The sequence below is a fragment of the Puccinia triticina genome, chromosome 8A (genome assembly GCF_026914185.1).
Source record: "Puccinia triticina chromosome 8A, complete sequence".
In the NCBI taxonomy this organism is placed as follows: domain Eukaryota; kingdom Fungi; phylum Basidiomycota; class Pucciniomycetes; order Pucciniales; family Pucciniaceae; genus Puccinia; species Puccinia triticina.
Window position 1 is genome coordinate 1926621 of NC_070565.1, and position 71500 is coordinate 1998120.

The window sequence follows — 71500 nt, forward strand, 5'->3', positions numbered from 1 at the left end:
CAGAAGAACTCTGTGAAGCCAAGTTCAGTGATAAGTTGACTATTGAGCAAAAGGAGAAGCTGTTTGAAGTCCTCCACAATAACAACCTTGCCTTCTCCAATACCAACCAGCCCCTTGGTGCCATTAAAGGTCATGAAGTTCATATCAAATTGACAACTGAGAGACCCTATCCTCCTCTCCTCAGAAGACCTCCTTATCCTGCCAGCCCCAAAAGCAGAGAAGCTCTTGAACAACACATTGAGGAACTAGTAAACCTGAATGTTCTAAGGAAAGTTGGTCATAATGAAGTAGTTGAGATCACTACTCCTGTAATCATTGCCTGGCACAATGGAAAGTCCAGAATGGTAGGAGACTTCAGAGCTTTGAATTCATACACTGCTTCAGACAGGTATCCCATTCCCAAGATCAGTGAGACTCTGAACAACCTGGCCAAAGCTAAGTATCTGACTAGCATGGATGTACTCAAAGGTTTCCACCAGAATGTCATTGCAGAAGATTCCAGACATCTACTGAGGATTATTATGCACAAAGGAATCTATGAGTACCTTAGAATGCCCTTTGGGATCAAGAATGCCCCCTCTCATTTCCAGAGAATGATGGACATTGAATTCAGAAAGGAAATTGATGAGAAGTGGGTCATTATCTACATTGATGATATCATCATTATGTCCAACACTTGGGAGGAACACCTCAATAGGATAGACAGAATCCTGAAAGTTGTCATTAACATGAACATGAAAATCTCCTTGAAGAAGTGTAACTTTGGATTTGATCAGATCAAAGCTCTAGGCCATCTTGTGTCTGGTATTGCCATAGGAATAGACCAGATCAAAGTAGCTGCTGTCCTCCAAAAACCTGTGCCTAGTAGTAGGAAAGAAATGCAATCATTTCTTGGTTTTGCTGGGTACTACAGACAACACATTGAGAAGTTTGCAGAGATAGCCAAACCTCTGACTGAGCTGACAAGGATTGATGTCATATATGAGATGACTCATCATAGAATAGTAGCCTACAACTTGTTAAAAGAGAAACTGACCACAGCTCCATTGCTACTGTTTCCTGACTGGGCCCATCCCTTCACACTATATGTAGATGCTAGCATGACTGGTCTAGGTGCTGCTTTACATCAAGTCCAAGTCATTGATGGAGTGAGAAAAGAAGGACCCATTGTTTTCATATCCAGACAACTGAAGGACAGTGAAACAAGATATGGTGCTAGTCAACTTGAATGCTTATGTCTGGTCTGGGCCCTGGAAAAACTCCATTACTACTTAGATGGCAATGTCTTTCATGTTGTAACAGACTGCACAGCTTTGAGATCACTGCTGAACATGAAGACTCCCAATAGACATATGCTCAGGTGGCAGATTGCTATTCAGGAATACAGAGGCAATATGACCATAATCCACAGAGATGGGAATATTCAAAAGAATGCTGATGGACTGAGCAGATGGGCTTTGCCAAATGATCCTAGTAACCCTGCTTATGACCCAGAAGACAAGGATGATGATAGATTCCCCATCATGGGCATACATGTCTCTACTTTCAAGAATGAGTTCTTTGACTCAGTGAGAGAAGGCTACAAGCAAGACAAGAACACTACCATATTGTCTGAACTTTTGTTGAAAGATGCTAAAGATGCCCAGTTAAAAAATTCCTTACAAGATCCTTGGAGAAAGCTATATGATGAAGGAAGATTCTCCATATTTGATGGCCTCATCTACTTCAGAGAGAAACACAACTCTGTCCTAGTCCTAGCTGACAAAGAAAGTACTTGAATGCTTATGTCTGGTTTGGGCCCTGGAAAAACTCCATTACTACTTGGATGGCAGTGTATTTCATGTTGTAACAGACTGCACAGCTTTGAGATCACTATTGAACATGAAGACTCCCAACAGACATATGCTCAGGTGGCAGATTGCTATTCAAGAATACAGAGGCAATATGACCATAATCCACAGAGATGGGAATATTCACAAGAATGCTGATGGACTGAGCAGATGGGCTTTGCCAAATGATCCCAGTAACCCTGCTTATGACCCAGAAGACAAGGATGATGATAGATTCCCCATCATGGGCATACATGTCTCTACTTTCAAGAATGAGTTCTTTGACTCAGTGAGAGAAGGCTACAAGCAAGACAAGAACACTACCATATTGTCTGAACTTTTGTTGAAAGATGCTAAAGATGCCCAGTTAAAAAATTCCTTACAAGATCCTTGGAGAAAGCTATATGATGAAGGAAGATTCTCCATATTTGATGGCCTCATCTACTTCAGAGAGAAACACAACTCTGTCCTAGTCCTAGCTGACAAAGAAAGTATCAACACCATCTTGCATGAATGCCATGACAGTGTCTACTCTGGTCATCTTTCTGAAGATAGGACTTTAGAAAAAGTAGCTGATACTGCTTGGTGGGCTAACTGGAAACAAGACACTGGTGAATACTGCTCCTCCTGTGATAGATGCCAGAAAGCAAATAAAGCCACAGGCAAAAGATTTGGACTGCTTATGAAAATTGAGGAACCTTCAAAACCATGGGATGTTATTAACATGGATTGGGTGACTTCCTTGTCCCCTGGAGGAGCTGCTAGTTTCAATGCTTGTCTGGTAATAGTGGACAGATACTCTAAGACCCCTATATTTGTACCCTGCTTCAAAGATGACTCTGCCATGGACACTGCCATACTGTTTTGGAACAGAGTAATGCCTAGGACTGGAATCCCCAGAATCATCATCTCTGATAGAGACCCTAAGTTCACATCTGAATTCTGGACTGGTTTGCATAGTATGCTAGGAACAAAACTCTCCTTCTCCACTGCTTACCACCCCCAGACTGATGGATTAGCTGAAAGGATGATTCAAACACTTGAAGATATGATCAGAAGATTTTGTGCATATGGTCTAGAATTCAAAGACAATGATGGTTACACTCATGATTGGGTTTCACTTCTACCAATCCTTGAGCTAGCATATTGCACCAGCATACATTCAACCACTGGAAAACCCCCTGCCATCCTAGAAAAAGGCTGGATCCCAAACCTTCCCAGGAATTTCTTGAAGCAAGACTCTGTAGACATTCATCCTACTGCTCTTGCCTATGGAAAGATCTTTGAGAAAGCCAGAAAACATGCTGAGCACTGCATAACAGAAGCTACATCTTACAACAAAGAGAGATGGGACAAGAGTCACAAAGAACCATCTTTTAAAGTTGGTGATAAAGTCCTAATATCCACAGCAAACTTCAACAACCTGTCTGGCCCTAAGAAGATGAGAGACTCCTTCACAGGACCATTCCTTGTGAAAGCTTTACATGGGAAAAATGCTGTAGAAGTGATACTGACTGAAGAGTTTAGCAGGAAACATCCCACATTTCCTGTCAGCTTGGTGAAACCATACAAAGACCCCAATCCAGACAAGTTCCCCTTGAGACAGAAAGTCAAAGTTGTCATTCCCCCCATGGATAAGACCCCTCAGAGTAAAGTCATACAAAAGATTCTCAGAGACAAGAGATTGAGAGTGGAAAACAGAGATGTTATGATGTACTTAGCTAGATACAAAGGTATGAGTGCTGATCATGATGAATGGCTCCTTGAGAAAGACATCCCAGACTCTGCTATCCTTCTCAGGAAATTCAGAAGTGAGAAGAGGTCTAACCCTGTGGTTTGATTTCTTACAGAAATCCAACCCTTTTGGTGGTAGGGAATGTCAGCCTTAGAGTCATCACAGCTGACCTAAAAGCTGCCTGTTCTACCTTTGTTACATATAAATTACTTTATATCTTTTTCATCTTAAGAGATAACCTTGTTTTGACTTCAGATTCTGTTTCCTCATGCAATTTTGACCCTAGTTACAACTTATCAATTCATTGTAACTATACTCCTTCCCTGAGTTACTGAGTTGTGGCGCGCTTGCGCAGTTGTGACGTGTCAGCACTACCTGGCGCGCCAAACCACATGTACATATGTAAATTACATAAGCAAACTGTGAAAATTTTCGTAGTCAGAATCCCCCTTGCCTGAGGCGGATCCACAGACTTCAGCACACCAGAACCACCACCCAGATAACCCCAGGATCACCACCAAAGAGCCTACTCTACTCCCAGTATACCTACCGTCACAGGCGCCTAGGATATTGACAGTAAGTAACCTCTTTCACTGAACCTTGATTATCTCAGAGGTACAACTCTGTGTCTTGTTTGATCTGCCTTTTCTTCTTGCTTTGCCTCCTCCTTGATCACAGGGCTGTCCCTTCTATTCTACAGGCCTTTGCCTCTATCTTGATCACAGGGCTGTCCCTTATAATCACTTGGCCTTTGCCTCAAAATCTAGGTTGCAGGGCTGTCCCTCAGGTTTCCCATTAAGAACCTTGACTGTCCAGAGAGAAGTCTAAAAAACTGTGGCTGGATTAAACTTATCTAATCCAGATACCCTCCTGAGAGGAAGCTGTAGCACTTCTAGCACAGATTAGCAGCACTCTTCTGAAGAGTAGCATTGCCAGTGGACGTGCATTCCCACTAGAATAACCTAGTACTTCTCTTCTATCTTATCCTGCTTGGTTTCTTTCTCTCTCTTTCTCTTTTTCTCTTACAGTTGTATTTTCTTTATCCCAAGAAATCAAACTGTTGTCCCCCATTTCTTGTGTCCTGCTGTCACTATAGAGACTCAGGCTCACACATGATGTGAGCCCAGAGCCAACTTGGCCTTCAAATATGATTCAAGTTGAGTTGCACTTGAGTCATGAATTGGTCAAGGTGATTTTTTTTTACCGTATTAAGTTACAGATGACATCAGCTTTAGTTGGACACGTCATCAAAATGGGCTGAAGCTTGAATTGCACACTCTACACAGTTGACATCCAGCAGGGTTCCAGAAAGAAATTATGGTCTGGAAGTGGGTACTCTCCAGAGAGTGCAACACATCCCTCCCTGGTGAGACAATGGACCTGGATTGACAATTGAGGGAGGCACAACAGACAAGCCATCCGGGGAGGATAACAATGATGGAAGAGGCAATGACAGCAGAGTAGCAGAAGTAGCTGGTAGAGGCGAGGCCGGCAGCAACAAAGCTGGTGAAGCCGGTGACAACAATCTTGAAGATCTGCGAGAGCACGTCAGATTTGTTGGCTACAAAGAGCTGAGTGGTGGCCAAGCCCGCACCCAATGGTGTGGAGATCAACACACCCAAGAAGCTCGCACTGAAAACCGCCGGGCCAATAAACGCACTGCACATTGCCCCGAGATTTTCTTCAATTCTATGATTTCCGCAGTTTGAAGGTCTTTTGCCTTGTAGACCACACCAAAGGGATCAACAATACAGTATCAATTTGCGTTTGTCTTCAAGATGATCTGACATACCTCCTAAGAGTCATACCAAATGGGAAATGCCAGGCCGAATACATGGCCCTGGGGATTGGAACTAGGCAAGTTCTGTGGGTACAACACTTACTTGCAGATATTCTGAACAAGGATTTCACTAGGCACTTACACTGTGACAATCAGGCTGCCATCCAAGTGAGCACAGATGACTCTGCAAAGAAGAGGGTAAGACACGTGGACCAGGAATGTTTTCTTACTAATCAAGCATTGCACAAGAAAGAGACAGATCTGGTCTGGGTCCCTACTGCTGACCAATTAGCGGATATTTTTACAAAGGCGCTTGGAGGAGAACCTTCTGAGAAATTCCAGGGGAGATTCATTTCCAGTGCCTAGGCGAGGGGGGAGTGTTGGAGCCCAGAGAAGGTTCCTGGGCTTGTTCTCGCCTAGACCACTTTTTGCTTATGTAATTATATACACCACCGCTTGATTCTCAACTTTGAGTTGCGTTGGCGCGCCCGCAGGGTCAAGGGAATGTCAGGGTTGACCTGCGTGCCGCAAATTTGACTGCGGAGGCAGGTCAACGCCGCGTTGGTTTGACCATCCGACCCAGCTGTCATGCCAACGCGACCAGCCCATTCTGTTGGCATGACAGCGGGGTCAGAGTAGCGCCATGGCATAACCCAGCCAACCATGTTTAGCCCTGCTGAGCAGGCCAACGATGCGGCTGGGTTGGGCCAACTTGTTGGCCCACTTGGCTTGACTGTACATCAAACAAGGGTCCAACACGGCAGACAGACGACGAAGGCTTGCCAGCAGCGGCAAGCCATCGTCCGGGTTCCTTTAGCTATGTTTCCAATATGTAATCTTATGTACAGTGCCCCCCACGGCTTCTCAACTACCCCTACAGGGGGGTTCCAAATTTTGGAGATTTTCTTTCCAAAAATTCTTTTAAAAGTGGGCTGATGCTGGGCTCTTTTTGGCCCATTTTTTGATGCAAATGTCACATTTCATCAACCAGACCTGGTAACATGCATGATAATAGTCCAAAGTCATTGAAATTTCACTGGACTTGCTGCCAAGAGAGCAATGAAGAAATATTCTTAACAGTGCCACATTCCAAAGAGTGTACTGATGGATATGGCAATCATCATTAACTAAGGAGGTACATATTTACATAAATACCTACACCTGTAGTATGTATGTACATAGATAATTTAGTCTCTAAATACATAATACATATTCTATAAGTACATAGTACATGTCTGTAACCACATACTATGGTCTTAAAACCAGCTGTTCCAAATTTTGCATCTGAAAAAAATGAAACTTTTTTTTGAGGCATTGCACAGACTTCAAGGTTATATTTTTGAGTTCTCCTACGTCCGTAGGGCTCAAAAATGTATAGTTTACATGTGATACATGTCTGGTGACTTTGAACACATTGTTCAAAGCTCAAATTTTTTTTGCAGGTGCGGGGTAGTTGAGAAGTCGTGGGGGGCACTGTAATTCATGGACCCGCACTAGCCCGCACTCTGGGACTTGTGTATACATCCATGCGTGGCACTGGAAGCAAGTACATATTTATATACATAATCCCATCTACGGCCGGCAGGGCCGGCACATTGTAGGCAGCCCCACGCCGATCCCTACCTTGCCGGTTGGAGTGCTGTAGGGTGCTGTGGTTCCCCTTTGCAGAGTGTGCCCGCCGTGATATACCGAAACTGTTTCCAATCCGGCTCTACAACCACATTCCCACCCAAATACCCTTGACAACTATACGCTTGCATCGAGCTCGGTCCCCTTTCCCCGCCCATCCATTGATTGTTATCCTGCCCGATGGACGCTTTCCTCTTCTACATTGATGCGCTTGCAGCTCGAATATTGAAATCTCCATGTCAAATCTCTCAGCATTCAGATCAGACAAAGGAGAATGAACGAGCTTGCTTTAAGACTCTCCACGCCCAGTGTGACAAGAAAGAGAAGTTGTTCAATATCATTTTCGACGCTGCTGGAGGTGAGTGATCTTTCTTGGCTGATTACGAGCTACAGACCAACAAAGTACTGATTCCCCTTCACACTCCTCACGAATCGGAAGTCACAAGAGTGCAACAGCATAACGACCAACTGGCCAGTGTGTTACGCCTTTCGGAAATCGACAGCGCTGGGCAATCGGCTGTCGGCACATCATTTGATCTCTTTATCACTTTAGGGGATGAGAGAATCTTGGACAAGCTCCAGGAGCGGCTCAAAATAACTGATCAGACAACGAAGGAGACACTGCTCCGGTGTGCCCACTTTGTACGGTTCCCCGAGGACGACGCTTCCAAATACATGCCAGATCAGATGCTTGCACATCTCAAAGGTTCCGAATCTCTCGCCACAAAGCCACCTGACGCGGCTCAGACGATTGACTGGTCTACCGATATCGTTCAAGAAGGCTTCAATGCTGAATATCAGAATCACGATCTCATTGTCATCCCCACTCTCAATACTCTCAACAACTTCACAGAACTATGGGACAAAACCAAATACAAGGCACCATACACGTCGATTATTGGCCCGACCATGTGCGGGAAGACCCAACTTCTTAAGGAGCTAGCCACACATGTGTGTGTGGTGTATATCTGCCTCCGACCTCCCAATTCCACTGGCCAGCCGCCTCGATCCCAAATAGCTGAAGAGTTTTTCCCGTCCAGACCAAAAGTGGATTTGATCACACACTATTCTTACCTCATAGCTGCCATTCTCAGGACAGTGTCGGAATTCTTTTCAAGGTCGGATATACGCAACAAAGACCCAACATATCAATTAAACGAATGGTACAACTACAGTTTCCAGATCGATAAAAAAGATCCGAAGGATAAGTTTAATGCCGACGTCGCACAAGCAATGAATGAGTTAAAGTCACAGAAGGACGGAAACCCAGAACAATCTCTCGTCGATGCGGCAAAGGATCTACCTGAAAAACTCAACTTCGGAGGCGGCAAACCACTGAAGGTCCTCTTGGCGATAGACGAAGCAAGCAACTTGATTAATCGCCTAGACGCACAACTCAAAATCCCATACTTTTGAGTGTTTCGACGGGTTTTATCGACAATACCGGACGGGAGGGGGTTCTTTAGCGTCTTTACAGATACAACCTCGCGGATCGCCAACTTCAACCTGGCCCTATCCCGAGACCCCAGTACAAGGTTCCATGAGTTCGGCGTCGATTTGTTTGCACCAATCTACAAAATCTCAGCACTCGATGTGATCGTCCCAGAGGCACCGAGCTTGTGGGACCAGTTGCTATCGCCGGAACGGCTCTATAGCTATGGCTGCCCATTTTATGGGTTGTATTTCAAGGGTATGTTGGTCAAGAAGCCATACGCTGCCGTCGACACCACGGCGAAGATTGCCGAGACAAAACTACTGTTGAGGAGTCGATCCGATCCTGCCGAATTGTCCAGCCCGCAATGTTTTGCCATACTGGGCTTGTTGATACAGACCCGGCTGTCCTTACACTCGCCCATAAACGCGGAACTTGTTTTGAGTCACGCCGCACATTGCATCTTCATTGACTCGACTCAAGAAATGATTGCCTGCGACTATCCCCCGCACTTTGTCTATGCATCAGCGGCCAACGCAGTTCTTGCACGCGCCGAGGCACGTTGGATCGAATGCATCGACACTCTAGCTACGGCAGTGCAAAAAGGACTGGTTGCCCTCGGAGACGCTGGCGAAATGGCGACCAGGTTAATACTGATACGCGCTATGCAGCAAACCAAGCCAATTCATTGCAAATTCGAAACAATCCCCCATGGATATTCAGGGCGCCTATCAGACTTTATCCGTACCTTAAGCGGGAAAGATCCAGAAACCATGGATTTTGGATTCAACGACAAAGAACACAAAACCCAACTCTTGGAAGAAGGGCGGATTTTTTTTAACCACTTTACAAGAATTTTGTCAGCCTACGTGATGCCAAGGATATTATCCTTCTAGCTACACGTGGTGCAAAGCAAAAGATTAGAGTTATAAAACTCTAAGACAAGGTTATAAGGGTTAATTCCAACGTAATTGTTGGGAATTATGGCGTAAGAATAAGGCAATTTGGGCCAATTTGGGCCAATTTGACGTAATAAAATGAATATAATTAATTTTAAAGAGGGGCCTGATAAATCAGGGGTGTTTAATCCCTCTAGAATGAAGAACTGGGGCCTGTAAACAGGGGTGTTTCAAATCCCAGAAAGAAATAGCGGAGAATCTCAAGAGAAGGGGCTTAAACTTACTAGTATAAGACCCTAGGGGCACTTGAGGTTCTTCAGGCGTGAAGTTGGGCAGTTGGAGGCGCTCAGAAGTGGTAATCTTGAGGGCAGGGTGGTTACTGGACAGCTTCAGGTCGGAAATTGGGGCTAAAAATCACGAAAGTAGGTGTTTTACCTGGCAAATCACAGGCTAATGAGGCTGTTGAAGGCGGGTAAAAATTCTAATAGGTAATGTAAAGCTGGGGAATCTCCTTTTGGGCGGAGAAAGGGCCCTTTTTATAGCCTAGGCAGGCCTCCAGGGGCGCCCAGGGGACAGGGGGACACTTGTGGGCGCATTCTGAGACAATTTGGATGCGCTAGAAGGCGCTGTGGGTCGTAGAACCTTGGGGCTTGGATACAAGGGTTGCCAAGAGCCTTTTTCAGAGGTTCTGCGTGTTTTTGCACAAGCCTTACACGTTATGGGGGCTGGTTTGGGGGTTCTGTGACGCTCATTTCCGTGGAAATGTGCCACAGAAGGTACTAGAACTGTCTTCTGTGCACTTGTACATGTGCAAGCAGTGCTTCATACATGTTCTGGAGGCGCTTATTAAGTGCTCCAGTTCATTTGACCCCTTCTACATATTTACTACAGTTGTAATTTACGTGTAGTGAGGCTTGGGAGAAGCTGGGGCGCTTTCTAGTGTCTCCTGTGCACGCTGCAAGAGCTCTTTTCAATCTAGAATGTTTTATATTGAATGACGTGGTAATTACATCTTGTTTGGTGATTAATTACATGTGTACAAGCCCTATAACACATGAAATATTGTTATTGGGGCGTATTCTGGCCCATTCTTACTTATTGGTAGCCTGAGCGCTTTGGTTGCGGGCTAGTTTATGCATTATGCATATATGTACACTATGGGCGCGGGCTTGAGCTCTAGGCAACAGAACACGCGGGCTTGGGTGCGCCACGCAACAAATAAAGCTATCTTTTGAACTGTACACAACACCTCAGTTACGTCACTGGAAATGGTTGTAAATATATGTACTTATATATATATGTGCATACAAGTGCATTCACGTGGGGCGTGATGCACTTGCTTAAACTTTGAAGTTAGTTTACACAAGGAAGGGATAATAATTAAGGGTATGTGTAAATGAGGTACCCCAGGTTATTTTACCCGTAGAATCAGAATCTTCTATAATATTTTACTTATTAATTACACAAAGCTAAGTAATTAATTATTTATATATGTATTTAATGTTTTTGCGTAGTTTTACATATGTAAGAGTGATAATGTCTCTTTCATATGTAACACTACTTTTTATGTTTTTATTTGTATTATTTTTATGTCACGGTGGCTCTGCCATAGTAGCCAGCTGACAAATTTCGTACACACCCAAGGCCAACGACTTCTTGGAATTTTTATACCGAGGCTTTGCGGTGCAATGCAGGAGCAGACAACCTGGACTCGATGATCTATTTACGATTTACCTCGAACCCTCATCTGAACCTTCAGAGCTAGATCTCAAAAACATAACGTTTTGCGGTGTCCAGACCAAAAACCGTGCGGGTCCTGTTCAGTTGGGGGAAAGTGCCAAGTGGTCCAAAAGCTATGCCGGGATTGAAGGCATCACCAACCCCTACCTTATTCTGTTATTCAGCTTGAGAAGTGATTCGGAATTGAAAAAACCAAAAAAACCAAAAAAACCAAAAGAACTGAAAGAACCCAATGTCACCAAACCAGTTTCTGAAAAATGGCACCAGCCGACAGCTTCCGATGACACTAAACGAGTTTATTACCAGTTTCTTGGCCTGGAAGAAATCGATTGTCTTACGCCTCCAATGCGCCAAGGACTAAATCGGCTGATTGACGCGATACCAGACAACTTGATGAATCTTCACGATGATTGTGATTGCAATACCGCCAAATGGGTCAAACAGCTGTACCCAGCCTTCTATCCGAGGGCTACTGAGGAACCAACACCTAGCTCTCCTGAACAGCGGAACAACCCACCACCCGCCAAACGTCGCAAAAAAGGCCCAAAGGGGAAAAAATAGTCATCCACCGAAGGATCCAAGGAATATTGTAAGGTGTCCATTTCATTGAGCAGGCTAGCACAAATACTGTCCAAGTCAGAATAAGATACTCATTAGATCCTGTGTTGCAGGACAAATCTTTTCAATTGTTTCGGAGCTCAAATACTCTCCCCTCAGCTTACATAGGACAACCCGATGCCTCAAGTCTCAACTCTTGGCTCACACTGCTCTTCTACATAGTATCTCTGTTGCCCATTCCAAAATAACTCATTATATTGCTCGACATATGTTTTCATCCTCTCTGTATATTTGTACTCAGCAATAAGAACCCACCCTTGTGAGGTCCAAAATGTTTCTAGACCAGAGTTTCTTTTCTTCTAATGTCTGTGCCATGCTGAATGTTCTATGATTCTTTGAAGTCACAGAATCTATTGTGACACTGGTCATTGAATTGCCATAAAGAGGCCTATTCACCACCCTCAAAATGGAGGCAATGTGTGCACATTGCCATGCTTAAAGCATTGATGTTATGTAGAAATTACTCATGCAATAGCCTTGAGTTACAATGATATGACTAACTTGCAATTCTTGTGTTGCATTCAGTATACCTAAAAAGTATAATCCATGTCTTGAGTGGAACCCAAGAGTTTTCTTTTTTGGATATTAGGGGGTTTCATAATAATCCAGCATATCTTGCCTGTATCAAGGAAAGCTCATATGAATATGTGAATTAGTGATTGATCATCATTAGTGCAATGAAGCATTAATAAGACTTTGCCTTCATAAAAATGTTTGAATTTTTCAACAATTTATTCAGCATTTCAAATCTCTTTGCCAGTTGGCTTCCTTTGCGGTTTTTGGCACTCCTTGGTGATTGATGGGTAGAGATGATTGCAGTGCACAGAAGCGAACTCCAAAAAACCTTGGACTAAACCCTGCAGCATACCCCCCGTTGATGGCCAGCGCAGACCAGTCATTGAGGAAAAACTTTCTTAGGGACCCCTGCTGCTCATTGGGAGGACTCAACCCTCTTGATGACCGGTATAGACCGGTAATCAGGAGGAACCAACCCTCTCAATGGCCGGTAAAGACTGTTCATTGGGAGGAACCAAACCTCTCAATGACCAGTGCTGGTCATTGGGAGGAGGGATGAGTCCTCCCAATGACCAGTATAGACCTGTCATGGGGAGGAAACAAACCCCTCTGATGACCGGTCTATACCAGTCATTGAGAGGGATAAGTCTTCCAATGACCAGTACAGACCGGTCATCAAGAGGGATGAGCTTCTGATGGCCTGTTGATTGTCTGTTAGTCTGCTACCATGATGTATCACCACAGTATGGAGGGCTGTTGGATCAACCCATGAGCACTACCAACCAACCACCCAGCTGGCAGCCACGTCTGTAGCCTAGTTGGTAAAGGCAGCACTCTAGTATGTGTCTCAGCATAGCTGAGGTTGTCAGTTCAACTCTCACCAGACACACACTGCAAGAGAAACTCTAGAAACTGCTTGCAGTTGAGATGCAGCAAGCTTCAATCAAGGCTCAGCTCAAGCTGGAGTCAAGCACTCAAATTCCGTGCTGGTGCATCTTGAGTGTGTACCTTGTTCAGCATTTCAATGTTGAACATGCTGTAGTGCTCATGCAGTAGGCTGAGGCAAATGAGCATCCCCTTGAGCACCCTTTTTTTCTTTTATTAAAAACTCTATATGCCATTGGATCCAGCCAGAATAACATAAAAAGGGTATGTACACATGAAAGGGATATGTACAGATGAAAGAAATATGTACACATGAAAGGGGAATGTGATGAGGTGTATTAACATATAAAAGGGATATGTACACAAGATGAAAGGGGTATGCATGCATGAAAGGGGTATTCATGCATGAAAGGGGTATGTGCAGTAAGGGGTATTTGCACATGAAAGGGATGTGTAAACATCAAAGGGGTATGTAAACCTGAATGATGAAAGGGGTATTGGAAGGGATTTAAACAACTCAAAGGAGGCATGTAAACATGAAAGGGTCATGAATACATCATGAAAGGGGTATGTATACATTGTGAAAGGGATACATGCACATGAAAGGGATATACACACATGAAAGGGGTATAAGCACATAAAGGGCTATGTACACATTTTGAAAGGGTTGAATACATCCAAAAGGGATATGTGCACATGAAAGGGGTATGTGCACATGAAAGGGGAATTTTCACATGAAAGGGGAATTTGCACAGGTATCAACTCCTGTACTCAGTTTTTTGTACCTAGACTCACTCTTGCATAAATGAGGCAATGTGCATGGAATCAACCAGTGCTTGATTCATGCATGAGGCACAGCTTGCCTTGAGCTCTTGCATCTCAACTGCAAGCAGTTTCTAGAGTTTTTCTTGCAGTGACATCTTCATTTTACAGTCTCTACATGGCCAGCACCGGTCATTGAGAGGGATGAGCTCCCAATGACAAGCACCTTTCATTGAAAGGGTCATTTCCCCCCAATGACTGGCCGTTACCGGTCATGGAGAGAGATGAGTCCTCCCAATGACCAGCACCAGTCATTGAGAGGGTCGTTTCCTCCCAATGACCAGTCTACCCTTCCGTAAAAAAATTGAATCAATCTACAGATTACAGAAAAAGGCAAGAACCAAAATAAGTATTAACAATTAATACTGTCTACTAAATAGGGGGTTTCACAATAAAGATTCCCGCTTCCTGCAGCACTAAATTTTGTGACTCACAGGTGAAAAACTGCCTTAAAATTTGGTGTGAAGTCCGGCAAGAAATTGCCCCAAGCAACATCAATTCATATCAACACTTGTGAGCGCTCAAACTCCTTCCCGGGTTTCCTAAATCCAACAATGGTGAAATCATTGCAATAATTGAATTTATCCCGCTCAATACACTTTCAGACTTGGAAAGGGATGATATCAATTATCTCACAACCTTCCTACACCAATCAAAAAAGTTTGTTTGTACGGTTTGTTGGTCACAAGCCTGGGGCGGGAGGATGTGGTGCCTTGGTTGGAGGAAGTGTACATATGAAAGCTGTTGAGTTTGTGAAACTCCATAAAATATTATGTGTCCTATGGGAGTTGAACCCATGTCTCTTATATCCATGTCAAGTATACTAACCACTGCACAACGCGCACCTAGCCTACAAAAACTAACTTTTGTGGCGCGTACAAACAATATGTGCTTACAGAAAAATTCGTGCATGTCAGATTTTGCCAGCCAACTTTTTGTGTGCTAATTTTTTGTCATCTGGTTTTTGTGTGCTAATTTTTTGTCATCATGTTTTTTGTGTGCTAATGTTTTGCCATCTGGATTTTTGTGTTTTTGTCATCTTTTTTTGTGAGCTGATTTTTTGGTCTGCTTGTTTTTTTGGGGGCTTGACTAACCAACTCCCAAGAATTACATTCTGACTCCCAAATCACATCTTTTGGGAGTTGGAATGTAATTCTGCCGCATGAAATGGGAGTCGGACATGTAATTTGTCCAAAAATTACAAAAGGGAAAAAAAATTATACCTCCTCACTGGGGATACTCAAAACCCACAAAATTTTACAGCCGCAAGAAACCCCTCTCAAGAGCAGATGGCGAGCTGCACAGCATTAGCACACCCAAAAAAGGAGTGTGCTACTGTGGGTCAAATTTGGCAGATTTCCTACTAAGTTACATGATGCGCGGACATGAGACATGATGCGCAGACATGATACATGATGCACAGACATGATACATGATGCACAGACATGATACATGATGCACAGGCATGATACATGATGCGCAGACATGATACATAATGCACATATCATGTTTAGGGTGTGCTCGGACGTGATATGTGATGCCCGGACATGCTGCAGGGTGTGCAGACATGATACATGATGCGCAGACATTATCATGATGCGCAGACATGATAAATGATGCGCAGACATGATACATGATGTGCATATGTGTGGACATGATACATGATGCACGGACATGATACATGATGTGCAGAAATGATATGTGATCTGTGGCCATCTTACTGGCTGTGCTCGCACATTTTAAAAAGTGCATGGACATGTAGGCATGATACATGATGCGTGCATCATGTATAGGGTGTGTGCGGACATGATATGTGATGCATGGACGTGATATGTGATGCGCGGACGTGATATGTGATGCGCGGATGTGATATGTGATGCGCGGACATGCTGCAGGGTGCGCAGACATGATACATGATGTGCAGACATGATACATGATGTGTGGACATGATACATGATGCACAGACATGATACATGATGTGTGGAAATGATATGTGATCTGTGGTCATCTTACAGGTTGTGCATGCACATTTTGAAATGCGCATGGACATGTAAAAGGACGTTCGGACACAATATGTGATCTGCAGACATGAAATGTGACACACAGACATGACATGTGACATGGTGACATGATATGTGATACACAGACATGCTGCAGGGTGCACGGACATCCAATAATGTAATGTGTACAATAGGCATAGTACATGATGAGCAATGTATGTAAAGGGTTTAAGATGTGAGATGATATCTGTAAAAGGAATATTCTATAATGATTTAAGAAATTTAATAATGAAATTAATGTTGTAACTAATGAAGACTGTAGGTTTTCTGTAAATCTTATATCCTTTATAACTATTGAACCATTGAAGATAAAGTGGTACTATGTGTGAGTGACTATAGGTGAAATTAGGCTTAGAATCTGAATATGCAATAATAATGAAGTATTTGTGAAGGGTTATGGGGTAATGGGCAATGTAATGATGAATATATGTAAAGAGAAGATAATAAAATACTAGTTGTGGCTTTGGATGGAGCACCACAGCGCACTCTTTAAAATGTGTGGGTGTACCCTGTAAAATGTGTGTGCACCCTTTTACATGTCTTTGTACCCCTTTACATGTCCCTGTACCATTTGGCATATGTGCTGAATCATGCTTCATGTCAGTGTGCTCTTTAAAATGTGCGCGCGCACCCTTTGGACCCCTTTAAATGTCCACGGACTCTTTACAATGTTTGTGCGCACCCTTTTACATGTCTGCCCACCTTTTGACATGTCCACGCACTCTTTAAGTGTGTGCACACACCTTGTAACAGTTCCACGCATCACATATCATATCCCTGCATCATGTATCATGTCTGCGCATCATGTGTCATGTCTGCACATCATTTATGATGCCCGCGCATCATTTATAATATCTGCGCGCCCTGCAGCATGTCCGCACATCACATATCACGTCCGCGCACACCCTATACATGATACGCGCATCATATATCATGTCTGTGCATCATGTATCACGCCTGTGCATCATGTATCATGCCTGGTCTGTGCATCATGTAACTTAGTAGGAAATCTGCCAAATTTGACCCACAGTAGCACACTCCTTTTTTGGGTGTGCTAATGCTGTGCAGCTCACCATCTGCTCTTGAGAGGGGTTTCTTGCCGCTGTAAAGTTTTTGTGGGTTTTGAGTATCCCCAGTGAGGAGGTATGATTTTTTTTTTTACTTTTTGTAATTTTTGGAGAAATTACATGTCTGACTCCCATTTCATCCGGCGGAGTAAATTCCAACTCCCGAAATATGCAATTTGGGAGTTGGAATGTAATTCTTGGGAATCAATTAGTCAAGCCCCAAAAAAATTCAGCAGACTAAAAATTCAGCTAACAAAAATTCAGCTGTCAAAAAATTCAGCTCACAAAAAAGATGACAAAAAGTTAGCACAAAAAAAACACAATGACAAAAAGTTAGCACACAAAAAACACAATGACAAAAAATTAGCACACAAAAACACCATGGCAAAAAATTAGCACACAAAAACTGGATGACAAAAAATTAGCACACAGAAAGTACTTGGCCCAAAAAATCTGATGCACACAAATGTTTCTGTAAGCACATATTATTTGTGCGTGCCACAAAAGTTAGTTTTTGTAGGCTGGGGGCGTGTTGTGCTCTACTAAGGACAATTGGATATGAATGGCTGCAGGTGGGTGAATGAACATCCACTGGTGTCACATGAAGATCCCTAATTGAGGGTGAGACCTGTAAATGACAGGTCATGAATGAGTGACACCAGCAGGTATGATAAAGCTAAGAGTAGTAGAACCACAACCTGACAGAGTTGATTGGCCAATATGTCAAACAAACTGCAGTTCAATCATCTTTGAAAGAATTTAGATCCCTCCTAGCTCTCTCCAAAAATCAAAAAATCAAAATCAAAACAATTTTGTAACTTTCAAATCACACAATGCAGCTACTCAACCTACTCCAGCTGCTCGCAGTGATCTGCATCAGCACTCAAGTTAATAGTACTGTATTTCAGTGCCCCACAAATGCTGATAGAATCAGAGCTTCAAATGATCCAACTTTCAATCCAAGAGATACCGGTTTTTGTGCCAGAAAGATCAATTCTTCAGAGCGGCAACAAGACAGAAAAAATGGTGTCCCAAAGCTGGATGATTATTCTTCCTATGGTAAGTCACCGATGGATTCAGGATCTCTGCGAGTATTTGTGTCATTGAAGCCTTCTTTTGCCTTTCTAATAATTCATAACATCCAAAATCTTTGCGCCACAACTCCGAAGCTTCTCATTCCAAGCTGGTCCAGGGAGGCGTCAGCTGCGACGGACTACTGGTGAATGGCTATCGTGCAGAGTTCAGGTTTTGCGCTAGTAATCTGCTCCCGGTGCGCTTTGAATCTAAAATATTTTTACAACACTTGCACACCCATAAACTAACATCACTCTCATACCAGTAAGGAGTGTTGGAACCAAACAGTATAAAAACACTGACCACCAAAGTACCATAGTTCGAAATTGAGGACCTCAACTAAGGGGAGAAAAATAACCAAAATGTTAAATTTCCTCCATGTCAATGTTGTATCAGCCCTGTTCACATTAGTAATTTTGATGATAATTTTACGGCACTTAGCATAAAATTCACATAAAATTCTTAACTTGTTCAGAATCCTCCAAAACACCCAAGCAATGATGTGGAATTCAGTTTATAAAATTTTATTCATAAAGCTGTCAAAATTGTAATTAAGTTTTCCATCATCAACTATCTGTCTACTTTTCCTGCAACTATACGTATACATACAGGTCTGGACCTGTCTTGACTCTTAGCAAAACAGCAATGTTGCAGTCTTAGATGAACAAGTTCTTGCAATCAACTCAATCAGCCATCTCTTTTTTGCCCTCTTCATTGCATCCAACATTGAAAGTTCAACAAGAAGCGTGTTCACACTACTAATTCAATTCATGAAACTTTGGTGGTTGATGTACTCAAAATCCCTCCTGGACTGTATTGTGGAAGGGATGAAATCTTGGTACAAGTTGTTGTGCGACATGGCTCTGCCAGCTTGGAATATTGCTCCTTTTACAAACTTCCATGAAGCGACTGACAATCGATGGTACTGTCAAGTGCTGCTTTAGGCTGCTGTCTTGGAGTGACACCGTTGGATCTCTTCATGCGGAGCGATCTCATGCGGGAGGGCCAATTAGCCAGCCTCTGGGGGGCTTCAAGGTCCACAATCTCTTTATGATTAGTTATTTTTTAATAAGTCCATGTGAGTCTTACCCCAGCGACGTTTGGACTGCTCCAAGTCCAATCGGGCCCGGCGACACATACCCAGATGTGGCTCACAAAAGTGCACCGCTGCCAGTTTCATCCAGTTTCAGTTGATCAGTAACTTTGGACATCGATTTGGCTGCCCGCGGACCGTGCGCGTTGTACCCGGCAGCACACCGGCCGAGCCTCAGCAGGCGCCGGGCCTAGTGGCCCTGTAGCCGCCGGGAAGGGAGTAGTGGGCAGCGGAAGACCGTCACATTCGTGACTTGCATGTACCAGCTGAAGACGGTAGCACCGGCTAAATCGCCTTGTTGGCAGAGAAATATGCAATGCACAGTGCTAAGTTTCACTTCCGCTTTATTTTATTTGCAACTTTCTGTTTGTATCTACTACTGCTCAGCTAAAGAGGCTGGCACAGGTGACATCATATATGCCCCTAGCTACGTTGCTTGAAATTTCAAGGGTTAGGGGAGCAGTGGTTAGCTTGATTTGCCAAGCAATGCTAAATAAGTTGGAGACTACTTAAAAGTCATAGGGGTTGAAGAATTGGTCTTACGGGGTCGACTGAGTCAAGACAGCTAAAGATAAATCGGCAGTCATCAAGAGCTTCCCGCCAACCAATCTCCATCCACTCCGTCTGAAGGGCCACTCGATTGAGGAGGAACGGGAATGGTCGGCTCAATCAGCCCGGGCGCATTGGAGCCCATTTCGGCAGAAGCATCGGACACACAGCAACATCAGCAACTAGGAGGTATTTCAGGGTCCCAAGTTTCTCATCCCAGCCATCCACTGACAATCCAAAACCTGCCTCCATCAGACTTGGTCGTCCGGGGTTTCCGAATCCTGATCGCCGAAAATGAACCAGAGGAATACACTTCTCCTTGGACAACACCTCCTCCAGAATCTGCTGGGGAAACGCCTCCTCGAGACGCCCAGGCGACGTCTTCTGAACTGATCAGCTCAAAAACAGCGCAATTGACGCGGTTTCGGACGGTCCTTGTACCACGGGTACATCGGCTGCCAAAGCGGCTTTTCGACTTACTACCTACAGAACCAGCCCGGTTCACAACTCAAGCAGGTCCTAGACCTCCAACCTGAGCTTGAGCTCATGCTGGATCAAGTTCGATCCTTCCGATACAATATCCTCAGTCGTGAATCAAGCTCAATATCCGAGTCCTGTGACCAGCACCTCAAAGAACTCAAGGCGCATAGACTCTCCTGCCTGGATCACTGCATTGGGGAACACTTGGTGGGGGAAATCTTGGCTCATTGGAAGTATTACATCGAGCTTATCCAAAATCTGGGCCTCTCCTCGGAAACGTCCCAAGTTCCGTCGGAGGATTCCTCAGTCGAACCGCCGCACGCTCTTTTTACCCCTCTCCTCCAGTGGCAAATCAAGATGATCGCTATCTTGATAACTGGAGCTGACTTCCAAGTCATCAAATATTTTTGGCCAGTGTACATTCCCTGGATCAATGAAACTTTTTGCCGATTTGTGGACCTGATCGAAGAATTCGAACATGCTATGATTCCCTGCCCAGCGCTAATCAAGGCCGGCCCATTAGTAAGCTTGGCGAAATCAACGTTCCCGGTCTTGAAGCTGTTGAAGATATTTTTCCACAAAATAAAGGGAGAAATGCGACGCGCAATGGGGCAAGATGGCGTGCCAGGGTTCTTGGATCTGAATTCGTATCAACTGGCTGACCTAAGTATGCGCGCAACTCAGGATTGCACTTATTGGCAATAAGTGCAATCCTGAGTTGCGCGCATACCGAGCAGCCACATTGAATTGAGGGAGTTTTCTCCTTTCAATTGGTGTTCCGGCCTCTACACTCCAAAGGGTGGGTGTACCTTGAAGCTTGTGCCATAAAAATGACCAACTGACAAATGGAAAAAGCAATGTGTAGGGTGTGGTACCTCAGAATGAGTGGAGTGCATCCTCCACTCAATGAGCGTCCATGGTCCGCGTACAAGTCAGAATGGCACTCATTGGCCGCGTGGGGGAGAGAGGTGTGCTGGAAAATCTAGCTACATATTATTGGAGGCCTTTCCGGCAATCTGCAGCCCCCTGGACAACCAGATCTGCCGCCAGAAAACTTTCATTTATGCGGGGACATGCTGTCCCAGGGGCCGAAGATCTGGTTCTGCAGGGTCTGTGAATCTTGTGTACCCGTTGGAATTTAGAGAGCTCTACATTCCCCTCCAAATCCTAAATTAAGACACCTACCAAAACCGCAACTAACACACTCAAAAACAGTGAGCGGTAGCGTTAAGAAAACATTTTCCTCTCTAACAAAAATTTGGGTGTCTAAATTGAGATGTCGGAGGCTCCCAGACCTCATGACAGGAAGTCATCCAGTCCTCCACTTAATTTAGGACGCTTCACATTTCAATTCAAGGATAATGGAGGACTTCCCGTCCTCTAAATTGCTTAATCTAGAGGGACAGGCTGAACCTTACTGGCTGGTGAAAATTGATTGATATCAAGTTTTCACCAGCAAACAAGGTTTAGCGGCCTCCTTTAATTCAATCCTTTTAGGCGACGGGAAGTCCTCCAATTGGATTCCCTGAATAAAATTACTTAGGCCCCATTTGGACGCCCCAATTTTGGTTATAAATCGTGTGACTTATAACAGGGGGTGCTTGGGGTATAACACCTCATTTATATGTGTTTGGGCCAGCCAGTTATATCGTAAAATTCATTACTTGGTATAACGGGAAATTTATTCCCCCAGCCATTCCGGAAATAGAGGTCCTGACCTCTATTTCAGGGTGATAAATGGCTGGCCCATGGCTACATACATATGTACTGGCCAGTCATCTAGGGAGTACTACACAACCTCCCAATGACCAGTCAACTGGTCATTGAAGAGCATGCATCAACTTCTGGATGGCCGGTTTGACAGCCCATCCAGAGGAGACCCTCTTGATGACCGTTCAACTGGTCATCAAAGGGGACTTCACCTCTTGATGAACCAACCAGTCATTGAGAGGGACTCTAAACCCTCTCGACAACCGGACGAGTCATTGAGAGGGATTCTACACCCTCTCCATGACTGGTTGAAACCAGTCATTGAGAGGGACTCTACACCCTCTCAATGTTTGGTCAACCACTCATCAAGAGGGTGAGTCCCTCTCGATGACCGGATGATTCTACACCCTCTTGATGAGTGGTTGACCAGATATTGAGAGGGTGTAGAGTCCCTCTTGGTGACCGGTCAAGCAGTCATGAAGAGGGACCGGTCAAGCAGTCATAGAGGGATTCTACACCCTCTTGATGACTGCTTGACCAGTCATTGAGAGGATGTAGAATCCCACTCAATGACTGTGTGACTGCTTGACCGGTCACCGAGAGGGACTCTACACCCTCTCAATATCCAGTCAACCACTCATCAAGAGGGTGTAGAATCCCTCTTGATCCAGTCATCAAGAGGGACTCACTGTCTTGATGAGTGGTTGACCGGACATCAAGAGGGTGTAGAGTCCCTCTTGATCCGGTCATCAAGAGGGTGTAGAGTCCCTCTTGATGACTGGTTTCAACCAGTCATGGAGAGGGTGTAGAATCCCTCTCAATCATGACTTGTCCGGCTGTTGAGAGGGTGTAGAGTCCCTCTTGATGACTGGTTTCAACCAGTCATGGAGAGGGTGTAGAATCCCTCTCAATGACTTGTCTGGTCGTCAAGAGGGTGTAGAGTCCCTCTTGATGACTGGTTGGGTCATCAAGAGGTGAAGTCCCCTTCAATGACCGGTTGAACGGTCATTGAGAGGGTGTCCTCTGGATGGCCTGTCAAACCAGCCATCCAGAAGTTGATGTGTGCTCTTCCACGACTTGGTGGACTGGTCATCAAGAGGCCGTGTCCTTCCTCTTTGAGACCGGTTGACTGGTCACCAAGAGGGTGCGTAGGAAGTACTCCTCCAGCCTACATACATATATAGCTCTGCCTGCCTTGGTTTGCCAAACAGTCCTGTTATAAATGGACTCAAATGTATTCTGGAGTGGATGTGCCAAACAGACATGTGATAAATCTGATGATTTTTGGATTGGGTTTATTACAGTTGGATTTCACATTGGGTGTTATGTATTTTATTATGCAATTTATCATATCACACCAGGCGTCCAAACGGGGCCTTAAACTTTGAGGTTTGGAAAATCATTGAAAAAAATCACTCCCTCCTGAAAAAAAATGCTAACTGAGTGCGCTCAGCCAAAAAAATAAAAATGTGTCAGACTGAGTAAAAAACAATGGGGCACATTTTTGGGGTGATTTGTTGGACGGGCCAGTATGAGGCCCGCATGGGCCCCTACCAAGCCCATTGGGCCCATTGAAAAAGTAGTATTTGTTTGGAATTCCCATGCTCTGCTAAGATGTGAAATGGCTCAAACTGAATAAAAAACATGGGGGCACATTTTTGGGGAGTTTTTTTTTCACAGGCCTGCATGAGGCCCACATTGCCCCCACAAAGCCCACTGGGCCCACTGGAAGAGTTGTTGTAATTAACGGACTTACTTTGCGCACTGCAGAAAACTCTTTGCGCACTGTGGGGGTTGTTGTCTCGACGTCCAGCCCCCAGTGTGTGCTTCTGCCAGGGCTCTTCGCGCACTGCACAAGAATAGCTAGCTTTTCTGTGGTTTTTTCTCCATACATTTACGGTGTTCAAAGTTGGTTTGCAAGTTTTATGCATGCATAAATCATAAAATCATAAAATCTTTTTTGCAGGGAATATAACTGTCTGATTATGTAATACAAAATTTCCTCACCAAAATATTTTTATGATTTTGTGATTTATGCATGCGTAAAATTAGGGTGTTCAAAGTTGACTTGCATAAAATCATAACACCATAAAATTGTAAAATTCTGAGGTGAAAAAAATATGTACACCCAAACACTCAAATTAGAGCAACATTTCTAAAATGGTACATATAAAATCATCATTTGAAAGTTTTATGATTTTATGATTTTATGCAATGAAAATTTTATGATTTCAACTTTGAACACCTTAAATTATGCAAACCAACTTTGAACAACATAATTGTCAAAGGTGGTAATCATCACCTCTCTGAAATTTTCTTGAGGTACTGGAAGACTTCCCGTAGGATCTACGCCCCCTGTACAGACTAAAATTTCACAGATCTAAACCTTACTTGCTGGTGAAAAGTGATTGAGATCAAGTTCTCACCAGCCAGTAAGGTTTAACCTGGCCTGACAGATCTGAATTTTTAGCCCACGGGAAGTCATCCACTGGGGGCTCTCCTTCCAACAGAAGAAAATTATGAAATAATTAATTTAAAAAATAATACTCGGGTCCCCTTGAGGGGGTTAAACAGCAGACACCCGAGGAAGGGGATGAACCCCGGGGGTCTCAGTCGTACATAGATACAAGGTCATCATAACCCTTTTCACTCTGCCGACAAACGACAATGGTCGATCCTCTCAGGCCCATTGCTGCCTTACCGGACACAAAAAATGGCGTCAAACCTTTGGAAAATCACCAAGATTATAGTCCGGCAGTCAAGAACTCATCAAAAGCTGACAAAACCGGTGAGTCTGAACTGAATCATGCGATTCCGACGCCTCGTGAGTCCTCTTGTCTGGAAGTCAAAACCGCAACAAAAACTGACCAAACCAGTTTCAACCATCCTACAGCCCACACCATCCACCAAAAACTCACAACTTCAGGAGAACAAGCAAGACCGTATCAAGGGTGAAGAAGTTTCACATCATGGCCTTCTACGATGGCGGCGAGCCGATGCGTTCGCAAACGACAAAGACGTCGGCTTGAGAGTGTCGGCGCTCAAACAAGTCGTCAAGTACGAAGATAATACGACGGAACGACCAGATCGTCTAAGTACTCCACTGTCCCCCCGTCGACCTGGACTAGACGACCGCCCCCCCCCCCCCTCACCTCCCGAGCCCGTGGTGGCTGAAGACGCTCCTCCTTCCCTCCCCGACGCTCCTGCTCGATCCCACCCCGCTGCTGCCTCTCAGCCCTACCATCAAGGAGGCCACCAGCTTCCGCACACGCAAGTCGTTCGGGGAGGAGCTTGGACTGAGCGGCGCGGACGCCGAGGCCATCAACCGGCTCAAGGGCACCTTCGACGACGACGACGACGACGACGACGAAGACCACGCCGCCTCCCCGTCTCTCGACGAGCCAGAGGCCGTCGTCGCCCCCGCGTGCCCCGCTGTCGCCCCCCTGCCCGTCTCCACCTCGCCCCCAGACGACGGTGGACGCCCCGCCGGACCCCAACACAAGCGCCACAAAGTGACCATCAAGGACTTCGAGATCATGCGCTGTCCTACGCCGCGAAGATCGCCGAAAGCGTCATGTCCTTGCACCGCTCCGGGGTGATCTTTCGGCAAGATTGAATTTGTGCTCACCCACTTCATCCTCTCCAAACATCCAGTTGGGGAGCTTGAGGACCATCCACTTGGATCGGACTTCCCGCCTCTGACGAGTAATACATTGATTGAATCGGAGGGATGTGTCCTCGCCCCCCAAACCCTGGGCAATTTGGAGGTCGACCAGGGTCGCACAGTCGGCCAATCTGGCCGCATGGCTGATGATTCATTCAAGGATGTAATGTTGACTTCCTGGCAAGATAGTATGGCTAAGTTTGAGAAGGCTTTGGCCGCCCGCTGACCCTCAAATGTTGTGCTATCTTTGTCTTCATCTTTTCCTCTTGATTTGGCGATGCCCTATGTCTCTGGTTGTTTTTGATTTGAAATAAAGTACATGACCATATGCTTCACCACTGCTGAAATTCATTTGTTCCAACTTACTCATGGATTGCTTTAAAAACCCCTTGAGATACACTCCCTTGAATACACACTCCTTTGGATAAAAGCAAATTTCCCCAAGTAAAACTTGAATTTCAATGATATACCTCTTCAAGGGGGGCCAGGTTATATTCTTAAAGCTAGAAAGAGCTTTCACAGCTTTGATCAAGCTAATCAGGAGAGCAGCAAGTTGATCACTGCCCCAACATTCTTAAATTACAGCAATACCTATTTGACATACGGACAGGCTAGGGGAAATTCTGAAAATTATCAGGCTATGAATTTGCATGTGTATTGTTATACTGTAAAATTTTTGTGGCTACTGGGTCACAGAAGGCTGTATTACAGGTGCCTCCTGAATTAAAATATGATTCTTTTGTCTCAATTTTCTGTAGGTTCAAGGAAAGCCCCAATTGACTCATTTATTTTCTTAGGGCATTATAAAAGGTCGCTCTATCAATCCCTCAAAGAATATCTTAAAAAAAGCCAGCCATTTTTTTGGGGGAATACACAGTGCGCAAAGAGCCGTGGCGGAAGCGGGCACTGGGGGCTGGACGTCGAGACAACAACCTCCGCAGTGCGCAAAGTAAGTCCAATAATTAATTCTTCTCTTATGCAGCCTGTCACCCAAAGACAACTGAGCTTGACCCTGGTAACATGACAAGCAATGTAAACACATGTAAGGCTTGATCCCAGGATACAACAAAGGGTAGTTACGTTACGTTGTGTTATCCGCGCAATTTTGGTAACGTAACTATCCCCGTTATCCGGGGCCCCCCGTTACTTTACTAGTAACGGGGCCATTTTAGGCCCCGCGCCTAGCGTAACAGGCCTCATTTTCGAGGCATGTTATTGCGTTATCCCCCGGATAACGCAATAACGGACCGTTTAAGGCTTTTTAGCCGCATTTTTTGCCCGTTCTCAGGGGCTCCGCGCGCCCGGATAACGCAAAAAGCATTAAAAAAACCGGCTTATTGTGGTGCGATAACGTAATTGCACCGCCATTATGCGTAACGCGTAGATAACGACAAAAATTCCATTACGTTGTGGGACTACTCTGAGGGAAGAATAGAGCTTGAGAGGGATTTGGTGCTTGAAGGGCTGCCTCTCAGGGGAACAAGAAAAAGAATATAAGAGTATGGACTATTAAGGAAAGGTGTGGCTATAGAGGATTCTTGAGGTATGTCTAAGGGTTTAATTTCTACTAATCTAATAGCAAGGTAAAGGTAATGTAAAGTCTGTCTAACCTGATATATTTGGCATAGACTTATAAAGCTTGTCCACTCTGATTTAATGGCATAAGCTAGGCTAGTGAATGGTGACCAGTGATCTGAATTACTTTGACAGGATCTGATGGGGAACAAATGAAGAGGAAAACAACCCAGTTTATATACACAAGAAAGAGGAGCCATGAGGAAACAAGGATAACCTGAAGGGAAGCATAGAACATTCTACTTCTATAGGATGAAACAGCCATGTGGTCAGAGTAGTGGGTCAATGAGTCACATGATGGTGTACTAGTGGGTGGGGATGATGCCATCTTCTGGGGGCTATGATTCAATCTTCCTAGTTGGAGGAGGGGATATGTGAGACATAACATGGGTAGAATATTCTATGATCTAAGATAGGAGGAGTCAGGTGTTTCAGGAAGTGTTTCAGGAAGAAGTAATCTAAGGATCTAAGATAGGAGGAGTCAGGTGTTTCAGGAAGTTTTTCAGGAAGTAATAATCTAGGTGGGGTTTGGGGCTATGTCTAGTATAATGTGTATCATGTTGGATGTGGAGGGTGAAGGGTTTCAAGGGTGCTTGTACATATTTGAGCACATGGTTCTAAGGAAAAACTAGAAGAAGAGGGTAACATGTGATCTGGGTAGATGTTTGAGACTAGGGAGAGGGTTTATCCAAGTGAGGGTGAGTGTGGGAAGAGTGAATACTATTATCCAGGGTATTACCATTGAGTGGGGATGTTAAGGGCCTTGGGCTTTGCTGACAAGGGGGCCAGAGGTATGGGATTTAGTCTTGAGGTGTGACAGCCTTGTGATTGATGGTTTCTGGGTAGATCAGGATTGGCTTACCACAACGTTACTGTTATCTACACATTACATGTAGCGTAACTACCCTTTGGTGCAGGATATATGTCAAATGGGCAAAATTTGGTAACCGTACAGTGAATTGAGCACCAGATGCAACAGCGCACCTAGCTTACACCACCCGCAAATGGGTGTGGTTTTCTCTGTAGCCACACCCAGTGGTTTTCCCTCAAAACTCGTGCGGCCCCCCAAAAACTCCTGCGGCCCCTGGACCCCCTAGCTGCATATCATTTGGGGTCCTTATGGGGCCAACCGGTCATCAGCATAAATCTCAATGACCAGCGAGCTGGCTGGTCATTGAGGTTGTACAAAAGTACCCCAATGACCATCTGAACGGTCATCAAGGTATACATAAGCCTTGATGACCGGCCATCTGGCTGGTTATTGAGGTACATTGTACCTTGATGACCAGAGCCAATCAATCATCAAGGCATAAACCTCAATGACCGGAGCCAACCAATCATCAAGGCATAAACCTTGATGACCGGAGCCAACCAATCATCAAGGCATAAACCTCAATGACCGGAGCCGGCCGGTCATCTGTATACTTCAATGACCATCTCAATTGAATGGTCATCTAGGTGTATGCCTTGATGACCGGTTGGCTCCGGTCATCAAGGACCTCGATGACCGGAGCCCACCACTCATCTGAATACCACACCTTGATGACCGTTCTCAATGACCGTCTCAATTGAACCGTCATCAAGGTGTATGCTTTGATGACCGGTCGGCTCTGGTGTGGAACTACTCAAAGGGGAAAATAGAGCTTGGAAAGGAAATGGATAGCAACACTAGTACTAATGTAAGCTATGCAAGGGTGCTGATGAGGCTGCCTTCCTGACTAACGCTGAGGGGATGAGAGTAACACTAAGAAAAAAGAAGAAAAGGTGTGGCTGATTTCTACTTGATCTTAGGAGCTAGTACTATGAGCTGAACTACTGACTACTGAGGGTGAGAGGGTTGGAGCAGTGATGGAAGAGGGGAAAGCAATGGCAATAGTTCAATAGCAATGGGTTCAAGAGCAACAGCAATGATATCAAAATGAGCAATAGGTGATGAGTGACTTCTACTATAATTTTTGTATAAAATCTCTGCATAAATTTTCCATGAGGTACAAGTGAGGGGGGAAGCACAGTTCTTATGTTAAGGAGGGATGAGCACAGACAATGAGGAATTCTGGCTATGGGAATAAAGACTGTACAAATGGGGAAGGGTTCTGGCTATGGGAAGAAAAGACTGTACAAATGGGGAAAGCGATGTGAACATAGTAACAACTTGTAATGATGAGCACTACAGAAAGTGTCAGCCTTAGAGTCATCTCAGCTGACCTAAAGTCTGCCTTTTTCTACTTTATACATATGAATTACTTCATATCTTTTTCATCTTAAGAGATAACCTTGTTTAGACTTCATATTCTGTTTTTTCATGCAATTTTAACCCTAGTTACAACTTACCAATTCTTTGTAACTATACTCCTTCCCTGAATTACTGAGTTGTGGCGCACATGCGCAGTTGTGACGTGTCAGCGCTATCAGGCGCGCCAAACCACATGTACATATGTAAATTACATAAGCAAACTGTGAAAATTTTTGTAGTCAGGATCCCCCTTGCCTGAGGCGGATCTACAGACTTCAGCACACCAGAACCACACCCCAAATAACCCCAGGATTACCACACTCCCAGTATACCTACCGTCACAGGCGCCTAGGATATTGACAGTAAGTAACCTCTTTCACTGAACCTTGTTTATCTCAGAGGTACAACTCTGTGTCTTGCTTGATCTGCTCTTTTCTGCTGGCCTTTGCCTCATTCTTGATCACAGGGCTGTCCCTTCTTAACTGCTTCTTTTTCTGTGGTTTTTGTAAGAAACAAACCACATAGGTTTCCCTTTAAGAACCTTGACTATCCAGAAGGAAGCTAAAAAATTGTGGCTGGATTAAACTTATCTAATTCAGAGACCCTCCATGTTTCTTTGGTGAGAGGAGGCTGTTGCACTCTCTAGCACAGCTTGGCAGCACTCTTCTGAAGAGGTAGCATTGCCAGTGGACGTGCATTCCCACCTGAATAACCTTGAATATCTGCAAATCTTGATTCTGCTCAGTTTCCCTCTCTCTTTATCTTTCTCTCTTATATTTGTATTTTCTTTATCCAAAGAAATCCAAATATTGCCCCCCCATTTCTTGTGTCCTGTTGTCACCATAGAGACTCAGGCTCACAGAAAGAGGTAAGCACAGATCCAATGATGTAATGTGTACAATAGCCATAGTACATAATGAGTAATGTATGTAAAGAGTTTAGTATGTGAGAAGATATTTGTAAAAAGAATTTAATGTAATGATTCAAGTAAGTTACTAATGAAATGAGTGTTGTAGCTAATGAAGACTGCAAGTTTTTCTGTAAGTCTTATATCCTCTATAACTATTGAACCATTGAAGATAAAGGGGTACTATGTGTGAGTGACTATAGGTGAAATGAGGCGTAGAATCTGAATATGCAAAAATAATGAAGTATTTGTGGAGGGGTGTTGGGTAATAGGCAGTGTAATGATGAATATGTGTAAGGAAAAGATAATAAAATACTACTTATGGTTTGGAATGGAGCACCACACTGGTCATCAAGGACCTCAATGACCAGAGCCAGCCAGTCATCTGGATACCACACCTCAATGACCGTTCTCAATGACCATCTCAATTGAACAGTCATCAAGTTGTATGCGTTGAAGACCAGTCGGCTCCAGTCATCAAGGGCCAGCCAGCTGGCCGTTTATCACGGTGTATGTATACCTTGATGATTTTGAGATGGTGAAGCCCGTTATGTAGTTGTTGTATTCTTGTAACCAGATATACTTCTACCAAGCAGCCCACTACTGCAGTCTACTGGTTTCTCACTAGCTGTTCTTTTCTGCACTGAATACCATATCTATTATTCACTGCCAAACCCCTCTGTGAGTAGCGGTAGCCCCTCTTTGGTTCAGTCCCTGTGTCCCTTAACAGATGACTGGAGCTGACAGTTCATCAACGCATACACCTCAATGACCAGAGCTGACAGGTCATCAACGCATACACCTCAATGACTGGAGCTGACAGGTCATCAACGCATACACCTTGATGACCAGAGCTGACCGGTCATTGAGGTGTGGTATCCAGATGTCCGGCTGGCTCCGGTCATTGAGGTGTGGTATACAGATTTCTGGCTGGCTCTGGTCATTGAGGTGTGGTATCCAGATGTCTGGTTGGTTCCGGTCATTGAGGTGTATGCCTTGATGATTGGTCGGCACTGCCAGCATATTTGGCTGGGATGAAGTCATCCCAGTTAAACTGGGATGCACTCAACCAATTTAAAATGGGTTGATCTTGACCAATGAAATATAAATCCAAGGGGGGTACCTTGGATTTACATTTCATCAGTTGAGATCAAACAAGTTTAAATTGATTGATTTCATCCCAGTTTAACTGGGATAACCCCAACCCAGCCAATTATGCTGGCAGTGCGGCTCCTGTCATCAAGGACCAGCCAGCTTGCCGGTCATCAAGGTGTATGCATACCTTGATAACCGTTCAGATACACCTCAATGATTGGTTGGCTCCGGTCATCAAGGTACCTGTACACCTCAATGACCGGCCGGCTCCGTTCATTGAGGTGTATGCCTTGATGACCAATCGCCCCACAATCACCCCAAATGATATGCAGCTAGGGGGTCCGGGGGCGGCGCAAGTTCCGCGGGAAAACCACTGGGTGTGGCTGCGGAGAAAACCACTGGGTGTGTCTGCGGAGAAAACCACACCCGTTTGTGGGTGGTGTTAGTTGGTAAAAAGCATCACTCATGGAGTTTCAGGACATGGGTTCAAATCCCATAGTGCACAACTTACATTTTGGTTTCTGACAAGAGTAGCCTTGGTCAAGAATGCCTATGCTCAGCTAAGAAACAAAAATGTGTCAACCTTAGTAAAAGACATGGGGCCACACTTTTGGGGAGGGCTTTTTGACAGACTTGCATCAGGCCCGCATGGGCCCAACCAAAGCTGTTTGGGCCAACCCAAAAGTAGTCTTGGTTAATAATGCCCATATGATGTTTGAGAACAGCACCAATTGACCACTAATCAACAGAAGATATTGAAGGGATTCTGACATCTGTATGACATTGGTGCACTCACAGAAGGTATTTCCAGGCCCATCCCCTTCCCTGGGAAACCTGTGGGCCCGTATGGGCCTGTCCAAAAAAACTCCCCAAAAATATTCCCCCATTTTTTCACTCAGTTTGACACATTTTTATTTCTTAGCTGAGCATATGCTTTTGTAACCTAGGCTACTCTTTCAATGGGCCCAGTGGGCTTTGTGGGGGCCATGTGGGCCTCATTCAGGCCTGTCCAAAAAAGCTCCCCAAAAATTTGCCCCCATGTTTTCTATTCAGTTTGACACCTTTCACATTTTAGCTGAGCATTGGCATTCCAAACACAGACTAATTTTTCAATGGGCCCAATGGGCTTGGTGTAGGCCCATGTGGGCCTCATGCAGGCCCGTCCAACAAATCCGCCCAAAAATGTGCCCCATTTTTTTTTACTCAGTTTGACACATTTTTATTTTTTGGCTGAGCACACTCAGTTTAGCATTTTTTTTCTGTAGGGAGTGATTTTTGTACATGATTTTCCCAACATCAAACATGAAGTAATTTTTTGGGGGAATTTAATTATCATTGAAGTGTTTGAAATTCTTCTGCAACAGGAAAATTTGAAACCAGCAGAGCATTTAAGGTTTTGAATTACAAGCCCAAGCCAATTTGGCTGGAAGTCAATGAACTTCTGAAACCAGTAAGCAGTGCTACGTAAGCAAACCAGCAGCAGTCATGGTCAAGACTCAAATGTGAACTGTCCTATTGCGGGGGGCAATGAAGCACAGCTCAAGCTTTAAGGACACCAAACCGCTTGGTGTCCATGACTGTCAGCCTTAGAGTCAGTGTAGCTGACCTAAAGTCTGCCTTTTCTACCTTTTTACATATGAATTGCCTCATATCTTTTCCATCTTAACAGATATAATTGTTTTGACTTCATATTCTGTTTCCCCATGCAATTTCAACCCTAGTTACAACTTACCATTTCTTTGTAACTCTACTCCTTCCCTGAGCTCTTGAGTTGTGACGCGCATGCGCAGTTGTGACGTGTAAGCACTACCAGGCGCTCCAAACCACATGTACATATGTAATTACATAAGAAAACTGTGAAAATTTTTGAAGTCAGCATCCACCTCGCCTGAGGAGGATCTACAGACTTCAGCACACCAGAACCACACCCCAGAGACACCCAGGATCACCAAAACAGAGGCCACTTCACTCCCAGTATCACCACAGGATATTGACAGGAAGTACCCTCTTTCACTGACCTTGTTTGTCTCAGAGGAAACTCTGTTGCTCCAGACTCTGCTTCACCTGCTTCTTCCAACTCTTTCAATCTTCAAAGATCAAAAGGTTATCTCTGGTTAAGACCTATAAAACCAGAGCAGAGTAGTAACCCTACTTCTGAATCCCACCAATGTTTCCTTGTTGTGAGTGGAGGCTGTTGCACTCTCTTGGCCTTGAACAGCTGGCATCCAACTTTTCCAGGTTGAGAATAGCCCAGATCAATTATTAAAGACTTAAAGTCTAGGCCTGATCTTATCTCTTTCTCTCTATTTTTCTCTCTCTCTCAGTTTGTATTTCTTTATCCCAAGAAATCCAAACTATTCCCCCCATTTATTATTGTGTCCCGCTGTCACATAAGAGACACAGGCTCACAATGACTAAGTGTGTGGCTGCCCAATGACCAGTCTTCAGGCATGTTCTTATCACAAGCAGAGCAGGTTTTTGCCATGGAGATTTTGAAAAACCAAAATTAGGGGGATTCAAGCTTGGTTGGGTTCAAATTGCATAGACTTTTGCAAGCTGGTGTTCAAAACTTTTGATGAACATCACCCGGCAAAAAATATTCAAGAGAGCTTCAGGGGCCAAGTACAATGCACTTTTGAAACTTGGTGTTCAAGATCTGACTTGAAAAAGTCCATGCAGGTTGCACCTGGGCAGCTTTGACCCCTCCCCCCCCCTATGAAAGAGCCATGGAAATTGGTTTTTTCTTTGGAGCCAGGCCCTTGAGGACACAAGTTTTCCAGCTTTGTGGGGGGCAAACTGGCAGGAGGGTTTGATGCCATCCTCCCCCTTGATCACATTTGCCAAATCCCAGCAATTTGTGTTCAAATGAAGCATCTTGTTCAAATGAAGCATCTTGTTCAAATGAAGCACACACATAAATGTGATTGGAGTTTTGAGATTCATGAGGGCCTGTACATAGTGCAGGTCCCAGGCCATACATAGGGGAAGAACATTGGAGGCCTTGATCCTGTCAATCTTCAGCCCCCTGCAGAACCAGATCTGCAGCCAGAAAACTTTGATTTTTGCGGGGACAAGCTGTTGCAGGGGCTGCAAATCTGGTTCTGCAGGGTCTATAGATCTCAACAGGATTCTGGGTCAGGCTTTGCTGATTTGAAATACACACAGTTGGCTTCAGAGACCCTCTTGTCTCTCTTTTCTGCTGCATTCCTATCCAGTCAAGAGCTCTGATGTTTCTTTTTTCATCATTCCTCCCACCCTCTTACCCCTCCTCAGTCTTATGCTCTGGGCTGGGATGCCGGTGAATAGAAGGCAAAATGAGTGTAAGATTTCAATCAACAAAGATCTGAAAAGAAAAAAAGAAGAAAAACAACTAGTGAGAAGAAAAGGAAAACATCACCGTGCTTACCTGGGATGCCGGTGAATAGAAGGCAAAAAGAGTGAAGAAAAGAAAGTTCACCGGCACCACAGGGAGGAGGCTTTTAGAGAAACAGAGAAACAGAATACAAGCATGATCTAAGTACATATGCTAATAGTGAGATATAAACATGATCCACCTCACATTTCCGCATGATGACTGAAAAAGTTGGAGATTTTGATTTCTTTATCCTTTTTTTTTGCTGCAATCAAGTTTTTGTAGCACATGATGAGCTGGCCCACCCCTCCCAAAATCCCCTCGACAAATGATGAGTGTTCAATTCGGATGGATCGGTCTATGTGCTACTGAGAAAAGAGAGAGCAGTAGATCTGGTTGGCTGGTCCCATGCTGATCGCACCCAAAGCACGAAAAATCGAACCGACTACGTCAGAGAGGGCTAGACCCCTGTGAAGGCTGATTAGTTGAGCCACCAAAAAAAGTGCTCCGCTCATGTTCAGACGGAGGCTGTTGAGCCTGTTCTTTCCAAATCGATATCATTCATGGCTTGCGCGGCGCCAGCGGCCTAAGTGGGCTCCTCCTGAGAGCTTGGCTGGACCAGAACACAAGATCCAGGGGCGACAGAGGTGCCCCCCAACTGTGCAGGTTGCGACTGAGCCCCATGCAAGTGGCGGCCTGGCGGACAAGCGGATCAAGCAGCGGATGGCTAACATTCCGGGAAGAAAGCGAGCTGGATCTGCAGCCCCAGCGGCAGGCTCGGGTGTGTCCATGCCCCAGCACGACGAGACGTTCAGCCTCTGGCCCCACCAGTTTCGCGCCTCCAGCCCCAGCGGAGTCCGGCGGGTGCGAGTGCATGCTGCTCGGCCGGCCTGCCCGCTGGGAAAACCAGCCCCTCGCAGTGTCCCACATCAGCCTGCCTTTCCTATAATTTCCTCCGCACTTTCCTGCGTTCGTCTGAGACTGCCTGCACCCATCTCAGCCAACGATCGACCCCATCCGTTCCGTTCCGAGACAGCGCAGCATCCCTCGCGACCGAAATCCATCCACCCACAACATATCATCGCGTGCTCATGGCGGGCACGGGACGCCCGCTGATCCTCTCGCACCCGCCGACGGGCGCCCACGTCGTCCTCGAGGCGCCGGCCGAGCTGGCGGGCCTTGCGGAGCACTCGCGGGAGGCCTTTTCGGCGTGGCTGGGCGGGCAGACGGGCTCGCCCCTGCTGCTCCAGCGGCGCACCGAGGCCGCCGAGGACTCGGCGGACGATGACGAGAGCGGGCGGCCGGCGCCGGGCGGCGCGGAAGCCGACGTGCTGCTGCTGGCCCACTACCTGCTCTTCCTCTCCACCCGGCCCACAGACCGGGCCCTCGTTCCGCTCGCCCTCAACCACTTCCATGCACACCTCCTGCCCGGACAACCCGCCAGCGACATCCACTCCGCCGCCGCCCACCACGCCTCCTCCGACGAGGCCCGCCGGCTGGTCATCACGGCCTACTACCGCGCCCGCCTCTCGCTCCCCACGCCCGCGCCCCTGCCCCCGCTCCCGGTGGGCAGACTGTGGAGGAACGACGAGCCCCACAAGAAGCTCGTCGCCGTCCTCGGCGGCCAGGGCGTCAACGAAACGTACTGGCAAGAGCTCGTGGCAAGTCCTCAACAAACACAACATCCCTCCTCGCTTTCCCGCGCTGACGTCTCCTTCCTTCCACAGAATCTCCACTCGCTCTACGCCCCCATCCTCACGCCGTTCCTCGAAGCTGCCGACGCCCATCTGGATGCGCTGGCCTCCTCAGACCATGCGCACGCCAGCGCGCTGTACAAAGACCACGGAATACGCATTCTCCAAGTAGGCTTTCCCTCCCCGCCGCCCACCAATCTGTGCTGACGACTACATATTGGGCGGGACATGCAGTGGCTGAGCGAGCCGAGAACGACGCCGCCGACGGCCTATCTGGCCACATGTGCGGTCTCGTTACCTTTGATCGGGCTGGTGCAAATAGCGCAGTACATGGTGCTTGGGCAGGCGCAAGGGCTGACGCCGGACGGGCTTTCGTCGCAGCTGGCGGGGGGCGTTGCGGGGCACTCGCAAGGGGTGGTTGTGGCGGCTTTGATCGGCGGCCGGCTGGGCGCGGGGAAGGACAGCTGGCCGGCGTTCACGGGGGCGGCGATGCATGCGCTGGGGCTGCTGTTCCACATCGGCCGCGAGTCCGCCCGCGCCTTCCCCCGCACCTCGCTCCCCCCCAAGCTCATCGCCGTCTCCGCCGAGACCGAGGGCCCGCCCACACCCATGCTCGCCGTCACCGGCCTCCCCCTCGACGCCCTCCTGACCGCCGTCGCCCGCGTCTCCGCCGAGTTCGCCGCCGACTTCAGCGACCCCCGCCCCGACGCCCAGGTCTCCCTCTTCAACGGCCCCAAGGCGTTCGTCGTCACCGGCCATCCCCGCACGTTGCTCGGCCTGGTCTCCCTCTTGAAGAAATCCAAGGCCGACCCCGGCCTCGACCAATCCAAGGTAAAAAAAAAAAAAAACCAATCCCTTCTTTTACCGGTCAGTCATGTGGCTCACTCACCCCCGTCCGCACGCCAGGTCCCATTCAGCAAGCGTCTGCCGGTGTTCTCGATGCGCTTCCTGCCCATCGGCGTGCCCTATCACTCGCACCATCTGGAGGGATGCGTCGCGCGGATCCTGCGGCCGGTTGCCGAGGGCGGGATCGGAGCGGAGGAGTCCGAGTGGTGGGAGAGCCACCGGGCCAGCCTCGGCTGTCCGGTCTACAACACCGAGACGGGCGCCGATCTGCGCGCCGAGCCCGGCGGCCTGTTGCAGACGCTCGCCGACTTGATCTGCACGCGCCCCGTCCACTGGGCCCAGGCGTGCGCCTTCCCCGAAGATACCACCCACATCATCGAGTAAGTCGTGCCCCCCCGAACCTCGCATATGGCTCAGTGAAAGTGTTGACTGAATCTCGAACACAGCCTTGGCCTGGGCACGTTGTCCGGCATCGGCTCGCTTATGGCCCGCACCACCGAGGGCAAAGGCCATCGGATGGTCTTTGCCGGGCTCCCCGCGTCCGGGGAAGGGAACAAGACGATGAACGAGGTCTATGATGCCATCAACATCACTCGCGAGGAGAAATGGTCGCAGAAGTACAAGATTGGGCTGATCAAAACCGCGTCGGTGCCCGCTTTCCCTTCTCCGTCGTGTTGTCGTGTATTTGATCTGATAGTCATGCTCTTTACACAGAGATGGCCGGCTTCAGATCGACACCCCCTTCTCCCGACTCTTGAGCAAGCCGCCCTTGATGGTTGCGGGGATGACGCCCTGCACTGTCCCGGCGGACTTCAATGCGGCGTAAGTCGTGGCTGATTCTCCACCAGCTGCCCAACGCTGACAGCTGGGACACACAGGGTAATGAATGCCGGCTACCACGTCGAGCTGGCCGGTGGGGGGCACTACAATGCGAAGGGCTTGCGCGCGAAGATCGCAGCGATCCAAGCCAAGCTCGAGAAGCCGGGGCTGGGGTTCACGCTGAATGCGCTGTACATCAACCAGAAGCAGTGGGCGTTCCAGTTCCCGCTGTGGCTGGAGATGCGCAAGGAGGGCCTGCCGATGGAGGGCTTTGTGGTTGCGGCGGGGATCCCGAGCACGGAGAAGGCGAAGGAGATCGTCGACGGGCTGCGCGAGGCGGGGCTCAAGCATGTGAGCTTCAAGCCGGGCTCGGTCGACGGGATCCGCCAGGTGGTCCAGATCGCCGCGGCCCACCCGGACTTCCCGGTGATCTGTCAATGGACGGGCGGCCGGGCGGGCGGGCACCACAGCTGCGAAGACTTCCACCAGCCGCTGCTGGCCACCTATGCCTCGATCCGCAGCCAGCCCAACCTGGTCCTGGTCGTCGGCTCGGGCTTCGGATGCGCTGAGGACGTGTATCCCTATCTGACCGGCGCCTGGTCCAGGGACATGTTCGGCGTCCAGCCCATGCCCGTCGACGGCATCCTCTTCGCCAGTCGCATGATGGTCGCTAAGGAGGCCGCTACCAGCCTCGCCGTCAAGGAACTCATCGTCCAGGCCCAGGGCGTCCCCGACGACCAGTGGGAAGGCACCTATGACCGCGAGACCGGCGGGATCATCACCGTCACCTCCGAGCTCGGCGAGCCCATCCACAAGATCGCGACGCGCGGGATCAAGCTCTGGAAAGAGTTCGACGAGTATGTTTGGCCCCCTCGCGCCTTGTAGTACTTCTTCTGCCCCCCGTGTTGGCAGGCTGATCAAGTCTTCATATGTCCAGAACGGTCTTTGCCCTTCCCCGCGCAAAACGCGCGGCCTGGCTCAAGACGCACAAAGAGTACGTCGTCAGGCGGCTGAACGCCGATTTCCAGAAGCCCTGGTTTGCCGAGAAGGACGGCCAGCCGGCCGAGCTGGGCGACATGACCTACGCAGAGACTGTCGATCGGCTGGTCCGGCTGATGTATGTCCGCCATCAATCGCGCTGGGTCGATCCTACCTTGCGAAACTTGGTTGGAGATTGTCAGTCCCGTCTTCTACATGCGTCTGGCCAGACACTCATCTTGTCTCCGATTTGTTTTTTGGGCAGGGCTTCGAAGAATCGAAGAGCGGCTCTCCGTCGTCAACGGCGCGCCCAAGATCTCCGAGCTCCAGTCGTACGCCGAGCTCGACTGCCCCAGCCCCACGTTGCAGAAGTTCTTTGCCAGATATCCCGAGGCGCGCACGCAGATCTTGGCCTCTGAGGACATCGTCTACTTCCTGAGCTTGTGCCAGCGCCCCGGCCAGAAGCCGGTCCCGTTCATCCCCGTGCTGGATGCGGACTTTGGAATCTGTGCGTGCCCGATGGGGGGTGTGGGCTGACATGACCCAAGGCAGGCTCACTGACTTGCAGACGTGTTGTATGTTAGGGTTCAAGAAGGACTCTTTGTGGCAGGCGGAAGACATCGACGCGGTGTTTGACCAAGACCCGCAACGGGTGGCGATCCTGCAAGGCCCGGTGGCCGTCCGGCACTCCCGCACGACCGAGGCCACGGCGGGGGCGATCCTGCGCGGGATCGAGGCGGGGCTGGTTTCGCGCCTGCTTGCGGAGGAGTATGGGGGCGACGAGGGGCGCGTGCCGCGGAAGGACTTCCTGTGTCCCCACGTGGACGGCGCGGCGAACGCGCACATCCTGCAGACGGCGACGGGCAAGATCGCGTGCCAGGTGCGGGCGCACGCGACGCCGGGCCACACGGAGCACATCTACGACATCGTCGGCGGGCTCCCGCCGAGTCTGGCCTGGCTCGAGACGCTCGCGTCCGCCGGGACCGCCGGCCGCGAGCCCTCCTGGCTCGCCGCCCTCCTCCGCTCCCAAGCCCTCGTCCACGGCCCCGAGTTCCGCCACAACCCCCTCCTCTCCGTCCTCGCCCCCAGACCCAACCAGCGCGTCACCGTCCTCACTGATCAGAAAGGCAGGCCCCTCAACGTCAAGGTCTTCGGCGGCGTGCCCCGCCCCCGTCTCGCGCCCGCCGCCCCGCTCGTCGCCCATTGATCTGCCCCTCCCTAAACAATCCTTATCTAAACACTGCACCCGACTACCGTCGAGAAGACACTTCCCCCGTATCTTTTGTTTTGATTTTTTTTGCGTAATATTCCTCCGTCTCTGATCGACGGCGAACAAGGCGAGAAGGCAGTATATGGGACCACGGCGATGTGGCATCGGCGCCCACGCGCTGCACGATTGATGTGGATGTGACTCGGTTTTTTTTTTAAAGGCTTAGGGGCCGTTTGGACGCGCGGGTGAATCTCAGTTGCAGGATCTCGCGAGCCCCCGCAAAACTGAGATCCTTGCGAGATCTGTTGAACTTGAAGTAGTTCTTTTAGTTCTTTCTCAATTTCCAGCTTTGCTACTCTTCTTGCCTTAGTGTAGTTGTGCCGCAGTTGTCCCAAAACCTAGCTGATCAAACAAAACACCGCTCTTATCATGTATTGGTTCTTTGCTTAATCAACTCAATAGTTTCACAAATTGCTCAACTCTTTGCTAACTCTCATTACAACTGATCAGATTTGTTACTCATTAGGTTATCTTATCATGTATCCTTCATTCTTAACCAACTCTTATCATTGTTTAGATTAGTGATTGTTTGTGGTACTAAGTTGTACACTTGTGTAGTTACTTCTATCACTACACCGTTAAAGGTGTGCAAAGCAATCAACTCAATAGTTTCACAAGTTGCTAAACTCTTTGCTAACTCTCATCACAACTGATCAGGTTAGTGATTGTTTGCGGTACTAAGTCGTACACTTGTGTAGCTACTTATATCACTACACCTTTAAAGATTAGTGATTGTTTGTGGTACTGAGTTGTACAAGCTCCGAGTTCATTAGGTTATGAGCCCAGATTGTGCTTAAATCTTCAACCTCTTTGAACCCAAGTCTTTTGTACGCAATGACCAATAAGGCTATCCATCATCTTCCAATTCTCACCAGGACTACTTTTGACGACTGGCAAAACATTGTGTTCTCATTCTGTCTTGAGAAGGGAGCCAATGAGCACCTATTATCAGACTTGGTGACTGGTGAAAGAGATCCAATTGCCAAAGCAACCCTTAAACTTCAAAAAGGAGTCGCAGCGAGATTGTAACTTAGGGGTAGAAAACTACGCCAAGTTCATCACGGAAGAGAATAAGAAACAACCTCATCTTATTTGGACCTCTTTGACTGATCACTTCCAGTCAAAATCAGCTCAAAATCAATTGGTAGTTTATCAAGACTTCCTGAAAATTAGGTTCAACTCTACTCTTGAGCAATTTTTGACAGATATAGATGTGGGAATATCCTGTGTTTGTTTGGTGGGAATTCAAATTGTCAAGATGGAAAAGCAAACACTTGACAAACATCTTCTAACCAAGTACCTTGTCAACCTTTTGCATTCCAAGTTGGAAAGAACTAAAGATCTTCTGCTTAACAAGAGTCCAATCAAAATCAATACTGTCAAACAGTTCCTCAATTCTAAATTATTGAGTCTGAATAATGAAAACTCTTCATCTGCTTCTGAAGGGGTAGCCATCAAAACTGAATCTGCTATCAAGTCTGTTGTGGCGACCTGTGAAAACGGTGTTCACAACAATAATGCTTCGCATTCAAAGGCAAATTGCTATCAACTTCATCCAAATAAAGCATTGGAAGCTTTCAAAAAGTGTCAAAGTCAGAATGCTTAGATGAACAAAGCTAATGTCGTAACATCCAAAGATGTTAGTGGGGTCTACGTCTGTGGTTCTAGTCCTCAAGCCTTGGCTGTTATTCAGGACAACACACTCATATTCCTTGACAGCTGTTGCTCTGATCAGCATCACTTCACCAAATACAAAAAAATTGACTCTGCAGTGAAAATTGCTAGCAGACAATCTTTGCCTATCAAAGGGCGCCGTCTCATCAAGATCAAAAGAGGCAATGGGAAATCTTTTGCTGTGAGGGCTCTTCATGTGCCATATTTGACTCATGCACTCTTGAGTCTTGCTCGCTTATCAACATCCAACTGCGACTTACTTTGTTGGGATGGTTCTCAATACTTTGTTAAGAACATTGTTATTTTTGAAGCGCAAATCAGTAGCAACATCTTTGTCTGTCAAGCTAAGGTTGTTCAACCACCTGGTTCCTCTGTTGCGTCATTGGTTGTCGCGCATTCTCAAGGTCCGTCTGGAGTTGCTTCTCTAAGCTCAGCGGACGCTGACTCTGAACTTGTGCACAGGCAAGCAGGGCACCCTAGTCCAGAAGCATTAATTAAAGTGTTCAACATAAGCTATCCAACTTCAAGCTGTGAATCATGTTGTATTTCAAAATCTCATTGTCAGCCATTTACTAGTCAACTACCTAAGCCTACTTGTGTCCTTGACTACATATATATGGATCTCACCAGCAAAATAACACCAGCCACTGTTGCAAAATGTTTGTACTACTTCAAAATTACCAATGCGTTCTCTTCGTACAAACATGTATATATTTTCGGACTTACTTCGCGCACTGCGGAAAACTCTTCACGCACTGTGGGGGTTGTTGTCCTGACGTCCAGCCCCCAGTGCGCGCTTCTGCCACGGCTCTTCGCGCACTGCATTTTCCCCCAAAAAATTGGCTTGCATTTCTTGAGATATTTTTTGATGAATCAATAGAATGGCTTTTTATGATCCCCCAAAAAAATAATCAAGTCATTTAGGGGTCTCCTTGAGCCTAGAGAAAATTGACATGAAAAAATCATATTTTAACGCAACAAGCATTTAAAAAGCCACTTCCTGCAACCCAGTAGGCACAAAAAATTCACAGTACAAAATTGCATGTGCAATTTCACAGCCTGCTAATTTTCAGAATTTTCACCAGCTTTCCTGTAGCTCAAATAGGTATTGTGTTTATTATTTTGCGTATATGTATAACTTTTGGGGGTTACTAAACGTACCCGGTTTTTCCGCGTTTGCACCCGGTTTTTGCGTACCCCCTTTTCCGCGTGCGTATCCGGTTTTTTTCTACTCATTTCTACACAACGCAGGTAATATCAAAGTTCATCTAAAATGATGAACAAAATTATCATGCAATCAGAATACCAAAAAAAAAACAATTTTAATTAATTAATTATTTTTTGCATACCCCCTTTTCTGGGGTATATACTTAGGGAATAACTTTTTTGTTACATGCCCCAGCCACACAAAAATTTCAGGGAACTTTTAATTGTGAATATCCTACATTCCCTGAAATTTTTAGGATTTTCAGGGAGTGCGCGGTGGGCTTAGTAGGAAAATTCCCGCTAACTGAATAACTTTTTTGTTACATTTCCAAACAAGCTAAAAATTTCAGGAATATTTAAAATCTGTATAATACCCGTGTCCTGAAATTTTCAGCAATGGGGTGGCATAAAAACATGAGATATAAGGGGTGTGCGGCAGTCTTAAGGGGAAAAATCCGGCTAATTGAACAGCTTTTTTGTTACATATCACAGCAGTCTAAAAACTTGAGTGATATTTCAAATATGAATATCCTCTGTGACCTGACATTTTTAGCAATGTTGTGGCATCATAACCTGAGATGTAAGGGATGCGCGGTAGTCCTAATACCTACTACTGCGCACCCCATATAACTCATGTTCTGATGCCACAACATTGCTAAAAATTCAAGGTCACAGAGAAGATGCATATTTGAAAGTTCACTCAAGTTTTTAGACTGCTGTGATATGTAACAAAAAAGCTATTCAATTAGCCGGATTTTTCCCCTTAAGACTGCCGCACACCCCTTATATCTCATGTTTTTATGCCACACCATTGATGAAAATTTCAGGACACGGGGATTATACAGATTTTAAATATTCCTGAAATTTTTAGCTTGTTTGGAAATGTAACAAAAAAGTTATTCAGTTAGCGGGAATTTTCCTACTAAGCCCACCGTGCACTCCCTGAAAATCCTAAAAATTTCAGGGAATGTAGAATATCCACAATTATAAGTGCCCTGAAATTTTTGTGTGGCTGGGGCATGTAACAAAAAAGTTATCCCCTTAGTATTTACCCCAGAAAAGTGGGTACGCAAAAAACCGGGTACAAATCAATTGATCATTTGGAAATTGAGTTTTTTGAAATTCTGATTGCATGATAATTATGTTCATCATTTTAGATGAATTTTGGTATTATTTGCTTTGCGTAGAAATGAGTAGAAAAAAACCGGGTATGCACGCGGAAAAGGGGGTACGCAAAAACCGGGTACAAACGCGGAAATACCCGGGTACGTTTATTAACCCCCTAACTTTTTTGTTACACACACCAAAGGCACAAGATTTTGAGAGCACAGAGAAATATGCTTCAAATTAATTCCCTGAAATTCCTAGCAATAGTGTGTCATTATAAAATGAGATATAAGGGGTGCGCGGCAGGCTTAGTAGGAAGATTACTGCTAACTGTATAGCTTTTTTGTTACACACCCAAACAGTCCCAAAATTTCAGAAATGTTTTCATCGTAGATATTCTCCGCGCCATGAATTTCTTGGAAATAGTGTGTCATGATAACATGAGATATAAGGGGTGCGTGGCGGGCGTAGTAGGAAAATGGCTGCTACATGTATAGATTTTTTTTACACACTGAAACAGTCTGAAATTCTCAGGAATGTTTCAATTTTACATATTTTCCGCGCCATAAAGCTCTTAGCAATATCCAAGTTTATTAAATCCACACAAACGTGGAAACCTAGATCTAAGTTTTGGCCTATTTTCAATTAAAAAAATAACACAACAGACGAGCACACAATTTGGACAATACACAGCCATTGAAAATATCCCCAAAGGCCCAAAGGCCCTATGGATTAACCTCCAGCTGTGCCAGAGCAACAAGCAAAAAAGGGCAGGTTGTGAAAGACTCTGTGAAAGAGCCATCAAGCAACTAGGGGGCTTCCAGGGAGGGGGCGGACGAAACCACAGCCCCTGGGGGGACAATGGACACCAAATGTACGCTCCTTTTAAATATTCAAGCTCTCTGCCTCCCTGCACACTTTCGTCCCTGACTCTGTAGGCGCCTCTGGCACCACGCCCACCATTTCCTCAACAACTCGACGCCCACCGCATCATTGGCAACACCACACCAACGCCTATGCAGCCGCCCCCACTCAGCTCTTCTTCTTCCTGCATGCATGTTTACTCAGGTTACCAAGATCTACGGTTGCTTGGTCAAACCCTTTGCCCATAAATTTGACACATGTCTCAACCGTTGTCTGCCAAGCTCACTGCCGACTCTCTCATGCGCCGGACCCTGCCTGACCTCGCGCCGTGTTGAGGGACAACAGGGACTGAACTAAAGCTAGGCTGTTGAGAATCACGGGATTGCCTTGATCAGTGAATATCAAGTAGTATTTCAGTGAGGAAAAGGGAAAGGAAGAGAACCGGTAGAGTCGTGGATATGATAGGCTTAGTATAAGCATCACTACATACAATCATATGGTACCCAACATACGGGTAATCTAACATCCCCCCTTGCTGATAACTAAGACTAATCAGTATAGTAGATTGAAAAATAATTGAAAACAATGTTGATATGGTACTGGTAACAGTAGAATATCATTGGTGTAGGCATAAAATGAGATTTTAGCGTACTAAGAAAAATGAAAGGGTGACAGCAGAGATAGTGCAGCTACTCATAAATGACATTGATTTCATCTTCTTCGTCGTGGGAGTCAGAACCGTAGCCGCCTAGTTTGACAGCGGTGGCGGCACCGGCCTTGGTTTTAGCGTAGCTCTTTGGTTTTGGACAGTCGGGTGAGCGATGGCCTTGTCTTCCGCAGTTGGAACAACCAAAACGTTTGGTGTTGGCGGCGGAGGCGGAGACGATGTTGTTGGCTTTGGTACCGTTCAAGCTGACCTCATGAGCCTCCAGAGTCGCAGTTGTGTCATCAAGCGACATCTCCACAGCGGTATACACAATAGAATCCCGGACGTTGGACCACAAGGGAACGAGTCCACCAACAAGGCGATTGGCGATTTTTCTATCAGTAGGTAATTCGCTGACCGTTAGTAGATCATTGGCGGCAACCCAAACACGTCCAATCCAGAGTGCGATTGGCTTGTTCGGATCATGTCAAGCGTTCCAAAATGCTTCATGCAGACGGATCCGACGAGCTCTGGTATTCTTTTTGTATGCATTAACAATTGTCGAGAAGAGACGAGAAGCAGGCTTGACTTTTCGATAACGCTGGCCAAGAGCATTGGTCAGCGTCCATCTGATGGTGGAGAATGCTAGTTCCGAAAGTGCGTCCCAGTCAGCAGCAATGTCCTTGGGGTTGTAGCCTTTGGAGTAGTCAGCCGAGGGAGCGGAGGTGTCTGGTTTGGGGTCTTCCTTAGGTCGAGGAAGAGTGCCCTTGACTATATCCAGCGTGTTTTGCATGCCTAGCGCAGCCTTGATGCGAGATCGCCAACGTGGAAATACAGACTCGGTGCCATCTAACTGTTCGATTGACTGAACCAGATTCGAGACGTTTTGAACTTAACGATACAACATTGCGAGTCCGATTGAAATCAATTGGTTGAGCGAGGTTGGGAACCAAGTAAAACAAGAACTAGAGCCAGTTCGATTCTGAAACTTGGAGGAGGTGAAGATAATTTTTTTTGTCAAAGTATGAGTGAGAAAATGGGTCTCACAACCTGTTGAGGGACACCAGGGACTGAACTAAAGCTAGGCTGTCGAGACTCACGGGATTGCCTTGATCAGTGAATATCAAGTAGTATTTCAGTGAGGAAAAGGGAAATGAAGAGAACCGGTAGAGTCGTGGATATGATAGGCTTAGTATAAGCATCACTACATACAAGCATATGGTACCCAACATACGGGTAATCTAACACGCCGGACAGATCATCCGCCTCAAGTCTGATCTCCAAGACTACGGCGAGATCTATCTTGACCTGGATGGTGAGCCCTGGTGAGCCCTGCACTGCCAGCATATTTGGCTGGGTTGAAGTCATCCCAGTTTAACTGGGATGCACTCAACCAATTTAAACTTGGTTCATCTCAACCAATCAAATATAAACGCAAGGGGGGTACCTTGGATTTATATTTCATCAGTTGAGATCACCCAAGGTTAAATTGGTTGAGTGCATCCCAGTTTAACTGGGATAACCTCAGCCCAGCCAATTATGCTGGCAGTGCTGCGCAAACAAATGTGTCCGATCTGCATGACTGAAGATATAGATGCATACACACTTCTTCTGCAGTGCAGTCTTTTTCACCACAATCGACTATCCTCCCCCTACTACATAGCCTCGCTTGAGGGAGTTTTCAGCCTATGTAGAAGGGGTCGACCGCCCTCGCAATCCCTCGCGCGCGCCCCTTTACATTGCAGACTGTCTTACATGTGTAACACAAACCTGTCTAGGAGGCTGTCCGATCCGCAATTCGGATCAGACTAAGTCGGGGAAAATCCGGATACCTACCTGATTGGTGATCACTGTATCAGTAGGAGTCGTGATCCAAAGATAAACAGCTCCTTCTCGAGAACACCACCCTCCCGTCCTGCGAGAACACCGCCCTCCCGTCCTGCGAGAATACCGCCCTCCCGTCCTGCGAGAACACCGCCCTCCCGTCCTGGCCCGCCTTGACCACCCAATCGACGGCACTCCTCAAGTCAAAGAGCTACCCCGCCGAGGAAAATACTACCTACTACAACAACGATACTACCAGCTCCGAAGAAAATACCACCATTGCTAGCACAGCTCGCGGCGACCCTATCCGTGCGACAGGCAGCAGGATGTTTAACATGATCTACAATGGACCGGCTCGCCGCCCTCGAGTCCGCAGACGCGGCGACCCCCGTATCCGTGCGACAGGCAGCAGGATGGTTAACATGATCTATAATGGACCGGCTCGCCGCCCTCGAGTCCGCACAACACCAACCCAGCGCGAAATCCTTCAGCAAGCTCGCTTTGACCAGAAAATCCGCAATGGTCAACGGCTGGGTGCTATTCCTGAAGCTCCAACCCCTCTAGCTAGACCGACCAACCCCACAAACGATGATATAACCAACCCTCCGGACGGAGCTAACCATCAGATGCCATTTGAGGACAATCTCCAAGACCCCGCGTGGCTGGATGACGATCCTATCGTGGCTCATGCTAGCTATCATCGAATGCGCCGTTACGCTGAACGCCGAGAGATCATTAGCACCCAATGGACACAATTGGAGACCCAAGTCACATCAGCTTACCTGCAGTGTCAACGTGATACCTCCAACTGGACATATCAACCTCAAGGTTTACCAGCTGAGTTGTGTACCTGTTCATCCGACGATATTCATGAACGACAAGTAGATCTCATTGATATTCTCCGTAAGTCCCTCTTCTCCGCAGTTCTGAATCAAGAGGAACTAATCAGCCTCAATTTTGTAGAACATCGTCCGCGCACCGCTATTCCCTTCTGCAAGTGTGTACCAGACGTAGTTCGATTAATTCACCACGGATATTTTGCCTCTTCTGCCGATCAACCACGAACAGCATTTTCAATACGATTGGTCCAGTTCCATCATTTCATGTGGCAATCAGCTGTTGTCTCTTCTTCAGCTTTTGTGAAAGCCCTCGCCGCCTTCCTGGTATGCAATCATTCCATTGCAGCTTGCTCGATCCTTTCTCCAACCGAGCATCCAAAACCTAGCAAGTCACACAAGATCATCTCTACCTCGTTGCCCTTTGCTCATCCAGTCGCAGCCACACATTGAGGCCATGGTTGACCAGTTCCTAAACAATTATTTACATTTGAATGGATGGCCGTGCTCGGTGGCCGTTCCTGTGAATGTAAGAAATTGTTAAGGGATTGGGGAACCATGGCCTCAACCTCACCACCAATGAAAATCCCGCAACAACAACCTTGAGAAGAAATCAGCTCGAACACGCGATGCAAGCCGAAGTGCTGAAACCACGCAAGAGCAGCCTCACAGAAGCGGCCGTCAATCTCCCGGAGCCGCCCAGACAAGTACTTATTCCATCATCCATGGAAACTTCCAACAACAACACTATGCTCATGCCAGTAAAGACCGCCCTCGTGATGATCAGTATCCAGTTGATTTTCTGTCACCCTCGCAGCTAAATGCTGATGTTACAGCAGTAGAATCTACCGAGGCTGTTTCTGTAGGAATTGATGTAAGTGGCCTCTCTCACCAGGTAGAATAATTGCTTACAGCCAATGTACTCTAGCCACCATGTTCCGACTCGCATAAAGCCGCAAATGATACTCGAAGCGGGACAAGCTGGGAGAAGTGTGATGATAATGGTCTTTTTGCCGGTGCATGTCGACATGATGCTCCTTTGCTCTTTGCTAACATATTTCAGACTGGTGAAAAGTGAGCCCAGCTTATTGCCTGAAGTCCGAAATGTAGCTAACTATGTCAATATCTACAGGCTATATTATCCGGTTTCGATTGTGCGCAATATCATTGATGACTTCCCCAGCCACAAATTTGGCATTATTTATGACCTTGGGTGCCATCTCGAGACTCATGTCAGGAAGGTAAGATATAAAAACATCTTGATTTGGTTGCAATCAAACTAACAAGCATACTGTGTAGAGGGGATTGTTAGACAATCGGATTGATGACCTGACGTTTGGGACATCAGTGTTCCATTCATAATTTGTGCATGAATGGTCATGTCAAGTGAAGTATAACCCTCGACTGAACCCCTGGTGGGGATTATCAGATGGCGAAGGTCTTGAACGCCTCTGGTCTTTTTTTTCACAACTTGTTTCCGCACTTCGTGTCTCAACTCGACTACATCGGCTCACTCGACTACAGGCCCGAGCTGATTACTATACCCAAAACCTCATGGAAAAATGTTTAATGACTTGATTCAAGGTGGAGGGAGTGTGTGAATCATTTGTTAGCCATGTACTTGGATTCATTTATTGTGTTAATACCTTATTTTATTTGACTGGTCAGAAATGCTGCCTATTATGTGATTGGCCAAAGTTGCTTCTCATTGTTAGAGCCAAGTTGCTTCCCATGATTTTTGCCAGAAATGCTGCCTATCATTAGACTTACCAGAATCACTTTCCATTATGAGAATTTCCCAAAATGGTTGTAGGGTGCATACTCAGTTGTAGGATGACAGATAAAAGTTGAGATTTGAGCAGTGAGTGGGAAAAATGGAGTGAAACATTTATGATTCCAATACTTGGGTCATATATTCTGTGGAAGATGCAAGCCACACAGATTTGAACTGTGCAGTATCTAGAAAGATCACAGGTTAGTCATGTGTATTTACCAAACTATTCCAAAAAAAGTATTGAAGAATGTTTCACTATTCCACAATTTGGAATCATGATGTGTGTCATTTCTAATTAGTGCACTTCAATTCAAATTGAACATATGCTGGATGAGTATTAATAAAGCTGTTCAAAGTATGGAGAAATGTTTAAAATTAATTGAAGTCAAAATCTAGAACTCAACCAGGGTCCACAATTTCTAGTTTTTGGGCTTTGCAGTTAGGCTGGATGAGTATTACACAAACTGTTCAAATGATTCAAAAGCATGAAATTTTGTTTTATATTAATTAAAATCAAATATTCCATGATTTGGAATCATTGCAGCTGCAGCAGCTTGGCTTACTAAATTGGGACTCAGGAATGAGGGGGCACCATTTCTAGTTTGTGTACAATATAGCCATACTTGGATTTAAAATGAGAATGTTTCTGTTGGATGAATATTCTGAAGCTGTACAATATATTCAAATCATTTTGAATATAATCAGACTGATTTGAAATGGCACACCTATTTGAGTGTCCAGTGTTACCAGAACTGCAAGTCCAGTGTGATTCTGATAGGCATATATATATAATGAGTGCATCAGAATTTTTGCTGAATGTATTTTAGAGTGATTGGTGTATCAATTAATTAGTACCTTTTGTTAGTGTCATCAGCGAGCTTGATAAATAATCTGAAGGCAGGTGAAATCCAAGTGAAGCCCCCTTTTTTGCAGGGAGGATTTTCACATGTCACAAATATTACATTGTTTATCACACTTGATTATGACACAACAAATGGGGCCTTATCACTTCAAACTATTGGATTAATAGATTGGTACACATTTTTTTTGTTATCTCAACTATCATTCAGCTTCACAAATGATTACCTTCACTACAGGAAGACAGGTGTTGTTCCAGCACGCAATGTCACCCCAGCAGTCACTGCTGTCACCAAGTTTATGTGCCACTGCACACTTGTTGGTAATGAGCCTGTTTGAAGTAGCCTGTGCTTGATTTAGGTTGTGTGTTCAAGCCCCACATTGGTCAGCAGTACTGATGTTGACAAGTTGCATTTGATAGAAGCAACACCACACATATTACGCTACACTTAGCATAGCGGTTTTTTGGGGCCGCTACGCTAATATTACAATGTAGCTTATACTCTAGCTGGTAGTTCAGTTGCTTTATTTAGGGTATCATCAACTTTAAAACTGCTGTGCTGTGCTGAAACTCAGCGGGCCAGAGGTTGAGCCCACTGCTGATTAATATCACCGGACAAAACTGGCAATTTTCAGCCAGCCAAATCAGCAGTAAACTGCTGTGCTAACGCTGCTTTCAGTGGAAGACTTCTGAAAACAGCGGCAGCACAGCAATCAAGAGAACACTGATCTGGGTACCAAAGGATCAGACAACAGCTGATATCAGTGGTTGAATGATAATTTTTTGGGGAGTTTTGGAACAATCATTTTTTGGGATGTAGCAAACTTGGATGTTGCACCCCGCTGCAGCTGGGGGAGTTTTCAGCGCTCCCAGCAGGGTGCAGAAATGTGTGCGCACTGAAACCGGTCAGCTGCTGCGGCAGAAGTCAGCGCTGCCAGCGCAGCAAAGAAAAATCAGCACACTAACAGTGGGAAAGCGGTCAGTGGCTGTGGCAGTAGTCATCCCTGCCAGCAGGGCGCAAGAAAATCAGCAACAAAGCAGTCAGCTGTTTTTTTGCTGCACTAATTCTCAGCTTTTGTGCTCCTTTTGGCGCTGTGTAACACTGATCAACATCAGGTGTCAGCAGTGGAACACTGAATTCAGCCTTAGCTCAGCACTCTAACCGCTTCACTAAAACTGATTGGGCTAGAGGATTGCCAGTAGCAAGACCACACATATTACACTAATTACATTATCACCGCTAGAAATTAAATGTAGCTGAGAGCCGCTAAGCTTCCAGGCTGTTAGCTTTAGCTGTAATATTGACCGGCTAAGCTCTGCTAACGCTAGATTACAGCTAATTAGCGGGCCGCTACAGCTAATTAGCGGGCCGCTACAGTTAATTAGCTGCAATTTGTAGCTAAACATGCACTTTTTCCCAAAAATTTTGTAGCTTTAATTGTAGCTGATTATAAGCTACATTGTAATACTAGCCTAGCGGCCACAAGAAACCGCTACACAAAGTGTAGTGTAATATGTGCGGTGTTGGCGGTAGACCGCTGCGCTGCAATGAAAGCGCAGCGCAGCAGTGTTGCTTTTGGTATCATCCACCATGATTGAGCATTGAAACAAAACAAAAGAACTCTGTTTGTTTTTTTAACGTATTTCTTGCAGGCAAGGGTGCAGAGCAATGTGGAAAGCAAGATAAATGACAAGAATAAAACAGGAAGACAGTTTTCATGTTATGAAGATCTAGAAGAAGAGTAGTGAAAATATTTCAAGACAAAAAATAAACAGAAAGACAACTCCAATTTGAGTCTGAAAATGTAAGAAAAAGTCTTGGATCAGGGGGGGATGGGTGGGAAAAGTGGGTTTCAAATGGTAGCTGCTTCGATGTTGTTGTCATAAGGGCTGGACTGATGAGTTGCATCGGTCTGGTTCCACGGAGTTCAAACGATGTCAATCAGATTATTGTCCAAGTCCAAATGGATAGCTGTTATGTGGTCAACATGGAGCGAACAACTCGGTCGGCTGATCCACTCAATTTTGGTCCTGGCCAGAGGTGCGAGTGCCAACTTATACCCGGAGCTGGCCAGTCTTGATTGAGTATTGGTCCATGGCCATGTCTTGACAATACCTTCGGTCTTGGCCTCTGGATTCATGATTGTGATTTCAGAGATGACATAGTTGGATGCAGAACAGGAGACATAATGTGTGTGCTTACTAATGAATTCACGCATCCTGTCGGTGACCTTAACATCATGTGATGGCTTCTTACCACCTTTTTTTTGGGTTTTAGTTGCCAAGTCAGTGATCTGAGCAATACTGTAGCCGGTGATGTAGGATTGAAATCAAGCAGCATAATGCTTTTCAGCATTGACATCTTTGGCGTAATTGAGGAAAACGTTGGCGCCAGGTGTGCTTTGCGAGATTTGATAGCTGCTTGCGCCAAGGTGGGTGGACACCGCAAAGACCACAAACTGCGCGTTGTGGGTTGCTGCGACTGAAGTGGCCTGCCACAGAAAAAAACCGGCTGTCAACTAGGTGTATCACAATAAGTGTGACAAGCGGGAGGCACACCTTTTCAATAAATTCATTAACACATTTCTGAACACAATGGTAGTCATTCTTGAGGGAGACCTCACTGCGAACAGAAGTAACACCACCACCTACCTGTCCTGAAGGGGCCAAGGAAAAAGGCTCTTCAGGAAGGATCAACTCACCCGACTCGTCTTCATCAAGGGCACGTTCTTCATCAGTCAATCCATCGTCAAGGTGTTTTGCGGAAGCTTTTTTCTCCTCCGGGGTAAGCTTCTTCCACAACTCAGAGACTTTCTTCATCGCCGAATCGTCATCGACGCCACCAACTAAACATGATAGAAATGTTAGCCACCACATGGACATATGAAAAAGGTCAATCAGAACGGAAAAACATCAAGAACTTACCTTCTTTGAATATTGCTCGAGCTTCAGGGGTCTTGAGAAAAAGATTCCAGCAGTTCGGTCCCTTGAGGGCGAGGCGCTTTCCCCTTGAAAGGTTCAATCTGTTATTCAAGCAATGTTAGACAGGGCGTAGGTTATGGGAAGAAACTCACAGAAAGCCATCAATCATCGCAATGGAGAGCTGATACTCGATTGCTTTGATTGCTAGAAGTTTCCTTTGCTCCTCATAGAATTCAAGAAAGAAATCGCGGTCTGCTTGGGACATTGATCCTTTTGAGTTCTCTTGCGCTTGGACAACGAGTTCGTTGTAGGACTTCTGAAGGAGGACTTTGATTGATTGGGGTGAAGCAGAATCATCGTCATTGGTGGTACGTTTCCTTTTTTTGGTTGGGCGTTCGGTAAGAGAGGTGGAAGCGGGTGGCTGAACTTGAGGGATACCAGCAGGTGAGTTGGGCTGAGGATTTTGGCTGGCAGCATCTTCAAGATTGTCAATAATTGGAGCGCTGTGACCAGATCGAAGAAGCAAAGAGTGTTGACTTGGGCTGGGGATAGATCCACAAGGATTCAGGATGGGCCGATTGAGACCATATTGATGCTGAGGTGGGACGATGTGGGCAGCGGAGTGAGGAGGCATGTTGAAGAGACCGGGTGACGGGTTGAGGAATAAAAAAGAGCGGGTTTCTGAGGTGGTGATCATCTTCCAACAAACCAAGGTACCGTTTGGACACTGTAAGGTTAGGTCTAACTTGCAGCAGGGGATACGCTGCGCAGCCGCGGCTCTGTCCGAACTTGAAGACTGATGTTTACATGTAAGACAGTCTGCAATGTAAAGGGGCGCGCGCGAGGGATTGCGAGGGCTGTCGACCCCTTCTACATAGGCTGAAAACTCCCTCAAGCGAGGCTATGTAGTAGGGGGAGGATAGTCGATTGTGGTGGTCTTTTTTGTGTTGAACTTCAAGTACAGCTTGCTGAGCCCGGATGTCATGCGGGGCCAAGAAGCACAACCACAGCACACTTTTGCCCGCTGACCTGGCTCGCCACACGTTTGCTGTGGTGCTCCATTCCAAACCATAAGTAGTATTTTATTGCTTTCCTTTACATATATTCATCATTACATTGCCTATTACCCCATCATCCTTTCACAAATACCTCATTATTATTGCATATTCAGATTCTACGCCAAATTTCACCTATAGTCACTCATACATAGTACCCCCTTATCTTCAATGGTTCAATAGTTATAGAGGATATAAGACTTACAGAAAACCTACAGTCTTCATTAGTTACATTACTCATTTCATTAGTAACTTACTTGAATCATTTCATTACATTCCTTTTACATATGTATTCTCACATACTAAACCCTTTACATACATTACTTATCAGGTACTATGCCTATTGTACACATTACATCATTGGATCTGTGCTCACCCCTTTTAGTAGTGCTCATCATTATAAGTTGTTACTATGTTCACATCACCTTCCCCATTTGTACAATCTTTTATTCCCATAGCCAGAACCTTTCCCCATTTGTACAACCTAAATTCCCATAGCCAGAACTTCTCATTGTCTGTGCTCATCCTTCTTTCATATAAGAACTGTCCTTCCCCCCTCACTTGTACCTCATGCAGAATTTAATATACAGAAATTATAGTGCCCATTCTCATCAACCCATTGCCATTGAATCATTGCCAATTGCTTTTTCCCCTTCAACCATTGCTCCAACCCTCTTACCCTCAGTAGTCAGTAGTTAAGCTCATAGTACTAGCTCCTAAGATCAAGCAGAAATCAGCCTGACTGTACATGTACTGGTTTATGCAAACAAAGATACCTGTGAGCCTGAGCCGCTATAGTGGCTACAGGACACAAGAAAAATGGGGGGCACTGGTTGTATTTATTGGGATATAGAACTACAAACAGAGAGTAAGAGAAAGAGAGAAAGAAAGAGAAGGAGAAAGAGAAAGGTATGATCTGGAGGGGGTCTATCTACTCTTTATGTGAGGATCCTCAAAGTCAACTTGAACCACCTGGAAAAGTGGTAAGGACAGCTGTGCCAGACCAACAGGGGCTACAGCCTCCGCGCGCACCAAGGAGACGGTGGGGGGACACAGAATAGTAAAACTAATCTGCTCTGAATTTTAGACTAAGTCTAGGATTAACAGAGTAACCTTGATCTTGAGAGGGGTTGATGTGAAGAGAAATAAAGAGAAGCAATCAAGAGACACAGAGTATCACTCTGGATAATCAAGGTTCAGAGAAAGAGTTTACTTACTGTCAATAACCTAGGCGCCTGTGACGGTAGGTGTACTGGGAGCGTGGTATCCTCTTTGGTAGTGATCCTGGGTTATCTACGGCGTGGTTCTGGTTGTCTGAAGTCTGTAGATCCTCCTCAGGCAAGGGGGATCCTGACTTCGAAAATTTTCACAGTTTGCTTATGTAATTACATATGTAGATGTGGTTTGGCGCGCCTGGTAGCGCTGACACGTCACAACTGCGCATGCGCGCCACAACTCAAGAACTCAGGGAAGGAGTAGAGTTACAAAGAATTGGTAAGTTGTAACTAGGGTTAAAATTGCATGAGGAAACAGAATATGAAGTCAGAACAAGGATATATCTTAATATGAAAAAGATATGAAGTAATTCATATGTAAAAAGTAGAAAAAAGGCAGACTTTAGGTCAGCTGTGTTGACTCTAAGGCTGACAATACCAGAGAAGATCATCTGGAGACCTTGATGGGGCTTCCTGCGGACAAAAGGTCCTTGACGACCACATTAATGGTGTTAGTGTGTGGACAGAAGGAAGAAGTCTTAGTGGCCATGGCGAGGTTGATCCGGGCTGAGAAGGCAAACCAGGCTGGCTCGAGGGCCTCAAAACTCAACCTGGTTGTGCTGTCTCCCTCAAACGTCTTCTCGTTGTTGTAGGATACCTCTGGGACCCGTGGGACCAGGAAATACACCAGCAAGGTCCCCCTAAGCAAAAAAACATTGTCTGTCAGTTTTGTGGGAGATAAAGTGGAGGGGAGTGGGTATGCAGGAGTGGCAGGAAGAAGAGCAGGCCGAGGGCCATGACCCGGGTGAACCATTCCCCAAGACAACGTCTCCCGTCCAAGAAGTCTCTGACTGCAGGCTGGTAGAGGGGTCCGGCGCGGCCAGTCGCTGGGACGGTCTGTTGGGCCAAGGCCATGCTGTGCGGCTGGGTGCTGGGTGTGGTGGGGTCGGAGGTGAGATCGGCGTAGCAGGCATTTGAGGCCTGTTCTGTGGCGCGGGGCGGGACGGTTTCTGTGAGTGGGCAGCTGTAGAAAGATCAGAGAGGGGGGGGACGGCACATGCCTTTGTAGACCTGGAAGCCCAGCCCGTTGTCATCTTTGTTGCTGTCGTCGTCGGGGTCTGCGCGAAAGGCATGTGGGTTCTGGGGTGCTTCTCTGCCGGCAGGGTGTGTACAGACTTGATGGTATAAGCGGGGGGAAGAGTGATGACACTAATTGAAAGAGGAAAGGTCAGTGGTAAGCAGGATGGGCCAGTGCGCTTGTCATGCTCGGGCAGCGGGCGGCGTGGTGAAGGTGTAGCATTGGGCCTTGGCTGAGTTATTGTGCCCTGTGGCAATGGCCGCACATTGTCTGGGTGTGGCTTGTGAAGTGGTGCGTCGAGGGTAGAGGCGCCACCAAGGCGGTTACAATAGCTTAGGTGAAGGGTGGCGTGGCTGGTTGGTAAGTGGGCGGCGCGGTGAGATGGAGCCTCTGGGTACATATATAAGGATGGGGTTGGGATCGATGGAACCGCAGGGGATTTGGTTTCGTCCGCCCCCTCCCTGGGAGGCCCCTAACTGCTTGGTTAGTCCCCCCCTGGCTAGTTTACCAACCGGCCCTCTTTTGCTTGTTGCTCTGGCACAGCTGGAGGGTCATCCATAGGGCCTTTGGGTCTTGGGGATATTCAATGTGCCAAGTGAGATAAAGGGGAATGTTTTGCCCCATTTTTTGAGAGAAAACACCCCAAAACTTAGATCTACAGGTCTATAATTCTGTGGATTATCTATGATGCATGACAAACATACATGATTTGCATATGCAATATTCATAGTTTGTTCATGGTGCATGAAGCCAGGGGGTGTGTTGGAATATATGCTTCAAGCAATGATGGGAAGTTACATATGTTACAATATCTAGAGGGATTTTTGTAACATAACTTCCCACTGTTACCAGATAACGCGTTACCGTTATCTGCCAACATTGCTTCTTGGGCCGGTGAGTAACATAACAGATGTCAGATTATGAAACGCAACACGGAATGCTTCTTAGCTTGCAAGTTCCCTTTTAAGTGGACTCGTGCTGTTGCAAGATTGTGAAACCAGCCTCGTCCCAAAACTGACCATGTAAACTGGAACAAACCTTTACCGCAGCTTTGGCGAGCAATGTTTCAGCCATCAACCCTGACATCTGGTCAGGTGAGGCGCAAACTATTCCTGAACCCTGATTGCCTCAGCAAGAAGGGATGCCCAATTAGTCGGGCCATGAAACAGTCAGTACAACAACTTGTGCCGATAAAAGAGATTCACTGCTCCGCCAAAAGCTGACTCCTCATCCTCATTCTGATTCCTTCAGCTTCACCGTCCTAAGCACGTCCTTATCTCATTCATCAACAGACTTGCGCATATAATTTCACTACTCCTTTTTGACTCTTGCTCCTCTTAAACTCTGTTTCTCACATAAACTTCAGCACAATCTTGTGTGCCCTAATTCTTGATTTCATTCCTGAGCTTCTTGTTCTCACCTCTCTTGCCATTTACTTTCTTAAAAAAATCACTCTCATTACTTCAACAAAAAGGTCCTCAATTGCTCTCACATCCTTGACTATTTTTGCCTGTGTCTCGCAATCCTCAACTATCTCTAGCATTACTACCCTTGCTCTTAGGTAAGAGCACTTAGATTGTTTTGTGTTCCTCTCTTTAAATCATGTTCACACTCTGACAAGAAATCAAAATGCTCTTAGTTCTTCCTAATCTCACAACAGAGGGTGTTTTCACCCTCAATACCCGGAAAAATAACGGAGATAACACGTTAACCGCGTTACCAGAGGTGAAAATGCCATAAAAGGGGGAAAACTCCCCTTGTTTGCGCAGTTTATCCTTCTATAATTGAAAGGGATAACGTAACAAGGCTAGGAAGAGAGGTAAAAAAATTAAAGAAAACGTCATAGAAGCTTTGCCGCCATCATTGTAACAATAACGGCAAGGATTCCGTCACGTTTTTGTTACGCTACTGTTACAGGTAGCGTAACCTCCCATTGTTGCTTCAAGCCCCATTTCAGTGGCCAAGATATATGATCTAATATCCAAAAATCACCAGTAAGACCAGCTGTGTTTTTAGCTCAGTGGTATAAGAGCAGCTCTCATGAATGTAGAAGGTCATGGGTTCAAATCTCACAACACACAATTCTTTTCACCTGAGTAATTTCAACAGTCTTGCATGCTTATTGGCTTGACCCAAAGCAGTTCTTACAGGCTTATCTTACGCACAACAAACCAAAAATTAAGTCCGATCGTTGGTTGTGGGGAGCACCAATTGGATGGCCGACAACAACAGCCATTAACATTTTGACCGCAATGAAGCAACTTGTTTGCCATACTGCTGAAGGAAGAGCTTGTTGGAATCAATACATACTATCCAAGGTGTGTCCTTCTTATCTTGTTGTCTTGGCTGCGTTTTCTTTGGGTGACAAGGTTCTGATGCATTCTATCTTATTGTTTGAGCAGGCACAAGCAATCCTCACCGCTGAAGGTGGAGCACGCGGACGATTCCCAGGTGGGTTTTTTTCTCCGTTTTAGGGGGCTCAGTATATATCATCGATCATGTACACCTGATCAGGCTTAGTAGCTCCGATCATCTCCCAACATGGGCGGTTCCGTGCACTATGTAGTTACTAAATGAATTTGGAATGAAATGTAGTGATGTGCTTGACATCACTATTATTTTTTGTTTTTTATTCTGATTTTTGAAATATTTATTTTACAAATAGATGAGCTAGATGCAATATAGGATGTAAAATACATGATAATACTGTGGAGAAAGATGCCATTCAGGAAAAATGGGTCCTGTAAGGAGAGGTTGAGAATTGACGGAGTAGTGAGGAATATAACGTTGAGCGTGGTCAAATACAGCAAAAGCAAAAAAGCTTGCGGGTCTGGGAGGCTGAGAATTGCCTGCTGCATTTCAGCCACACACCTGTACAGCTCCACTGTACAGGATGTCACATTGCCTCCGGGCGACTGGTTGAGCTTGAGTTGCGTGTCGGGCCCACTGTTGGGTGGGACAGGTAGTCCTGGCGAAGAGGCCGATGGGGGTAAAATTGCACCAGGATTCCAATGGTGCAACCCTCAATACCCCAATGTCAATAATGAAGGAAATAGCATTTTTCTTCCAATGATATTCCTGTATGCAGCTTGACATACAGGACCTATACAGGCTTGAAGGGCAGTGGCTGAGATTCCAAAATTGGGCCTGCCGGACCGCAAGCTTTTTTGCTTTTGCTGTATCCGGATCTCTCATGTGAGAATCCCTGATCAGTCATAAGTCCCTCCGGCAAACCCTCAGGCAGGGAGGGGCTTAGTTAAGCTCAATACAGAATCAAGCTTGAACTCAACTGCAAAGAGGTTGATAAACTTGGCAAGGGCATGATTATTTTGGGACAGAAGGGTATATCTTCATCCTGAGACAGGCTCTCTTTATCTACATAGATCTTGCCAAAAAGAGGGTTTGGGAGCGCTGCCAGCCCGCTACAACAGCGGAAAGCATGTTTTCATTGCTATACTTTGCGCGCTTCCCACTGCACAGCCTTCTAGCGCAGCAAACCGGCCTCCCCCATCCGAGCTCGAGCTTAACTAAGCCTCTCCGAGGAGGCGCGAAGCGTCTCCGAAGGAGAGGCTTAGGACTAATGTCCCATATTTGGCCTGAGGCTGACAGGTTTTTTCAATGAAAATGTGTGATTTTGTGTTTACAACTCTCCTACAACTTGGTATCACCTCATAATCCAAATCCCAGTTGGCCATGTCTAGGCCTTGATCTCAGCTGTCTTGTACATGTTTTTCCAAGTAAATTCATCAAGAACTGGCCGCTCAGCAGCCATTCTTGTAAGGGCATTTTCTGAGCAATGTGACAGACCCGCCGGGCCATTTGCAGGTCAAGTTCAGACACTTTCTCACTGTTTCAGCCTTGCAAGGCCTGGCAAGCCATGCTTTTACAACAATTCTTTTTTCAAGGGATGGGGGTAGGTGTTGTGTTAAACACACAAGAATATGTAGAAAGAAAAACTGATTCTAATGGTGCCAGAGGCTGTGAAGAAATCAAGGAATTTTTAGATGTTTGGCTGGGCAGCCTCAGGCCAAATATCGGACATTAGGCACAAGTCCCTCCCGCAAGCGGGAGGGTGCTCGCGCCCCGCGAGCACAGGGAGGGACTCGAGCTTAACAAAGCCTCTCCGAGGAGGCGCAGAGCGTCTCCAAAGGAGAGGCTTACCTCTAAAGTCACACCGTTGGCCCTACAGACTCGAGAATTTCTGGCAAAAAAACACATATTTTATTTTCAAAATGTTTTTAAAAATGTAGTTCTTATTTAAAAAAAAATCTGAGTAGACAGACTTGTAGCCTGCAATCTCAGCTTCCATTTTACAGTTTTTTACCTAGCTGACACACATAATTACTAGCCCACTCCACCTACTGTGAAGTGGTCCTGGAGAGGTGATCCAGCGGTTTTTGAGCTCAAAATTTGAAATTCCCTGAGCCGGCGCGAGCTAGAAGGGGGGGATTGGGTACAGAAATCCACCATGTAACAACATTTACAGGACGTTTCTTTGAAGGGGGGATGGATACAGGGGAGTTTGAAGTGGGGGAAAATAAGCTAAGAAGCTTGCCATTCCAATGGTGCAAAGGGCACGGGATGAATCAAGAGGAAACAGGGAGGTATTGGGGAAAATGGGGGAGCGTAGGGTCCTCCCTGCCATTTGTCTCAATCCTGTAGGGCGAGACATGCGACTTTAGAGGCAAGTCCCTCCTTCGGAGGTCGCTACGCTCCCCCGAGGAGGGTACGCTTGTGTTAAGTTCGGGAGGGACTTGTGTTAAGTTCGATCCGAGCTGCGCTTCCTGCCCCACAGTGGTTCACCGTTTTTAAGCATCTCAGTCTTGGCTCCACACACGCGCACCCCATCCGCCGCCGACCCCCAAGCCCCAGCCGCGCGCCGTGCGCAGAAGTACGCTAGCAGCGTCCGGCCTGCCCGGCTTCGCAGGTTAGTACATATGTTGGTGAGTGGCACCAAACACACCCGTAGACTTTGTGTATATTAATCCGACGTGCATCAAGAAGGGGGTGCTTCTGTTGATGGGGATATGCAGAGAGTGGTCTGCAGCCGGCCATGAGCGTGAGTCTCGCTTGCGACAAGCATTCCTCCTCGAGCGCTGGGGTGGCTGCACCCTCCCGCCGAGTGCAGGATCTGCATGTCTGGGTGCGCCCCTCTGTGAGCGAATATGCAGAGAGCGATGGCCGGCTGGCTCTGCGAGGTCTGCCCGCCGGGGTCTTGTGTTGGCTGGGCTCTGACAGCTCATGTACGCTGGGCTCGAGACACGGAGGCTCTTTCGACCCCGCCACTGCAGATCGGCAGGAGTCTGTGTGCTGCATGTTTCATGGAGTGGTATGCCTGCCGGGATTATGAAGGGAGGAGTGAATAGATGAGGCCGGAAGATGCAAGCACCCCAATCTATGGGCTCTCTGCTGATTTTTGTTACATATTTTTGGTTGGGATTCTCCTGGGAGATCGGCTGCCCCTGCGAGTCCTGCTGGGTTCTGGTTGGGGCGTTACGTAAGCAGCCCTTAAAAACCACTCCCCCAGCCCACGAACCATCCATCCTCCCACACCCACCATGGCCACCCGTCCACACCTCATCGCACACCCACCCTCGGGCGCCCGCCTCTCGCTGGCCCTGCCCGCCGCCGAGCCCCTGCTGAGCCTGGCGGAGACTGCCCGGGACGCCTTCCTGGGCTGGCTCGACCGGCAGCCCGACGCCGCGCTGCTCCAGCCCCCCGCGGCGGAGAGCGATGCCGACGACGACGACGGCGACGGCGACGGCGAGGAGAAGAGGGCCGACCCGGCCGCCGAACCCAGCCTCGTCCTGCTCGCCCACTACCTGCTCTTCCTCGCCTCCACCGCCGCCCAGAACGGCCCGCTCATCTGCCCCGCGATCGCCCACTTCCACACCCACGTCCTCGACAGCCCACCCACCGACATCCACTCCGCCGCCGCCGCCCTGACCTCCTCCGACCCCGCCCGCAGACTCGTCATCAGGGCCTACTTCCAGGCCCGCCACGCCCTCCCGCCCGCCCTCGCCCACGAGCTCCCCGGGCCCCCGCTCGGGAAGCTGTGGGACAAGGCCCAGCAGGGCAAGAAGCTCGTCGGCGTCTTCGGCGGCCAGGGCGTCAACGAAACGTACTGGCAAGAGCTCGTCGTCAGTCTGCGTCCCTCTCCCTCCCTCTCTCTTACCCCCGCCCCACTCACCCCCCTCCCCGTGTTTCGTCTCCCCGCCGCAGAACCTGTATGCGCTCTACCCCTCCATCCTGGGCCCCTTCCTCGAGGCCGCCGACGCCCATCTGCAGGCGCTGTGCACGACGCCCCAGGCCCAGGCGAGCGCGCTATACAAGCACCACGGGCTGCGCATCCTCGCCGTAAGCTGCACTCTCTCTCTCTCTCTTTCCCCAGAAGCAAAGAACTGACGGCTGGGGATGGTCCTGCAGTGGTTGACGACCCCGGCAAGCACGCCGCCGACGGCCTACCTAGCGAGCTGTGCAGTCTCGCTGCCCCTCATCGGGCTCGTCCAGATCGCGCACTACATGGCGCTGGGCTGCGTGCAGGGGCTGACGCCGAACGGGGTGTCGTCGCAGCTAGCCGGCGGGGTGACGGGACACTCGCAGGGCGTGGTCGTCGCCGCGCTCGTCGCGGGGGTCATGCCAGCGGGGCAGGACACGTGGGCGGCGTTCAGCGGGGCGGCAATGCACGGGCTGACGGCGCTGTTCCACATCGGCATGCACGGCTCCCTGGCCTTCCCGGCCACCTCCTTGCCGCCCAAGCTCGCCGGGAAGACCGCCGACTCCGAGGGCCTGCCCTCGCCCATGCTCGCCGTCACCGGCCTCCCCCTCGACATCCTCCAGAAATCCATCCAGGACATCAACGCCCATCGCGCCGACCAGCTCCCTGACAAGACCCCCGACGCCCAGGTCTCCCTCTTCAACGGCGCCAAGGCCTTCGTCGTCACTGGCCACCCTCGCACCCTCGTCGGCCTCGTCTCCGCCCTGCGCAAATCGAAGGCCGAGCCCGGGCTCGACCAGTCCAAAGTAAGCTCTCTCCTCTCTCCCATACACACACACACACACACACACACCATGCTCACGACGCGCTCCCGCACAGATCCCGTTCAGCAAGCGTCTCCCGGTCTTCTCGATGCGCTTCTTGCCGATCGGTGTGCCCTACCACTCGCACCATCTCGAAGGATGCACGGCGCGGATGCTGGGCGCGGCGGAAGCGGGCGGGATCGGGGCGGCGGAGTGCGCCTGGTGGGAGGCCCACAAGGCCACGCTCGGCGTGCCCGTGTTCAACACGGAGACCGGGGCGGACATGCGCGCCGAGCAGGACGGCAAAGGCTTCCTCGAGACGCTCGCCGACCAGATCTTCACCAGCCCGATCATGTGGACCAAGGCCTGCGCCTTCCCGGAGGACACCACCCACATCATCGAGTGCGTCCGGCCCTTCCTCTCTGCGAGATGCCCTGTCTCTGCTTGCTGATCGTCGGCCTCTGGCTAGCTTCGGACTCGGCACGCTCTCCGGCATCGGCTCCCTCGTCGCCCGAAACGCCGAGGGAAGCGGCCACCGCGTCGTCTTCGCCGGCCTCCCCGTCGCCGGCCAGGGCCACAAGATCATGAACGAGGTCTATGACGCCAGGAACATCGTCCACGAGCAGCGCTGGGCCGAGAAATACAAGACCCGCCTCGTCAAGACCAAGTCCGTCTCTCTCTCTTTCTGCTCATGTGCTTCTCAAAAAAAAAAAAAAAAAAGCTGATGGATGCTTCTCCAACAGGGACGGACGGATCCAGATCGATACCCCGTTCTCACGCTTGTTGAGCAAGCCTCCGCTGATGGTCGCTGGGATGACCCCTTGCACGGTGCCCGCGGACTTCAATGCCGCGTACGTCTCCGCCCTTCTCCCGGGCTCTTTCTCTCTCTCCCCCGTCTGATCGTCCGTGCAATTAGTGTGATGAATGCAGGCTATCACATCGAGTTAGCGGGCGGGGGACACTACAATGCGAAGGCCTTGCGCGCGAAGATCGCCGCGATCCGCTCCAAGCTCGAGAAGCCGGGGCTCGGGTTCACGCTGAATGCGCTGTACATCAACCAGAAGCAGTGGGCGTTCCAGTTCCCGCTGTGGCTGGAGATGCGCAAGGAGGGCTTGCCGATGGAGGGCTTTGTGGTTGCGGCAGGGATCCCGAGCACGGAGAAGGCGAAGGAGATCATCGACGGGCTGCGCGAGGCGGGGCTCCAGCATGTGAGCTTCAAGCCGGGCTCGGTCGACGGGATCCGCCAGGTGGTCCAGATCGCCGCGGCCCACCCGGACTTCCCGGTGATCTGTCAATGGACGGGCGGCCGGGCGGGCGGGCACCACAGCTGCGAAGACTTCCACCAGCCGCTGCTGGCCACCTATGCCTCGATCCGCAGCCAGCCCAACCTGGTCCTGGTCGTCGGCTCGGGCTTCGGATCCGCCGAGGACGTGTATCCCTATCTCACCGGCGCCTGGTCCCGCGACCGCTTCGGCGTCCAGCCCATGCCCGTCGACGGCGTCCTCTTCGCCAGTCGCATGATGGTCGCTAAGGAGGCCGCTACCAGCCAGGCCGTCAAGGAACTCATCGTTCAGGCCCAGGGCGTCCCCGACGACCAGTGGGAAGGCACCTATGACCGCGAGACCGGCGGGATCATCACCGTCACCTCCGAGCTCGGCGAGCCCATCCACAAGATCGCCACGCGCGGGATCAAGCTCTGGAAAGAGTTCGACGAGTACGTCTTTGTTTCCTCTCGTTGGACTCTCTCCGCAGAGGCTGATGTGTGTGTGTGTGTATGAAGGACGGTGTTCGCGCTCCCGCGCGACAAACGTGCGGCCTGGCTCGAGAGCCACAGGGACTACGTGATCCAGAGACTCAACGCCGATTTCCAGAAGCCCTGGTTTGCCGAGAAAGACGGCAGGCCCGCCGGGCTCGGCGACATGACCTACAAGGAGACCGTGCTCAGACTCGTCAAGCTCTTGTTCGTCGGCCATCAGGGCCGATGGATCGATCCTACGCTGCGCAACTTGGTTGGAGACTGTCAGTGTTCTCTCCGCCACCTGCTCGGATCGGATCCGGCTGATGAGTGTGCGTGTGAATGTTGTAGGGTTGCGGCGGATCGAGGAACGGTTGTCGACGGTGACGGGGCCCCCGAAGGTCTCGGAGATCCAGTCGTACGCCGAGCTGGACGTGCCGATGCCCAAGCTCGACACCTTCTTCGCCCGCTACCCCGAGGCCGGCTCCCAGATCCTCGCCTCCGAGGACATCGCCTACTTCCTCGCGCTCTGCCAGCGGCCCGGGCAGAAGCCGGTCCCGTTCATCCCCGTGCTCGACAGCAACTTCGGCATCTGTTGAGCCCCCTTTCCCCTCCTCTCTCGCATGTCGTGGGGCTGATTGTGTGGCTGTGTGTGTAGGGTTCAAGAAGGACTCGTTGTGGCAGGCCGAGGACATCGATGCCGTGGTCGATCAGGACCCGCAGCGGGTGGCGATCCTGCAGGGCCCCGTGGCCGTGCGCCACTCGACGACGACGGACGAGACCGCGGGCGAGATCCTCTCTGGGATCGAGGCGGGCATCGTTGAGCGGCTGTTAGCGGAGACGTACGGGGGAGACGCGGGGCGGGTGCCCCAGGAGGACTATCTGTGCCGGCGGCCGGCGACGCTGACCGCGGCGGAGCGCGAGGCGGTCCTCGGGGAGGCGCGGATCCGGTACCGGGTGGAGAAGCAGGGGCCGGCGGACAGACACGTGTACGACATCGCCGGCCCGCTCCCGGCCCCCGCCCACTGGCCCGCCTGTCTCCTCGCCGACCGGCCCGCCGGCTGGCTCGCCGCCCTCCTCCACGCCATCGCCCTCCTCCAGGGCCCCGCCCTCGTCTCCAACCCCCTCCCACAACTCCTCCGGCCCAGACCCTTCCAGCGCGTCGTCGTCACCACTGACCCCGCCGGCGCCCCGCTCAACGTCAAGGTCTTCGGCGCCGCCGCCGTGCCCGTCCGCCCGCTCATCGCCTAACCCCCCCCTGGTTCTCCCCCTCGCGCTCTCCTCATTATATCTGGCCCACCCCTCTCGCCCCCGTCTCTTCCCTCCTTCCGCGCGTACATGTATCCCTCCATCCACCCGCCCGCTCCTGGCTTCCTCCTCCGCGGCTGACCCCCCTCCCTCCCCAAAAAAATGCGAGCGCCCCAGTCCTGCGTGTTTATCCGGCCTGCTGCTCTGTTCTCTCGTGCTTATATATATATACTCAATCCTTGTGAAGTAACGATGTGCATGCGCGTCTGTTTGGTCGCCGCGGCCGTGGCTCCCTGCTCTGAGCCCCGGGCTGACGGCCCTTCGGCGCCGTGTGAGACAGGACATTGAGAGAGACTCTGTCCCCACTCTCTAGACAGGCTTTGGGTGAGCGGGGGCTCTCTCTCTTTGCGTCTCCGCGAAAGCCCCAGCCGGAGCGTGCTGGAGTGGAGTCCCTCCTTCCGAGGCTCGTCGGGAAGGCTGAGAGAGAGAGCGGGGGCGGGCTCGAGGCCGCCCTGAAGACTCGCCCATGGCCATCCATCCAGCCACATAAGCTGGCTGTGGCCCAGGGACAAGAGTGACCAATACGCTGTGGATTCCCCCACTCTTTCAGTCCGGGATGAGAGGGATCCCGCGACTGCGGCGAGCGACAGAGCCCATCAGATTACACCATCAGCCCTCCGCCGCGGGGCTGAGCAGCAGCATCCCTCCCCGGCGGGCTTGCCGGCCCCAGCATGGGGCCCCGGAAAGCGGCCGATGTGGACAGCCCGCCGGTCCGTTTTTGGGCGCTTTCCCGGCCCTTCCTTCTCCGCCCCTAAATTCGCACCCGCCCCGTGTTATCTGCACGCAGAAAATCGGATACATGCGCCGCTGCTCAAGCCATTCCCTATGTGTCTGCAGTGGTCTGCAGTGCTTGACAATGACAGCCATGGCGTGTCTGTACGTCCATCTGTACCGGCACAGGCATTTCTCCGGCTTGGGATCTACAAAAGCGCCGCTCGTGGGCTCTGAATCCTCCCCGCCCCTCCAATCAACCTGCCTACACCCCCAGTAGAAGCAAAATCTCCGATTCCTGCCTCAGCTCGCTATCCTCCAACATGCGCTTCTTCACGCTCGCACTCCCTTTTTTTGCGGCGGTTTGCGATCTCACAATTGCACAGACTCGGCAGGTCAAATGCGGGCCGTTCCATCCCAGATGCTTCTGCGTAAGAGTGTACCGCAACCCACTAACCGGCCCCCCATCAATCCTGAGTGGGTGATATTTTCCATTCTTGGTCGCAGTCAACCTCTTCACTCCAATTGACCAGGTCTTTCTGTCGATGGTTCAAATAGGTGATAGTCTGTGCGCTCACTTGAGGGGTCACTTGTTTCATGCCTGTAAGAAACCTGCCCAGCCGAGTGATGAAGGGTTCGGCGCGGTATGTTGCGATGTAGAATTGGACCGCTTGAATGTGAGTACCATGTCATCCCACCAGACCTCACCCGTCATTCTGTCTGACGCTGGCCACGTTTAGACCCCTGAATTCGTAGACCAGCATTGTAAAGTGGTTCATTCGCAAATTCAATGAACCTCGAGCCTTGCTTTCGGAATAGAAACAGCATCTGGTCGACACCCAAACACCAACCTCCCGGGCATCAGACCAGCGTCGAAGTAGAGGGAAAAACAGGACGACCCTCTGTTGACCCGCCCATACCCTGCCACTCTACCATATACATTTATCACTGCTCTTTCTTTCTTTTTTCTTTCATCCCAAAATAAAATCAACATATTTTTATGCCTTCCCAATGTGTCCAAGGGAGTTTTGGCCACCCGGCCGCCGCGAGCTACCCATGTGTGTGGAAGTCCCAAACCAGCAGGTGGGTGCCGGGCACCGAGAGTTTTGCGCTGAAAATGCCAAGATGAGCGCAGTCGGTACCAGCCGGCTGGTGCAAGGTGTCTCCCCCGGCGCGGCCATACACAGACCGGACTGTGCGGCGATGCGGCCAGCCATTGGGCAATCTTCCCCCGTCAGAAATAGGGACATCGTCTGGCCAAGGAGTCGTTCGGTGGTGGGCAAATGCCCGCTGAGCACTAGGAGCCCCTTGGTCGAAGGATTGGCTGCCGGCCCGGAATGGGCCCCGGACAAGTGGCCGTTGTCAGGACATAGACTGTGCCTAGTGATTCCCGCAGAAGAAGATTCATCGTGTGGGCTGGCCAAACAGATGTGCCTACTTGCCGGGGATGAATCTTCCTGGGCGAGTAGGTACAAGGTGTACCGACTCGCTGGGGAGGATTCCCCTTCGCAGGCAGATACATACCCCCCAGCAAGCAGCTTGGGAAATGCAGAGAGGGTTTCCGGAGGCTTGCGGATGGGGGCACAGCTTAGAGGACTTCCCGTCAATCTGAGAACCCCCTCCAGACCCAGATCTGAGCTGGATTTCGCGGGAAATCTTAGGCTTTGGGACTCGGGGAGCCTCCCACATCGCTCCCAGATTGCGACGGGAAGTCCTTCAGTTTGAAGACACGAGGCTGGCCTCTCCTGGCCGGCGCACATCCTCCCCAGTCCTCTCAGTCCTCGGCCGCGGGTCTCGAGCAACAGCATCCCTCCGCGCCGGGCTTGCTTGCCAGGATGGGTGCCTGGAAAGTGGCCGATGTGGACCCCCGGCCGGCGGTGCGTTTTTGTGGGCTTTTCTCGCCTCTTCTCCGCGACTAAATTCGCATCCGCCTGTATCTGTACGCAGACAAACATGCGCCTCTGGTCAAGCCATTGCCTATGTGTCTGCAGCTGTCTGCAGTGACAGTGACCTTGTTGTACGCGTTTACTTGCAGCATGGCGTGTCTGTACGTTCATTCAACTTCATAGGTACCGGCACAGGGATTTCTCAGTCTTGAAATCTACAAGAGCGCCGCTCTTGGGCTCTACTCCTCCCAGCCCCTCCAATCAACCTCCGATTTCCACAACCTAAAAAGAAGCAAAATCTCCGATTCCTGCCTTGAGGGCCCAATTATAAACAGTTATTGGAATTTTATTAAAAAAAAATCCAAATTCATTCAAAACTTTTTTTGTCTGGATTTTTCTTATGTACAGATTCAAAAATAGCCCAAATGACCTCGAATGACCTCGAGGAGGTCATTTGGGATCAAAAATTTTCAAATTTTTGTTATCAAAGCAATTTACAGGCATACAGTACATGTATGCAACACTGTACCGCACTAATCCAACGGTAGAACTTAGTTGTACCGTTGGTAATGCCGTGTATTACAGATCTCTGCCTCGGGTGCACAGGAGATCTCTGATCTGGTTCTGTCGAGTCCACATCGAGGGGATGTGTTCACCGGGCGCCCGAGTATCATCCGCAAAGTTCCTCAGATTGCAAGGGATCCTCTGGCCATACAACTGTTTGAGTGTCAATCAATTGTACCAGTCCTGGAGGTAAAGGGCCCCTTGGCAATTGAGAAGGTTGTGTACGTTCAATGGCTGCTCCCAAGCATTGTCTGCCGCTCGATCCCCAGAGCCCCCCCCCCCCCCCCTTTTCCCAACTCCAAAGGGCATTCCCCCCCTGGCATTGGCCAGGGGCCTGTTGTTCCCCAGTTCCGTCCCGTCGTCCAGCTCGCCTGTCGGCTATACGAATTATGGCCGACCGTTGTGCCGGCCCTTTGCAGCCGCGCAGCCAACAAGGCTTGTCGACACGGGTACCACCCTGTCGCGCGATTTCGCCTCCCCTCAAATCGCCATTTATGCGACCCCCAACGGGTCGACCATGGGACAGGGGCATCCCATGGCCGAACCGGAGTGGTGACCCAAGGCCGCCCTTTTGGAGTGCGGCGAACTCGGGGCGACCCACTTGGGAGGCCTCTGGGACCTCCCTGACGGTCCCGAGGTCGTCTTTGGGGGCACCTGTGGGGCGGTGTTCCTAGGGTAGACCCAGGGTCGCCGCCTGATGGCTGGGTCACGGGGGCGCCCCACTGATGGTTTCTGGGGCGACTCAACCGCCCCGCGGTGTACACACAAAAGTGTTTGACCGCGCGCGTATTGGCCGTGCAGCCTCAGCCCTCAGGAGGATACGGAAGCGGTTCTTCAACTGCCCAAATGTACGCTCCACGGGCGGG

At 48.3% G+C, this 71500-nt stretch overlaps 6 protein-coding genes across 6 annotated transcripts; 4 read left to right on the plus strand and 2 right to left on the minus strand.

The window, feature by feature from the left end:
- Positions 1–35426: 35426 nt before the first annotated feature.
- PtA15_8A192 (uncharacterized protein) lies at positions 35427–38110 on the plus strand (the record flags this gene model as incomplete). Its single annotated transcript, XM_053171595.1, has 8 exons — positions 35427–35665; positions 35745–36072; positions 36472–36606; positions 36673–36750; positions 37114–37269; positions 37345–37664; positions 37731–37928; positions 37999–38110. 8 exons carry the CDS (start codon positions 35427–35429, stop codon positions 38108–38110), a joined length of 1566 nt encoding a protein of 521 aa, XP_053022843.1.
- Positions 38111–38166: 56 nt separating this feature from the next.
- On the plus strand, positions 38167–40288 carry PtA15_8A193 (uncharacterized protein; the record flags this gene model as incomplete). The annotated part of the gene is made up of 5 exons (XM_053171596.1): positions 38167–38529; positions 38593–38960; positions 39041–39279; positions 39347–39589; positions 39666–40288. The coding sequence occupies 5 exons, from the start codon at positions 38167–38169 to the stop codon at positions 40286–40288; spliced, it is 1836 nt and encodes a 611-aa protein (XP_053022844.1).
- Positions 40289–48085: 7797 nt separating this feature from the next.
- Positions 48086–48961, plus strand: PtA15_8A194 (uncharacterized protein; the record flags this gene model as incomplete). The annotated part of the gene is made up of 2 exons (XM_053171597.1): positions 48086–48575; positions 48807–48961. 2 exons carry the CDS (start codon positions 48086–48088, stop codon positions 48959–48961), a joined length of 645 nt encoding a protein of 214 aa, XP_053022845.1.
- A 4033-nt stretch (positions 48962–52994) lies between these two features.
- On the minus strand, positions 52995–53282 carry PtA15_8A195 (uncharacterized protein; the record flags this gene model as incomplete). Its single annotated transcript, XM_053171598.1, has 2 exons — positions 52995–53054; positions 53130–53282. 2 exons carry the CDS (start codon positions 53280–53282, stop codon positions 52995–52997), a joined length of 213 nt encoding a protein of 70 aa, XP_053022846.1.
- Positions 53283–53471: 189 nt separating this feature from the next.
- Positions 53472–57465, minus strand: PtA15_8A196 (uncharacterized protein; the record flags this gene model as incomplete). Its single annotated transcript, XM_053171599.1, has 7 exons — positions 53472–53633; positions 53701–53987; positions 54067–54142; positions 54362–54790; positions 56793–57033; positions 57144–57356; positions 57404–57465. The coding sequence occupies 7 exons, from the start codon at positions 57463–57465 to the stop codon at positions 53472–53474; spliced, it is 1470 nt and encodes a 489-aa protein (XP_053022847.1).
- A 4998-nt stretch (positions 57466–62463) lies between these two features.
- On the plus strand, positions 62464–67416 carry PtA15_8A197 (uncharacterized protein; the record flags this gene model as incomplete). The annotated part of the gene is made up of 12 exons (XM_053171600.1): positions 62464–62711; positions 63187–63307; positions 63633–63767; positions 63837–63914; positions 64263–64433; positions 64507–64832; positions 64900–65097; positions 65174–65281; positions 65347–66144; positions 66211–66449; positions 66517–66759; positions 66824–67416. The coding sequence occupies 12 exons, from the start codon at positions 62464–62466 to the stop codon at positions 67414–67416; spliced, it is 3258 nt and encodes a 1085-aa protein (XP_053022848.1).
- Positions 67417–71500: the final 4084 nt, after the last annotated feature.